The sequence below is a fragment of the Triticum aestivum genome, chromosome 2B, assembly GCF_018294505.1.
Source record: "Triticum aestivum cultivar Chinese Spring chromosome 2B, IWGSC CS RefSeq v2.1, whole genome shotgun sequence".
Taxonomy (NCBI): Eukaryota; Viridiplantae; Streptophyta; class Magnoliopsida; order Poales; family Poaceae; genus Triticum; species Triticum aestivum.
Genome location: NC_057798.1, coordinates 185,899,897 through 185,971,985, shown reverse-complemented (window position 1 = coordinate 185,971,985; position 72,089 = coordinate 185,899,897).

Genomic DNA, 72,089 nt, shown 5'->3' with positions numbered 1-72,089 from the left:
ATCATAGAAGACTAAATGATGGTTGAGTATGTGGACTTGCCAAAAAGGCTCCGACGCAAGACCCTTCCTGAAAATATGATGAATTTCAACTGCATTGTTGACTGAGAACATAATTTGTTTGTTTTCAAGAAAGTTTATGCTTCATACTTCTATGATGTGATGGATTTTTACTTGCTCATAAGAAGTTTTATGATAAAGTTTACCGTTGTTATAATAATGATCATGATGCTACTATGTTTGTATTTTGTTTTCTCGGCACCTCGCTCTCTAAACATGTGGACATGATTCTCGATATCGACTTTCGCTTGAGGACAAGCAAGGTCTAAGCTTGGGGGGGTTGATACGTACATTTTGCATCATGTTTTCCTACTGTTATTTATAGAGTTTTTGTTCAATGTAACACTTTGTGGAGTAGTTCTAATGCCTTTTCTCTTATAATATGCAAGATTTACACAAAGAGGGAGATTACCGGCAACTGGAATTCTGGATCTGAAAATGCTACGTCAAAGATACCTATTATGCACATCTCCAAATGAGATGAAACTTTACAGAGATTTATTTTGGAATATATAAAAATATTGGAGAAAAGAAATACCAGAGGGGCCACGCAAGTGCCCTCTAGGCACCAAGGCGCGCCTACCCCCTTGGCGCGCCCTGGTGGGTAGTGGGATCCTTGGCCCACTTCCGGTGCCCATCTTCTAGTACATAAGGCCATTTTCCATAGGAAAATAATAGATGACTTTCGGGATGGAGCACCGTCGTCTCGAGGTGGAACCTAGGTAGGAGCACTTTTTCTCTCTGACGGAGCGATTTCGCTGGGGATACTTCCCTCCGGGAGCAGGAAATTGAAGCCATCATCATCACCAACAACCCTCTCATAGTGGGAGGGTCAATCTTCATCAACATCTTCGACATCACCATCTCACCTCATAACCCTAGTTCATCTCTTGTGTTCAATCTTTGTATCAAAACCTCAGATTGGTACCTGTGGGTGACTAGTAGTGTTGATTATATCTCGTAGTTGATACTAGATGGTTTATTTGGTTGGAAGATTATATGTTCAGATCTATTATGCAATTTGATACCTCTCTGATCTTGAGCATGAATATGTTTTGTGAGTAGTTACTTTTGTTCTTGAGGACATGGGAGAAGTCTTGTCGTAAGTAATCATGTGAATTTGGTATTCGTTCAATATTTGGATGATATGTACATTGTGATTCCCTTAATGGTGTTATGTGAATGTCGACTACATGACACTTCATCATCTTTGGGTCTACGGAAATGCATTGTGGAGTAGTTATTATATGATGGGTTGCTAGAGAGTGACAAAAGCTTAAACCCTAGTTTATGCGCAATTCCGTAAGGGGATGATTTGGATCCATATGTTTAATGCTATGGTTAGATTTTATCTTAATTCTTCTTTCATAGTTGAGGTTGCAAATGCTTGCGAGAGGGGTTAATCATAAGTAGGAAGCTTGTTCAAGTAAGAACAACACCCATGCACCGGTCTGCCCACATATCATATCTACCATTCTTAAGAAATTGCTCCCCACTACTCCATATTCTCTCACCATGCACACTGTCCACGTCAGTGATGTGCCATGTCATTATTCAGTTCCGGAGAGCAACCAATCAGTCTTATTCGCCCACGCACCCACACCTCCTCCGCCGGACCGAATCCAGCTACCACCTCCAGGCCAGCGTCGGTGCTCGCATCTAGACTTGCATGTAGTCGCTCTGTTTCTAGTTTTAAATTACCACTGAAGCTCAATGCTGCCAATTTGCAAACAAAAGCCCAATCATCCTGCACCCACATCATTTATGTCTCCTCTCCCTCTCTCTACTTAAATAAAGGATCAACCTTCTCCCTTGGCAATTGTACAGAGTGCGGTGGCTAGGAAGCAATCTCTTCATGTGGTCCGCCCCTCTGGCAGGTCGCTGATGACCCACAAGTATAGGGAATCTATTGTAGTCCTTTCGATAAGTAAGAGTGTGGAACCCAACGAGGAGCAGAAGGAAATGACAAGCGGTTTTTAGCAAGGTATTCTCTACAAGCACTAAAATTATCGGTAACAGATAGTTTTGTGATAAGATAATTCGTAATGGGTAACAAGTAACAAGTATAACAAAGGTTCAGCAAGGTGGCCCTTCCTTTTTGTAGCAAAGGACAAGCCTGGACGAACTCTTATATAAAGCGAAGCGCTCTCGAGGACACATGGGAATTATTGTCAAGCTAGTTTTCATCGCTCATATGATTCGCATTCGTTACTTTGATAATTTGATATGTGGGTGGACAGGTGCTTGGGTGCTATCCTTACTTGGACAAGCCTCCCACTTATGATTAACCCCTCTCGCAAGCATCCGCAACTAGGAAAGAAGAATTAAGATAAATCTAACCATATCATGAAACATATGGATCCAAATCAGCCCCTTACGAAGCAACGCATAAACTAGGGTTTAAGCTTCTGTCACTCTAGCAACCCATCATCTACTTATTACTTTCCAATTGCTTCCCCTAGGCCCAAATCATGGTGAAGTGTCATGTAGTCGACGTTCACATAACACCACTAGAGGAAATACAACATACATCCCATTAAAATATCGAATGAATACCAAATTCACATGATTACTTATAACAAGACTTCTCCCATGTCCTCAGGAACAAACGTAACTACTCACAAATCATATTCATGTTCATAATCAGAGGAGTAATAATTATCATTAAGGATCTGAACATATGATCTTCCACCGAATAAACTAACTAGCATCAACTACAAGGAGTAATCAACACTACTAGCAACCCACAGATACCAATATGAGATTTTGAGACAAAGATCGGATACAAGAGATGAACTAGGGCTTGAGAGGAGATGGTGCTGGTGAAGATGTTGATGGAGATTGACCCCTTCTTGATGAGAGGATCATTGCTGATGACGATGGCTTCGATTTTCCCCTCCCGGAGGGAAGTTTCCCTGGCATAACAGCTCCGCCGGAGCCCTAGATTGGTTCTGCCCAAGTTCCGCCTCGAGATGGTGGCGCTTCGTCCCGAAAGCTCTCTTCTGATTTTTTTCAGGTCAAAAGATGTCATATAGCAGAAGAGGGGAACCGGAGGTCTGCCAGGGGGCCCACAAGCAAGGAAGGCGCGCCAGGGGGTAGGGCACACACCCACCTTTGTGGCCGCCTGGTGGGTCCCCTCTAGTATTTTCTTTGCCCAATATTTTTAATATATTCCAAAATAATTCTCCGTAAATTTTCAGGACTTTTGGAGTTGTGCAGAATAGATATCTTAGATTTGCTCCTTTCTGGTCCAGAATTCCAGCTGCCAGCATTCTCCCTCTTTGTGTAAACCTTGTAAAATAAGAGAGAAAATGCATAAGTATTGTACCATCATGTGTAATAACAACACATAATGCAATAAATATCAATATAAAACATGATGCAAAATATACATATCAACTCCCCCAAGCTTAGACCTCGCTTGTCCTCAGGCGAAAGCTAAGATCAATAATCATGCTCACATATTTAGAGATAGAGGTGTTGATAAAATAAAATACGGACAGGAAGGCACCATGATCATCTTTAGAACAACAACATATATTGTCATATAATTTCTTATGTTAAAGTAACAATTTGCTCACAAGGTAAAGTATCAAACAAGAACTTTATTGGAAACTAACAAACTATGATCTCAGTCAATGAAGCAATTGCAATTTATCATAACGTAAGAAAGAGTCAATATAAGAGATTTTAAGCAAGTTCACATACTCAACTATCATTTAGTCTCCCAGAATTGCTAACACTCTCGCGATACTTATGAGATCAAAGTTTCAATCAGACACAGAGAAAGATAGGGGCTTATGGTTACACCTCCAAACCATTTACCTCAAGGGTAATGTCAACAATAATAGCTTAAGAATATCTGAACATATGATCTTCCACCGAATAAACCTTGTCTTCCTTGTCCAACATCAACCTTTTAGCATATAATATTTTAATGAGTGCTCACAATCACAAAATATGTCCAAGATAGTATATTTATATGTGAGCTCTCTTTCTTTATTACTTCCTATTAATTGCAATAATGACCAAAACTATGTTTGTCAACTAACAACAAGTTTCATGCGACATACTTCTTATATGTGAAGTCGTCACTTCCCATAATGTCGTTATATAATATTTTATCTCTTTTATTATTTATTTATTTTTCACATGATCATAGCAAGAAAGCAAAGCCCTCAACTCAAAACTAACCTTTATTATATAACTCTCGGAGTCGATTACATAGAGGGAACATAAAGTAAAACTCAAAGCTAGATCATACTAAAACTTTATTCTAATAAACCAAGTTATAACCAAAAGGATCGAACTAAGAAAAACGATTAAGGTAAAGGTGTGATGGTGATATGATACCCGGGAACCTCCTTGGCAGTTGCCAAGGGGAGTGCGCATACCCATGTATTTATGTCTCTTTCTTTGGAGGTGATGGCCCAATATTCTTGGCAATAATACCCTTCAGAAAGTGATTTTCTTCCACGATCCTATTAACTTGTTGTTTGAGAACCATTATTTCCTTATGGGGTTTTCCCGGTGACGGCTAGAGCTCCGATCACCCATGGATGCTTCCTGGCTGCGGGGAAAAGGCAATACTCCTTTTCATGTTATCATAAGAGAGGAATCTAGCATTAGGAGGTATGACTGAATCCGGTAAGCAGAACTCTTGGTTGAAAGCAAGAAGCGGCTTCTTGATCCTCCTCCATGCCCTCTACACTTTTAAGGTTGGCCTCCATCTCTTCCTCTATTGACCATCCAAAGGGTTTAGCTTGGCTATAGGCCCTTGGGTCCTGTGCCGGGTGAGAGACACGACTCTCCCCGACCGACTCTTGCAAAGACATCTTGCTCTGAATCTGCTGCAGAATGAGCTACATGCAAGAACAAAGGATATTGTCGAGGTATGATAGTCAAAACCTTCGAGAAATTATATAATGAATTTTTACCAACCAAAAGAAGTGTTCCACAAGAAAATGGAGTCCGGAGGGCACACGAGGTGGCCACAAGCCAGGGAGGCGCGCCCAGGGGGTAGGGCACGCCCCCAGGGCTTGTCGCCTCCTCGTGCACTTTTTGGACTACTTTTAATTTTCCTAATTTTTTAAACATTCCAAAACAGAGTAAATTGCCATTGGAAAAGTTTTGGAGTCTGTTTACTTACCGTACCACATACCTATTCCTTTTCGGAGTCCGAAACGTTCTCGTAGGTGTCCCTTATGTACTCCTCTGGCATTATGGTATTAATAATATTGGCCTCAACATTTATGGCAGTACCTGAGATATAATGTTTGATTCTTTGCACGTTTACCACCTTCGGGTTATTGCCTTCAGCGTTATTGATTTTGATGGCACCGGAGCGGTAAACCTCCTCGATAATATAAATACCTTCCCATTTTGAGAGAAGCTTTCCTGCAAAAAATCTTACATGAGAATTGTATAGCAAGACATGGTCACCTACATTAAATTCATTCTTTTGTATTCTTTTTTCATGCCATCTTTTAACTTTTTCTTTAAACAACTTGGCATTCACATAGGCTTGGGTTCTCCATTCATCATGTGAGCTAATGTCAAATAACCTCTTTTCATCGGCAAGTTTGAAATCGTAGTTGAGCTCTTTAATTGCCCAATAAGCTTTATGTTCTAGTTCAAGAGGTAAGTGACATGCTTTTCCATAAACCATTTTATATGGAGACATACCCATAGGGTTTTTATAAGCAATTCAATAAGCCCATAATGCATCATCAAGTTTCTTGGACCAATTCTTTCTAGATCTATTAACAGTCTTTTGCAAGATCAACTTTATTTCTCGGTTACTCAATTCTACTTGACCACTAGATTGAGGATGATAAGGATATGCAATTATATGGTTAAGATCATACTTAGCAAGCAATTTATGGAAAGTGCCATGAATAAAGTGTGAACACCCATCTATCATTAAATATCGGATACAAGAGATGAACTAGGGTTTGAGAGGAGATGGTGCTGGTGAAGATGTTGATGGAGATTGACCCCCTCTTGACAAGAGGATCATTGGTGATGACGATGCCTTCGATTTTCCCCTCCCGGAGGGAAGTTTCCCCGGTAGAACAGCTCCACCGGAGCCCTAGATTGGTTCTGCCCAAGCTCCACCTAGAGACGGTGGCGCTTCGTCCCGAAAGCTCTGATTTTTTTTCCAGGTCAAAAGACATCATATAGCAGAAGAGGGCCAGTGGAGACCTGCCAGTGGGCCCATAGACAAGGAGGCGCGCCCAGGGGTGTAGGGTGCGCCCCCACCTTTGTGGCCACCTGATGGGTCCCCTCTAGTATTTTCTTTGCCCAATATTTTTAGCATATTCCAAAATAATTCTCCGTAAATTTTCAGGACTTTTGGAGTTGTGCAGAATAGGTCTCTCAGATTTGCTCCTTTTCGGTCCAGAATTCCAGCTGCCGGCATTCTCCCTCTTTGTGTAAACCTTGTAAAATAAGAGAGAAAAGGCATACGTATTGTACCATAATGTGTAATAACAGACCATAATGCAATAAATATCAATATAAAAACATGATTATAAAAACATGATGCAAAATGGACGTATCAACTCCCCAAGCTTAGACCTCGCTTGTCCTCAAGTGAAAGCCGAGATCAATAATCATGCCCACATGTTTAGAGATAGAGGTGTCGATAAAATAAAATATGGACATGAAGGCATCATGATCACCTTTAGAACAACAACATATATTGTCATATAATTTCTTATGTTAAAGTAACAATTCATTCACAAGGTAAAGTATGAAATAAGAACTTTATTGGAAACTAACAAACTATGATCTCAGTCAATGAAGCAATTGCAATTTATCATAACATAAGAAAGAGTCAATATAAGAGCTTTTAAGCAAGTTCACATACTCAATTATAATTTAGTCTTTCATAATTGCTAACACTCGCGATACTTATGAGATCAAAGTTTCAATTGGACACAGAGAAAGATAGGGGCTTATGGTTTTGCCTCCCAACCTTTTACCTCAAGGGTAATGTCAACAATAATAGCTTATGAATATCTACATCCAATTATATATATATATATATATATATATATCTGGATCTCACCCCAACATAAAGTGCTTGCCAAAAAGAAAAGGTGTAAAAGGAATAGGTGGTGATCACCATGACTCTTGTATCAAGGTAGAGGATAAATAACAGATAGGCCCTTTGTAAAGGGAAGCAGAGGTTGTCATGCGCTTTTATGGTTGGATGCACAAAATCTTAGTGCTAAAGAACGTCACTTTATATTGCCACTTGTGATAAAGAACTTTATTATGCAGTCTGTCGCTTTTATTTCTTATATATCACAAGTTCGTATAAAGCTTATTTTCCTCACACTAATAGATCTTACATATTTAGAGAGCAATTTTATTGCTTGCACCGATGACAACTTACTTGAAGGATCTTTCTCAATCCATTGGTAGGTATGGTGGACTCTCATGGCAAAACTGGGTTAAGGGATGTTTGGATGCACAAGTAGTATCTCTACTTGGTGCGAAAGATTTTGCTAGCAAGGGGTGAGAAGCAAGCTCAACAAGTTGGAGGATCCATAATAATATAACTTCTATTCGGATATAAAGAAACATAACCCATTACGTTGTTTTCCTTGTCCAACATCAACCTTTTAGCATATAATATTTTATTGAGTGCTCACAATCACAAAAGATGTCCAAGATAGTATATCTATATGTGAGACCTCTCTTTCTTTATTACTTCCTATTAATTGCAACAATGACCAAAACTATGTTTGTCAACTAACAACAAGTTTCATGCGACATACTTCTTACATGTGAAGTCGTCACTTCCCATAAGATCATTATATAATCTTTTATCTCTTCTATTCTTTATTTATTTTTCTCATGATTATAGCAAGAAAGCAAAGCCCTCAATTCAAAACTAACTTTTATTATATAACTCTTGGAGTCGATTACATAGAGGGAACATAAAGTAAAACTCAAAGCTAGATCATACTAAAACTTTATTCTAATAAACCAAGTTATAACCAAAAGGATCGAACTAAGAAAAATGATTAAGGTAAAGGTGTGATGGTGATACGATACCAGGGCACATCCCCCAAGATGGGCAGTTGCCAAGGGGAGTGCCCATACCCATGTGTTTATGTCTCTTTCTTAGGAGGTGATGGTCCAATATTCTTGGCAATAATACCCTTCAGAATGTGATTTTCTTCCTCGAGCCTATTGACTTGTTGTTTGAGATCCATTATTTCCTTACGGAGTTTGCCCGTGATGTCTAAAGCTCCGATCACCCATGGATGCTTCCTGGCTGTGGGGGGAAAGACAACACTCTTTTTCATGTTATGATAAGAGAGAAATCTAGCATTAGGAGGTATGACTGAATCCTAGTTTGTTTGTTGTAGCTATCCGAAGGAAGGTGACTACCAAAATTTGGACTTGATCTGCACACCCATTTCCTGATGGGAGATGAAGCGACAGCATGGCAATGCTGGCCAAGGTTGGCTTGCCGAGGTGAAGCCCCGGTCCCGCTAACATGACGAAGCTGGTCGGTTGGTGACGCCAAAGTCATCGGAGTAGGTTTGACGAAGATGAGGTCAAGCCCTAGGTCCAGTCGAGGTAATGGAGCTGGTCGGTAAGGAGACGTTGCAGCTGCCATGTCCGTCGAGGTGTTGAAATAGTTTGGCGTGATGGAGATCGGCTTGAAAAAGCAACAGTGCGGCCATGCCAATGCAGGTCGTAACTTGTGACGCGGTCAATGCGGATATTGATGAAGTGACCATGCGGCGATGCCTGTGTGCCCGCTCCGTGTAATCCGTGGGGAGGCGATGTTGGTGATGATTTATCCTTGGTGATTCCGAACTCTTGTTCGGCTCGCCGATGAGGATCCGAAGAAGTTGAGCTCGGCTCAAAAAGCAACAACATGTCTAACGCAGGTTGGCAGCCGTGGGGCAATATTGCCGGACTGGTTTGACACCAGCGTGATGGCGTAGATTACCTCATAGGAGGATTAAAATTGTATGGGCGTGTGTTGAAGAACAATACACAATACGCTAGAAGAAAATTCCTTTAAAAAGGTTGTCCAATGTCATGTTCATAAAGAAACATGAGTTCGGGTTGGATCCGTATTCGCGCAGAAAACAGACCCGAAAATTGGTCTACTCATTGGAAGGTTCCCGAAGTTTGGCCCATGAGTAAACCGCCATGGGGGTCCTCGGCCCGATCCACCTGACCGGGAGACGACGTGGTGAGTCCCCCCTAGTCCAGGACACCATCAGCCACCAGGTGGGCACAACCCACCTGGGCGTGCTAGGGAGCCCAGGCACGCCCCGGTGGGTTGTGCTCACCCAGGCCCACCTCCGGTGCCCCTCTTCTAGTATATAAGTCATTTTAACCTAGAAAAAAAATAAGGAGAGGACTTTCGGGACGAAGCGCCATCATCTCGAGGCGGAACCTGGGCAGGAGCACTTTTGCCCTCCGTAGAGATGATCACAACACCTTTATTAAAATGCTTAAGGAGGTTATTTTCCCAAGGTTTGGAGTCCCTAGATATTTAATGACTTATGGTGGTTCACACTTTATTCATGGTGCTTTCCGTAAAATGCTTGCTAAGTATGATGTTAACCATAGAATTGCATCACCTTATCACCCTCGGTCTAGTGGTCAAGTTGAACTCAGCAATAGAGAAATAAAACTAATCTTACAAAAAATTGTCAATAGGTCCCGAAAGAATTGGTCTAAGAAATTAGATGATGTACTTTGGCCTTATAGAACAACATATAAAAATCCTATGGGTATGTCTCCTTATAAAATGGTTTCTGGAAAAGCTTGTCATCTGCCTCTTGAGTTAGAACATAAAGCATATTGGGCAATCAAAGAACTCAACTATGACTTCAAACTTGCTAGTGAAAAGAGGTTATTTGATATTAGCTCATTAGATGAATGGAGAACCAAGGCTTATGAAAATGCAAAGTTATACAAAGAAAAAGTTAAAAGATGGCATGACAAAAAAAATCCAAAAGCGTGAGTTTCAAAGTTGGAGAATATGTTCTTTTGTACAACTCTCATTTTAGATTCTTTGCAGGAAAACTCCTCTCCAAATGGGAAGGACACTATGTTATCGAGGAGGTCTATCGATCCGGAGGTATCAAAATAAATAATGCCGAAGGTACTAACCCGAAGGTTGTTAATGGGCAACGAATAAAACATTATATCTCAGGTACGTCCATTAATGTTGAAACAAATATTATCCAAACTATAACACAGGAAGAACACATAAAAGAAACCTTCCGGAACACTCCAGAATCGTGAAAAAAGGGAGGTGCGTGATACGGTAAGTAAACGGACTCCCAAAAATCCGCAAAAATATTTTTTGTCAGTTTTGAAATATTTAAAAAATTAGGAAAATAAGAAACTTCCAGGAAAGTGACCCTGGTGGCCAGGCGCACCCCGATGGGTTGTGCCCACCTCGGGTACTTTTCGGGCCCCATTTTTCTTCCGTTCTGCTTGTTCCCCAAGATAAAAAAATCTTTATATACCCCTCGAACATGTTGACCTTCGTATCACGGAGAAATCTCCTATTTTCTTTTCCTGATGTTTTTTGTTCGATCTGTTGAGCCAGGCATCATGTCTTGTCCCTCCTCCAACACAGAAGAAGACGAAGCTTGGTTGCTTCAGGTAGAGTCCAGGGGGAGGGATTTTAAGAGGTCGTTATGGAGGAAGATGAGGGGGACTCGTTTGGAGTTCACCCTCCGACCTCAGAGAGAGGCACTCTGACTGGCATCTCCACTCATCCTAACCCCCATCAAGCTATGAGGCTAATAAACATTCAAGAGGGCCCAAGGGATCAGGAAGAACTCCCTGCAAGGAGACCTCTACACAGGTTACATCAAGACAATTTCCACAATTTGATTCATAATTATGGGTTTGAAAACACTCCTCATGTGCATATACCGTCCAATTGGGACATATCTTGTCCAAGAGAAAGTGATGCAGTGACAAATTCTTGGGGCTCGGAAAATAAACATTTTGCTGAAGTAGATAAGAACACTGAGCTGCTTCGTCAAGCTCTTCGGGAGATTCACAGCTTAAGAGATACACTCAGAGATATATTGGACAAGATTGCTTCTACTTCATCATCACCACCTCCTTCTTCATCACCAAAAGAAAATTGAGTATCGAGTGTGGGCACTCCCCTTGGCTTTCGCCAAGCTTGGGGGAGGTGCCCCGGTATCGTATCATCTCCACTATCTTTTGCCTTTACTTTTCTAAGTTCGATCCACGGCTATCTTTTGCTTTAGATGAATAAAAGTTTAGTTTGATCCTTTCTTTTCGAGAGTTTGATTAGTGATCAATCTTTGTAATCGTGTGAGAGGTATATAATAGAGTTTGGTTTGAATTTTTCCTTCTTTACTTTCTTCTTTCAATAAAAAGAAAGGAAATAAATGAAAAGATCATATGCTAACCTTATGGTAAGTGATGAAATTACACAAGGAAAAGTATAAGTAGAAAATTTTATTGTAGATTAACAAACATAGTATTGGTCAATGATGCAACTCATGAAAGAATTAATAAGGGTAGAGAAGATTCACATGCAAATACACTATCCTGGAAATATTTTGTGATTGTGAGCACCCATCAAATACTATATGCCAAAATTGTTGACGTTCGACAAGGAAGACAACATAATGATTTATGTTTGTTCATATTCACATAGAAGATATATTGTCATAGATCCTTCAACATGTGGTGCTTGACCCTATCTTTGCTAGCCAAAAATTCCGCACTAAGTAGAGATACTACTTGCGCATCCAAAACCCTTGAACCCAAATCTTGTTTGAGATTCCACCATACCTACATATGGATTGAGTAAGATCCTTCAAGTAAGTTGTCATCTGTGCAATAAGGGCAATAAAAATTGCTTCTAGAAGTGTAAGATCATTTAGTGTAAGGGAAAATTGAGTGTTGTACGAACTTGTGATGGCGAAGAATAAAAGCGACAGACTACATAATAAAGGTTGCCATCACAAGGGGCAATATAACGTGACGTTCTCTTGCACTAAGGGGTTGAGCATACAAGCAAAAAGCGCATGGCAACCTCTACTTCCCTCCATGAAGGGCCTATCTTTTACTTTTATGTATTTACTTTCATGCAAGAGTCAAAGTTCTTCTCTCTATTCCTTTTTATTTTCTCCTTTGGCAAGCGTCATGTGGTGAGGAAAGATCTAGGCACATATATCCAGTTGAATATGGGTAGCATGGGTTATTATTGTTGAAATCACCCTTGAGGTGTGGGAGGCAAAACTATAAGCCCCTATCTTTCTATGTGTCCGATTGAAATGTTTTGCTCATGTGTATGCGGTGAGTGTTAGTAATCATAGAAGATTAAATGATAGTTGAGTATGTGGACTTGCATAAAGGCTCCGATACGTGACCCTTCTTGAAAAGATGATGAATTGTAGTTGCAAAGTTCACCAAGCATTGCAGCAAGCCAATAATCTTGTTCAGATCAAAACTATTCATTTGGATATATAAGATCTTGACAGAATCCAGCACCATTTACATGCCATCCATGGAGAAGCTCTTTATTGAGCATAGAACATAATATTAGTACAAAATGTGTACTCCAAGATGATATAAACCTTATTTGCAAAAATTTAAAATGCAGCTTATGGTTACAAGTGTAGATGATAATATAAAGTATGTGAAGAACTATGGAGCCAAACACAATATTGAAATGAGCACAGAGATCATGCATTACACCCAAGGTCTCCAGTTTAGGCGCAGAGATGACGGTTATTTGCAACGGTGAATAACTAGAATCAGGGATCAATCTTTGAAGTGAAGGGGCATCTTGGATGATGAGCTGCCTTCCGTCAAAAGAAATTCCAATTCTTACAAGGTTAGGTGACTTAATTTGGAGACAACTGATACGTCTCCAACGTATCTATAATTTTTTATTGCTCCATGCTACTTTATCTACTATTTTGGAATATATTGGGCTTTATTTTCCACTTTTATATTATTTTTGGGACTGACCTACTAACCGGAGGCCCAACCCAGAATTGCTGTTTTTTTGCCTATTTCAGTGTTTCGAAGAAACGGAATATCAAATGGAGTCCAAACGGAATGAAACCTTCGGGAACGTGATTTTCTCGCCCAACGTGATCTAGGAGACCTGGACCATACTCCAAGAAGTAACAAAGGCGGTCACGAGGGTGCCCCCCCCTAGGGCGCGCCCCCTACCTCGTGGGCCCCCTGTTGCTCCACTGATGTACTCCTTCCTCCTATATATACCTACGTACCCCCAAACGATCAGAAGAGGAGCCAAAAACCTAATTCCACCGCCGCAACCTTTTGTATCCATGAGATCCCATCTTGGGGCCTGTTCCAGAGCTCCGCCGGAGGGGGCATCCACCATGGAGGGCTTCTACATCAACACCATAGCCCCTCCGATGAAGTGTGAGTAGTTTACTTCAGACCTTCGGGTCCATAGCTAGTATCTAGATGGCTTCTTCTCTCTTTTTGGATCTCAATACAATGTTCTCCCCCTCTCTCGTGGAGATCTATTCGATGTAATCTTCTTTTTGCGGTGTGTTTGTTGAGACCGATGAATTGTGGGTTTATGATCCGGCTTATCTATGAATAATATTTGAATCTTCTCCGAATTATTTTATGTATGACTGAGTTATCTTTGCAAGTCTCTTTGAATTATCCGTTTGGTTTGGCCAACTAGATTGGTAGTTCTTGCAATGGGAGAAGTGCTTAGCTTTGGGTTCAATCTTGCGGTGTCCTTTCCCAGTGACAGAAGGGGCAGCAAGGCACGTATTGTATTGTTGCCATCGAGGATAACAAGATGTTTTTTTATCATATTGCATGAATTTATCCCTCTACATCATGTCATCTTGCTTAAGGCGTTACTCTATTTTTAACTTAATACTCTAGATGCATGCTGGATAGCGGTCGATGAGTGGAGTAATAGTAGTAGATGCAGAATCGTTCCGGTCTACTTGTCCTGGACGTGATGCCTATATACATGATCATACCTATATATACTCATAGTTATGCTCAATTCTATCAATTGCTCAACAGTAATTTGTTCACCCACCATAGAATATCTATGCTCTTGAGAGAAGCCACTAGTGAAACCTATGGCCCCCGGGTCTATTCTCATCATATCAATCTCCATTGCTTTATTATTTGCTTTGTTTTTACTTTGCCTTTTACTTTTCACTTTGAATCTATATACCAAAAATACCAAAAATATTATTTATCATCTCTATCATATCTCACTCTCGTAAGTGATCGTGAAGGGATTGACAACCCCTAATCGCGTTGGTTGCGAGGAGCTATCATTTTGTGTAGGTACGAGGGACTTGTGCGTGGTCTCCTACTGGATTGATACCTTGGTTCTCAAAAACTGAGGGAAATACATACGCTACTTTGCTGCATCATCCTCTCCTCTTCGGGGAAATCCAACACAGTGCTCAAGAGGTAGCAAGAAGAATTTTTGGCGCCGTTGCCGGGGAGGCTCACGCAAGAGCAAGTCAACCATACCAAGTACTCATCACAATCCCTATCTCTCGCATTACATTATTTGCCATTTGCCTCTCATTTTCCTCTCCCCCACTTCACCCTTGCCATTTTATTTGCCCTCTCTTTCCCATTCTCCTCGTCTTTTTCCTGTTGCCTTTTTGTTTGCTCGTGTGTTAGTTTGCTTGCTTATCGTTATGTCTGAAATTGGGGAAATTATTGCCGGCATGGGCGATAATAATATCATGGAAAATTATGAAGCTCCTGCTGAAGAATCCCCTACCTATCATACAAAAAGATTTCGAATCGGTAGTGGTAATATTATTGGAAAAGGAGTTATTCAAGATTTCTTTACTTGTTCCTGTGCTTTGCCCTCTATGGGCAGTTCTATTCTTCATAGAACTAGTAGTTTTGCGGACGCCATTGCCATGCTTATCGTTGAACTTGAAAGGCAATTTATGCATATGCACCCTTCTATACAAAGGATTTTCCTAGAATTTTCTAACATCAAACACTCCTCTGTTAAGCGTGCCGCTACTATCTTTTTGGCTCATGAATTCAGATTTATAATAAAATAGGCCAAAGAAATCTTTGCACATTATAGGGTGGACACCGACCGTCCTCCCATAGAATCTATCCTCTTTGATCAAGAACAAATTATGCGTTTTCAATCTCTTGACTATGTTGCTTTCAATGAAAACCTTAGAAAAAAGGTGCCAACCAACATTTTAATTGATAGAATCTCTGAACTTAATGATGATTTGTCTATTCGAAATAATGAGTTAGGATACTCTCTTGAGTATAGACTCACAAGGTACTGTCAAAAGAACGCTTATAATGATGAATTGGTTGTGCATTATGAAGGGCCAAAAGAAGAACCTATACCTCCTAAAATTGATCTTGGGGATTTTTGCCCTATTAAATTTAGCCCTTTTGATTCCTTTTGCTTGCCTCAAATAAAACTTTCTGCTGAACATAGAGAATATGAAATGAGTTTCACCGATCTATCTTATTACTACGGCACTACCTAGATCTATCCTTGCTTTTATGCCTAGCTAGGGGCGTTAAACGATAGCGCTTGTTGGGAGGCAACCCAATTTTATTTTTGTTTTTTTGTTTTTGCTTCTGTTTAGGAATAAATAATCCATCTAGCCTCTGTTTAGATGTGGTTTTATGTTTTAGTTAGTGTTTGTGCCAAGTAGAATCTATAGGATAACCTACGATGATAGTTGATTTGATTCTGCTGAAAAACAGAAACTTTGCACGCATGATTATAATTTTGTTAAATCACATAAACGTGCTTTTGAGTTGATTCTTTTTTCTGCTGTTCAATAAACAAATTTTCCAGGACTTCCTATTTTTGTAGGATTTTTAGCGTTCCAGAAGTTTGTGTTAGTTACAGACTGCTACAGACTGTTCTGTTTTTGACAGATTCTGTTTTGTGTGTGTTGTTTGCTTATTTTGATGAATCTATGGCTAGTAAAATAGTTTATAATCCATAGAGCAGTTGGAATACAGTAGGTTTAACACCAATATAAATAAATAATGAGTTCATTACAGTACTTAAAGTAGTCTTTTGTTTTCTTTCTCTAACGGAGCTCACGAGATTTCTATTGAGTTTTGTGTTGTGAAGTTTTCAAGTTTTGGGTGAATTCTTTTGATGGATTATGGAACAAGGAGTGGCAAGAGCCTAAGCTTGGGGATTCCCATGGCACCCCCAATATAATACAAGGACACCAAAAAGTCAAAGCTTGGGGATGCCCCGGAAGGCATCCCCTCTTTCGTCTACTTCCATCGGTAATTTACTTGGAGCTATATTTTTATTCACCACATGGTATGTGTTTTTCTTAGAGCGTCTTGTATTATTTGCGTCTTTGCTTGTTAGTTTACCACAATCATCCTTGCTGTACACACCTTTTGAGAGAGCCATACATAAATTGGAATTTGCTAGAATACTCTATGTGCTTCACTTATATCTTTTGAGCTTGATAGTTTTGCTCATAGTGCTTTACTTATATCTTTTGAGCGTGATAATTTTTGCTCTAGTGCTCCACTTAGATCTTTTAGAGCACGGTGGTGGATTTGTTTTAAAGAAACTATTGATCTCTCATGCTTCACTTAGATTATTTTGAGAGTCGTTAATAGCATGGTAATTTGCTTAATATTAATATACTTGGTATTCAAGATATGTGAAACTTTCTTTTGAGTGCGTTGAATACTAAGATAAGTTTGATGCTTGATAACTATTTTGAGATATGGAGGTGATAATATCAAAGTCGTGCTAGTTGAGTAATTGTGAATTTGAGAAATGCTTGTGTTGAAGTTTGCAAGTCCCGTAGCATGCATGTATGGTTAAAGTTGTGTAACAAATTTGAAACATGAAGTGTACCTGGCTTGTGCATCCTTATGAGTGGCGGTCGGGGACGAGCGATGGTCTTTTCCTACCAATCTATCCCCCTAGGAGCATGCGCGTAGTACTTGATTTTTGATGACTTCTAATTTTTTGCAATAAGTATATGAGTTCTTTTGACTAATGTTGAGTCCATGGATTATACGCACTTTTACCTTTCCGCCTTTGTTAGCCTCTTCGGTACCGTGCATTGCCCTTTCTCACCTTGAGAGTTGGTGCAAACTTCGCCGGTGCATCCAAACCCCGTGATATGATACGCTCTATCACACATAAACCTCCTTATATCTTCCTCAAAACAACCACCATACCTACCTATCATGGCATTTCCATAGCCATTCCGAGAAATATTGCCATGCAACTTACATCTTCATATTCATGACATACATTACTTTTGTCATATTGCCATTGCATGATCATGTAGTTCACATCATATTTGTGGCAAAGCCACCATGCATATTTTTCATACATGTCACTCTTGATTCATTGCACCATCCCGGTACACCACCGGAGGCATTCATATAGAGTCATATCTTTGTTCTAAGTTTCGAGTTGTAATCCTTATGATGTAATCAATAGAAGTGTGATGATCATCATTATTAGAGCATTGTCCCCAAAAAAAGAGAAAAAAAGGAAAGGCCAAAAAGAAAAAAAAAGGCCAAAGAAAAAAAAATGAAAAAAGGGGCAATGCTATTATCTCTTTTTCCATACTTGTGCTTCAAAGTAGCACCTTGTTCTTCATGTAGTGAGTCTCGTATATTGTGCTTCAAAGTAGCACCTTGTTCTTCATGTAGTGAGTCTCATAAGTTGTCTTTTTTATACTAGTGGGAATTTTTCATTATAGAACTTGGCTTGTATATTCCTACGATGGACTTCCTCAAATGCCGTAGGTCTTCATGAGGAAGCGAGTTGGATGCACACCCACTAGTTTTCTTTTGTTGAGCATTCATAGCTCTAATGCATCCGTTGCATGGCAATCCCTACTCCTCATGTTGACATCAATCTATGGGCATCTCCATAGCCCGTTGATTATCCTCGTCAATGTGAGACTTCCTCCTTTTTTGTCTTCTCCACACAATCCCCATCATCATATTCTATTCCACCCATAGTGCTATATCCATGGCTCACGCTCATGTATTGCGTGAAGGTTGGAAAAGTTTGAGATTATTTAAGTACGAAACAATTGTTTGGCTTGTCATCGGGGGTATAGAAGTTGGGAAGCATAGCCTAACTATATGATTTTGTAGGGATGAACTTTCTTTTGCCATGCTATTTTGAGAAGACATGATTGCTTTGATTAGTATGCTTGAAGTATTATTATTTTTATGTCAATATGAACTTTTGTCTTGAATCTTTCGGATCTGAATATTCATGCCACAATTAAGAGATTTACATTGAAATTATGCCAAAGTATCACTCCGCATCAAAAATTCTCTTTTTATCATTTACCTACTCAAGGACGAGCAGGAATTAAGCTTGGAGATGTCTGATACGTCTCCAACGTATCTATAATTTTTGATTGCTCCATGCTACTTTATCTACTCTTTTGGACTATATTGGGGTTTATTTTCCACTTTTATATTATTTTTGGGACTAACCTACTAACCGGAGGCCCAGCCCAGAATTGCTGTTTTTTGCCTATTTCAGTGTTTCGAAGAAACGGAATATCAAACGGAGTCCAAACGGAATGAAACCTTCGGGAACGTGATTTTCTCACCGAACGTGATCCAGGAGACTTGGACCCTACTTCAAGAAGTAACAGAGGCGGTCACGAGGATGGGGGGTGCCCCCCTAGGGCGCGCCCCACTACCTTGTGGGCCCCCTGTTGCTCCACCGACGTACTCCTTCCTCCTATATATACCTACGTACCCCCAAACAATCAGAAGAGGAGCCAAAAACCTAATTCCACCGCCGCAACCTTCTGTATCCATGAGATCCCATCTTGCGGCCTGTTCCAGAGCTCCGTCGGAGGGGGCATCCACCATGGAGGGCTTCTACATCAACACCATAGCCCCTCCGATGAAGTGTGAGTAGTTTACTTCAGACCTTTGGGTCCATAGCTAGTAGCTAGATGGCTTCTTCTCTCTTTTTGGATCTCAATACAATGTTCTCCCCCTCTCTCGTGGAGATCTATTCGATGTAATCTTCTTTTTGCGGTGTGTTTGTTGAGATCGATGAATTGTGGGTTTATGATCCCGCTTATCTATGAATAATATTTGAATCTTCTCTAAATTCTTTTATGTATGATTGAGTTATCTTTGCAAGTCTCTTCGAATTATCCGTTTGGTTTGGCCAACTAGATTGGTAGTTCTGGCAATGGGAAAAGTTCTTAGCTTTGGGTTCAATCTTGCGGTATCCTTTCTCAGTGACAGAAGGGGCAGCAAGGCACGTATTGTATTGTTGCCATCGAGGATAACAAGATGGGGTTTTTTATCATATTGCATGAATTTATCCCTCTACATCATGTCATCTTGCTTAAGGCGTTACTCTGTTTTTAACTTAATACTCTAGATGCATGCTGGATAGCGGTCGATGAGTGGAGTAATAGTAGTAGATGCAGAATCATTTCAGTCCTTGTCTTGGACGTGATGCCTATATACATGATCATACCTAGATATACTCATAATTATGCTCAATTCTATCAATTGCTCAATAGTAATTTGTTCACCCACCATAGAATATCTATGCTCTTGAGAGAAGCCACTAGTGAAACCTATGGCCCCCGGGTCTATTCTCATCATATCAATCTCCATTGCTTTATTATTTGCTTTGTTTTTACTTTGCCTTTTACTTTTCACTTTGCATCTATATACCAAAAATTTCAAAAATATTATTTATCATCTCTATCAGATCTCCGTCTCGTAAGTGACCGTGAAGGGATTGACAACCCCTAATCGCGTTGGTTGCGAGGAGCTGTTGTTTTGTGTAGGTACGAGGGACTTGTGCGTGGTCTCCTACTGGATTGATACCTTGGTTCTCAAAAACTGCGGGAAATACTTATGCTACTTTGCCGCATCATCCTCTCCTCTTCGGGGAAATCCAACGCAGTGCTCAAGAGGTAGCAACAACCGATTCTAACTGTGAAAAAAGCACCAAGCACTCCAGGGCAGGTCAATTGGAGTGGATGCTGCTGTGCAATGAAGCCTCCGATATACGAGCCCGCACAAGTGAAAGTTTCTTGAGAAATGGGAGTCAAAGGTTTAGTACCAGATTGTCTGGTAGGTAGCACAGCGCAAAGGTGGCGGTGTGGAGAGAGTAGGAAAACCGCGAGATGGACATCATTGTTGAGGGCACAAGTACATGGAGTTCGGTATGTGGTATGTGATTTCCAGGGGAATAGTAGAACTCAAGCAGCTGTAGTTCTATGAATTCAGGGGATTTCAGCCAGGCGTCCACCGTGTAGGGCATGGTTTGCTTGCTCAGGTAGCATGAGGGATACAGAGGCTTTGAACGGAGCCCTGGTGGGAGGAGATGATGGCTTTGGGGATTTCAAATCATTGAAGAGAGATAGCTGACGACAGTCGAGATTAAGGGGCACGACGCGCCATAGAGGGCGCCACCGAATTGAGAGGACTTGGGTGCAGCAGCAATCCTTGGTGTGGAGAAGCAAAATGATCTTCCCAAGGATGGCGTCCGGGAGATCCCTGATGCGGTCTACCCGAGATTCTACGGGTTACTGGGATCCAGTGGGGGCAGGGTTGCCGCTTCTCCCTGCGCTACCGGGTGCGGGATCTACAACAGGCACCGCCACTGGCGGGAGCCTCATCCTCTTGGCGTTGGGGTCAGCCGACTCCATTTTCCTAGAGGGCTTCGCGCCGCGCTCACGGATTTGAGCAGAGTAATGAATGACGAGCCTAGTTGTAGTGCGAGTGAAGAAGAAGGGGAGCTGGGGTTTTTCTGTAGTAGTGAGGAAGAAGGGGAGCTGGGGTTTTCTGTAGGAGTGAGGTGAGAAATTTTGGGGTACGAGTGGAGTGAGCTGACGTGAGGTGGGTGGGAGTGAGGAAGAAGAGCACCCAGGTTTTTTTGGGGGCGGTGTGCTGGGTGTGGGTAGCGCCTCTCATTCAGTAAATATATGGGCTTTTGAATTGATTTTACTATTTACTAGGGTGGATGGGCTGTTTTGTCTTGGGCTCAGAGAAACAATTACTACTAGTATAGTGGAGACACTCTACAGCTACCCAGAAAAACAATTACTACTAGTACAGTGGATACAATACCGCTTTTGGCTCCTCCTAGGTCATCGAAACGTCTCCCTCTACTGAATGTCGTTATACTTTTGTTCACCGACATGCGGGCCATGCAACACGGGGGCCCAAATGCCATGCAGAGAGTCACCCCGGTCGTAGCATGGCAGTAACGAGCCGTCATATCACAAAACCCCACCTCCCCGCAGTCTAAGTTTGACTGACGAAGCAACCATCATTTCACTCTTCGCTGAATCCCCTTCTCCCTCACCGTCTTCAAGAAAGGCAACACTCGCATCTGCCACCGTTCTTCTCTCCCAACGAAGGGAAGGTAAGTGGATCCGTGATGTTGGTATATTTTTGTTCAGCAAAAAAAAGAACTTTTGCAAAGCAGTAACCGATCCTCACTCTCTTTTTTGTTTCATTGTCATTGCAATTGTGTTTTCCTTTCAGTGGTCTACTAGTATTCGTCAGTTTCATGATGGACCAAGGAGAACCAGGCAAAGATCTACCGATATTGGAGCAGACGCGGGAGGCTGATCCCCACGAGATAGAGAGCTCCAAGAAGATGGAGGCAGCCACCGAGCCGACCCCAGATACGCTCACGACCACTACTGAGATGGTCAATGCCCCATTTGAGGTTACAGCTCCCATGGCACTACAGGAGCAGTTTTCCTCCTTCGAGGATGTGCCCCCCCCCCCCGCTGAGCTGCCCAAGGTGATTTTCTTCTTTGCCGATCTCAATTTTGGTTTTTCGTCTAAGTATGTGGTGATGAATAATGCAAAATTTTATTAGCTTCAATGCCATGCTATACATAGTGGTTTAAATAACTTGTGTTTCTTATACTGGAAAGTAATTCAGAATTTGTTTCTGTTTCAACTAGAGCCCTGATGCAGACAAGGATTGTGTGGTTGTACATGTCACTCGCTATGAGGTGGATGACCTGAATATACACACTAGGAAAACAGAGTTCTTAGGCTGTTGGATCCTGGAAGCCATTTGCACTTATACCAATGTCGAGTTGTATTCCAGCCTCACTGTTGTCAGGCGTGTTGTCCAGGGTGTACTGAAGCACAAGAAGTTCAAAGCTACTCGTTCATTTGTGAGGCATACTGTTCTTGTCAAGCTAACGCAGGAAGATGACGTGGCATGCCTCCACAAACAAGTTTATGAGTGGCAAGGCCATAAGGTTGTCTTCATGAAGGTTCACAGGATTGAGCTGTTGCCGGACGTCCTCGATGATGTTCATGGCAAGGTCCGTCTTGTGTCCAGCCCATATTAGATCAAGGCATGAAATAGTTGCCCCAGCTAGTGTTTAATAGTAGTTTGGATTGTGTCTAATTATCCAAACCTTGCCTGTTATTGAGCCCTCTGAGCTAGTACTCTGTTTGAATCCGTCTATGGGAACTGCTGCTACTTTTGTGTGCCTGTGAATCATGTGAGAACCATCATAATTGTTGCTGAAATAGATGCGTCCTCACTAGTTTTTTCATGAATATGGCATGGTAAGACATAAGTTGTCACAGTTTAAATTACGAGCAGTGTGTGTTTTGATGAAATAGAGTACTCATTCAAGAACTGTGCGCCGACATATACATAAGTACTTGTAAACACTATTGGTGCTACCCCACTTGTAAGCAGTTGTGCAAAACACGGCACATTGGCTCAGCTCGCTTCAACACTAGGCTATCGACCAGCTAACAATCAACAATTTGCTGTCTGACATATAAGAAACTATGTATCTTGTTATAGTGGTTCATGAAGTTAACTGAGGCCACAATGTAAATTCCAAACGTTCACACGCTAGTCTAGCGTTCATGTGGAAAACTCACATTAAACTCGGCTTCATGAAAAACTTGAAAAGCATAAGTTAAGCAATTTTATACATCTCAATGATTCATAGAACATAACAAACATATACTAGTTCACAACAAAAGACAAAGTTGTGAGAAGGTTTACAAATCAGGAAAAAACAAGCAAGGCTTCTCTGAGCAAAGGGCCTCCCGGTAGGCTTAAATTTCTTGGAGTTCACTCTGGTTTTTTCTTGTTGCCACCATCTAGAGTTAGGTTCTCTCATTCTAGAATAAACAATTATAATTGTGGTCTCAGCTGGAATGCTGAACTGAACCATGCAGTGTACTGACCAGCTGAAATTCTTGTGCATTCCACTAAATTTAAGCACCGCTATTTGCATAAATAAGCAGACCACAATGCCTCTTGTCCGTGCACCTGTCCAAAAAACCATCGTGCAGCCGTGCCAGCTAGTCCTCGGTACATGGATGAACTGGTAGAAAGTCTATTCCGGACTAGGATGCAGTTGTTTTCACTCGTCCCTACACTGCAATCAAGAAGTAAAACGTACGAATCAACTTCTTTTAGATTGTGTCATTCTACCTAGTAACTACCAATGTAGGAATACCTAGAAGACGGGTGGTTAGATGATGACAGCGAGGGATAGCCATCTCATTTTACACAGTTCTACTAAAACTGAGGTGTGTGCTTTTGATTGCGCGGATAGACACAATACAGAGACAGACATCCCGAAACGATATGGAGACAGACATCCCTGTTTGTGCAAATACGAAATACGATTATTTAAACAGTGACAGATATTTGCAGTGGCGTATGATTAACAGCAGCATCTATTGTGTTACAATTGGCACTAGATTGACAGTATGAAAGTGCCCTTAAGTAAGTAGCATCACATCACATCAACACTGCAACTAGGTTAACATGCAGAACAATAGCATTAGTATTATTGTCATGAGAGTAACACATGGTCAGTAAATGTGCAATCAAATTTGTTCAGTTCCACTGGGATAAAGCAATGTTAGCGGTGTGAGATTTAAGTGTAACTACAAAAACACAATTCATGGGAAATAAAGCAAGACGGAAGCACTTAATAAAATGGTGGTGGCATTGCTTCAATTTATCGATGGCACTAGACTATTACATATAGTGACATTAGGTGAGCGATATGGGCATAGGGACAGCAAGGGCATAAAGTGGTGAGGCAGATGTGGTTGCCGAGAGCGGCAAACACTCAGGAAGCATGTCTGCATTTGTCCCATTTTTTATCTCCTCGGCGACATTTTCCTATGTGAGCATAGGAAATCTAGACCTGCTCATTCTCATTTGCTTTGTCCCCCAACACCCGTCACTTTCTTTCCTTTTTCAACCAAGAGACAGGTCCACTTCCCCCCACCCTTCGCCATCCACCATGCTTTCTTCGTCTTTTCAACCAAGAGACCGGTTGGGTAGCCAGTATCTACTACTTTCCCTCATTTCCTCTTAGAACCAAGTCCTAGATTCATGCTACAGCTTTCCCACTTTCTTCCCTGTTTGAACCAACTCTTAGAGTTGACTCTACAAACTAGCTTTACCTCTAATAATAGTAAAAGTCTAGGTGGCTTTGGAACAGCGGACGGAAGTAGAAAAAGATCCACGCGAAGCCAAGTGGGGAGCTGGGGCAATAGAGCAAGGTAGGTTTTGAAGGAATATATACTTGAGGGTCATCGGCATGTGGCAAAGACGGCATCGGGAGGCCGCATCTTGGCCACAATATCGCAGGGAGGAAGAAGGGGTCAGAGGCCCTCCCGAGCCGGTGCTCTCTCGGAGAGAACGGCATGGCCGCCGATCGGGACTCGCGGGCAGCCGTTGGTCTCCTCCCTCGCCGCCGACGACAGCGTGAACGATGCACCTACACCCCTGCCCCGGTCGAGATTTGTGACCATCCGTGAGCAGAGAGAGAGTGTGGCCACCTATGTCTTGCTTAGATCTGGAGAGCATGAGAGAGTGAACGAGAAGAACCCTAGTAAAGCAAGCGCTAAGGCTCCTCCTTATGTATAGTGGACTGATTTTGTTGTACCAGCTTCAGAAAAATGTGCTCCTACGTGTACCCGTGAGTGGGTGTGAGAGAACTAGTGCGTGCGTGCACCGCTTCTCTTCGTGAGAGTACAATATACTATGCCCAAAGAAAGTTCGCCACAAGAGTAAATAGTATAAGTGTGTGACGTGTGAGCTAAAATAAAATGTGCGCGACGTCTTTTGTTTTTTAGAAGTTCTGAGGGTAGGGTGTGAAGAGCACATATGTGTGTGAGATCTACCTACAAATAGACGGTGGGTGCGAGAGGACTTGAGAGAGTTGTGACTCGTGAGGGTGTGTGTGCGTGAGAGAGAGGGGGGAACGTATCAATGCAATGCATGTGTCTGTAAATCATTATCTGACAAACGTTCGCCACAAGCCTTTTCCTGACGAACATCGTAAGAACCGTTAGATCGGCATCCGACAGTGTCAGTTTTGCCATGTCATTTAACAGAACAGCCACTCCTCCTACACACCAATCTTCCATGTGAGTGTTAGAAACTGCCGTATGCTCCCTCCATTCCAAAATGCAGTGCATATAGCTTTATTGAAAATCCGAACCTCGCAAACTTTTACCGAGTTTTCGTGTACCAAATTGCACATGTAGAATACCCAGTATATATCATTTCATTCATCTTCGAGAGGTAAATATAAAGATGGGGAAGGAGTCTACAAAGAAAGACCATCGTATCACCTGCAGCAATTTCAACCATCCTTTGGTGGGGAGGAATATCATAGGAACTCTATATGATATGATTTTTATAGGATTTTTTTCTTTAGAGCCAATTGGTTCATAGGAATAGATTCATATACTCCACATTCAAAGGAAGTAAACATGATATCATTTTTATAGCTTTAGAGCCACTTGGTTCATATGAATGGATTCCTATACTCCCATAATTTCAAAGTAAAATAAACATTAGCGTATATTCAATAGAAAAGTTCCTATGATATGAACCAAATTAGATCTCTTTTCTAATCCCTCCTCATAGGAATTGAGATACATGTCATCTCTAAATTCAATAGAAAAGTTCCTATGATGTGAACCAAATGACATCTCTTTTCCAATCCCTACTCATAGGAATTGAGATACCCCATGTCATCTCTTTCCCTACAACTTCCATGTATACATCTTCTATTCCTAAATAGCTATTACAACCCACTAGTAGCTTTTTTCCAAGACATGCAACTATGGCACAAGAACTATATAGTGTGTGAATAACTTTGAAAGATGGTCGCTGGATGAAGCTAATCCGACAGTGCAGAGATGGAAAATCCGAGCACTACTTGCCGTTGGATATCATCAACATTCCACCAGATCTGCCACATGTACGATTTAGAAGACTCCATGTTTGAACTTAAGCATAATGCACAAACCTCAAAACACAAGCACTTCTCCTTTGTTCTAGAATCTTCCGTATCATAATTGAATTTTTTTCTAAATGAATTGCCATTATTTGTTTTTTACTTTATACTTTACAATGCAGAACCCCATGAATCTTACCATTTTTATAAAACTAATTGAATGAGATGAACTATAAGAACTAAATGAACATCTCCATCATGCATATATGACTCAAAGCTTTACATGCTATAGTGTGTATTTATTCATAATTTGGTTTCCAAATCTCATGCGTTCAATGCATGTGTACCTTACTAGTTTTGAGTAGAGTAGAAAATTTCACGCGGCCCCGGGTATATCAAAATGCGGGCCCATACATCATTCCCTTTCGGTCGAAAGTACGTCCACAAATTTTTGTACGTACTATATCTCCACTGGTCCACAAACCCAAAATGCTGCCTCGTTCCCGTAAAACCAAGCGGCCCACACATATTTAAGGCATCGACTTGAACTCAATCCCTCTCCCGTTTACTATGACGTGGCCCCGCACGCCGTAGTACTCCTACGAACCCTACCGCTGCACGCATCATCGGTTTTCTTCAAGAGGACGAGGGAGAAGCCGATTTGTAGTGGAGGCGCTTTAAAAAAAGGATCTATGGTGGAGACCCCTACCCTAGGGTGCCCTAGGTAGCTGGCGCACGCATCATTGTTTTCTCTTTTCTTTATGCTCTTGCGCCCTAGAGTGAAATGATGGTTGCTTCGTCCGTCCAGCTTAATGCGGGAAAGGTGGGGCTTTGTGATTTGACCCCTCATCGCTCATTTTCTACTACTACGGCACTTACGACCAGGGTGCCTCCAATTCCAACCGCTGCTCCGTACTGTAATTTGGTGCATCGCACGTGGAACAAGACGGTGGATGAGCCACATGTCGGCCAAAGAGGTCCTGTTAAGTGTGTCGCCATTTCGTGTGTGGACTGACCCTGCCTGAGTTGCTACGCCAACACGACAGGAGCAGCCTACCACTTGGTTTTGCTCCTTGGTGAATCCCGACTATATTGAGCTAAAAAGATACGTAGTGAACTACCCTCTTTGTCTCGTTTTTTAGGCGTCTCGGTTTATAGGGCGTGCACGTAGTTCTAGGTCATCCATTTGACTAACTAAATATGAGTTACTATGTCACAAAAAGTATATCATTGGATTCTTAAGAGGAGTAGTTTCTAAATATATACTGTTCATCACATATATAGCCAGTTAAATTCTCAACCTAGAACGACGTGCATGCAATGTAAACCGATATGGAGGAAGTATAAAAATGAGGTGATTTTACCGAGCGATCGGCGGGGGAGCATGCCTGTCATGCGGTCCCACGTGTCATGATGTACCAAGGTGATGCACATGTCCCTCTTGAGGCAGAAGCAATACTACGTGGTTTGAGATGATGGCTAACTGAAGTGTGAAATAATGGTTGCTTCGTCCGTCTGGGAAGGTACGGCATTGTGATTTGATGTCTCATTGATCATTATTACTACTGGGGCGGTACAATTAGGGTGCGTCCCCCTGCTGTTCTGCACTATTATTTGGTGCTTGACACATCGAACTGGTTGCTATATGCCCCACATGTCAGCGAGAGGAAGTACAGAATTCATGAAAGCGAGCGTCGATGGAGGAGTACAAGACATGGCTTGGTTTTTGCTGCTTCGCGCGATCCATCGATACAAACCCGGACTAAAAAGGCGAGGGCGGGTCTTTTCCCGCGCGGCAGGCAGGGGAGTTTGGCATAGTCTGTTCGAGGCAAGGAGGCAGGAAGGGAAACAAGCAAATAAAGGTTGAGTGACTTAGTTTTGGGAAAATCTGATTTTACGGAGTGCGTACCCACTATTGTTTATAGGGCTCATCTAAAAAACATTCATTTTTCCGTTTTATAAGTCTCAATTCTACTAGTATTAGTAGTACCATCACATGTTGGATTTCGAGGTGCGTTAGATCATCCGATGCAAGCAGTGTCAAGAGAAAACTCACCAATGCATGTAGAAGTTCATGGAAATTAGTGGTCAATCATGCATTCGTTCTAATTATTGCCTCGGTAAACATAACTTCTTGAGAAAAACGAGGGTACTAATTACTTGTGCATACTACGAAATTAATTCCACCACTCACCGTCTACCTTGGTTGGAGAGATATTGAAATTGAGCCATAAACTGGAAAGGAGGGAGTAGTAACTTTTGTCCCGTTTACTATTTGTGGCATTGTATAGATGCAAAATGTATTTTTTATAGTGGCCTTGTATAAGTAAATAGAGGGAGTACTAAAGGACATATATATTCCAAAGAATACTATAATCTTTCTAACCAAGGTAGGGACGAGGAGTAAACAGAGGGAGTAGTAAAAATTTCTCCTCGTCCTGCGAGCCATCGCGTGCGTGGGCGAGGGAGCGGGCGTAAGGCGTACAGTACTAGGAGTACTAGTAAGCAAGCTTCACCTCATCCTGCGAGCCATCGCGCCTGTGGGCGAGGGAGACGGCGTAAGCAAGCTTCTCCTTGTTCTGCGAGTTGTTGGGACACATCAAACATACTCCAGTGTATAGAGCCTTACCTCTAAGGTAGGCCCCACATGGTTTGCCTCTTTTTTAACATAACGTGTCAAGTCACAATTTGTTTGTTCACCTGTGGTAGACGATCCTCCCTCCATCAAGTGGACAACCAGTACACCTGTCAAATTACCACGTGGGCTTCCTTTTCGTACAGAAATGAGCTCCACCCTGTACCCGTGCGGGTGTGGTTGGGAAAGAGACGGGAGTAAGTGCGCCGTGCGTGCACCTCTTCTCTTCGTGCACGTCCCCCACCTATGTGGGTGTGTGTCAGAGAGATACAAACCTAGACATAATGCGTCGTCCATCCCCATGCCTCCGCCCAGTCCGACCACCAGTCACCACCACGCCCCAGTCCTCCTCACCTTATCTCTCATCTTTCTCCCTCCATTTTTATATACAAGGCCACTATCAAAATTACAATTTGCAGATATACAAGGCAACTAACACTAATCGATGCAATATTAATGGTGTTTGCCTCATAGTACTAGCAAAGGAGGACATTAATTATCCCTTGCAAGCATGCGGGAGTGTGAGCATTGGCTTGATGTGCATGAAAGAGAAGAGTACACATTAATTTGCACGAAAAACAAGGAAACAAGGTGGCTTGCAACATTGACTTAGAAGACATTAATTTTTGCCTTGGTACATGTAATATGGGTTTGTGGCCTTGTATACAAAAATGGAGTCTGATAAAATTCTCGAGATACCATTTTTCCGACAAAATTCTCGAGATATCATTAGTTTTTACCAATGGGGTTACTCCTGCATGGGTCAATCACAATAGGTGTTTCGTAAGAAAATGCATCTTGATGTTCCGTGCAATGCACGGGCATCTTGCTAGTCCATGAAAACAACACATGGCAAAATTCCACGGTGAACGAGGGATTTAATCTCCTTGGAGGGGCTATTTGGATCTTTCCGAAGGTAGCCAAATATTGGTGATCCTTTTGTACACCGGTGCCTTTGCCACCAATGAACGTGGAATGGCTCAGGTGCTCATGCATCCTCCAGCGTGCACGTTGGAGATGAGCTCACAAAAGGTGTGTTTTTTTGTCCCACCACGACACCCGAGCCGCCCGCAGAGCGACCAGCGACCCGCAAATTACGCCATCCCATCGTAGCCGCACACAAACCGGACGAAATTCATGCAAACACGGCGATATTTCATATAAACAATGATGAAAGTCATATAAAATACCAGATTTTCATACAAACATGACGGATTTCATTACATTCAAAACTACGTGGTGCTAGTTCTGGACAGCATAGGTATATAATACCTAACCTAAATGGTTGCCGCCGATCCATTTGTCTTCCTCATGTCCGGCACGATCACCGGACTACCGTGCAAAGGACACCTCACTTCCCCACTGCCCAACTGATATCATTGGCTGATGCTGAAGATGATGGTGGAAGGGGGCTTCCCCGCTTCCGTGGATCCCACACGGGGTCGACGAAGGTCCTCGCAACAAGAGGATACACCTGATGTGTACGCCGGCGTAGCCTCCGCGGTGGCTTTCATGGGACCTAAGCGGCGGCGGCCTCCCATGTTCTACTTCTCCTCGATGATGGCGGCAAACTTGGAGGCGCTGGCCACCGACTCATCGCTCTCCGTGCACCCGGCTTCTGTTGCTTCTTGCATGGCACGACCGCCGGCATGGGAGTCTCGGCCACAGAAACGGGAGACACGATGCGAGGCGTCGGCGTGGACGGCAGCAACGACGCCCGTGCGCAGCTCCTCGTCAAGCTGGCCTGGAGCAGCGAGTTGTTGAACCGCACACCGGCTTGGGGCGGCAACTAGCTCCATCGGGCAAGGGGATGGAGGTGGATCAGCGAGATGCATAGCTCGTATCCGGCAGGCTCGGCGGGCCACCCAGCCGGCTTGGATGCGGGATAACTACTCTTCGTAAGCCATTGTAAGAGTGGACAAAATGGTGAAGGAGCAGATAGGGGAGCGGCGGAGGTGTGCGATTCTTGGCCGACGTTTGGCCTTGTTTAAATAGGAGATTAAATAGACGGCGGACGGGAGGAGCTCGGCCGGTGTTGCATTTAATGCTGGCCCGGTCATGAACGGACGTGTGTACAGAGTGGGTTTCTCCGCTTCCACATGGGCGGGTTTCATGGAGGCATTTGAATGCGGTAAGGAGGTGTGTTCAGCAGGGCGTGCAGCGATTGGTGCCCTCGACTCTGACGTACGACACCGCGCCATTCTTCCACTGACGTGTGGGCTCTTTGGGTACATGGCCTGCATGTCTGTGACCCAATGCAGGCAGCGCATAGCAGAGGAACTTTTGGTGGGCCAGGGTGGTCAGAAGCGGGCATTTCATAAACATATGATTGTTCATTGAGTGTGACATCATCTATTTCATGTAGATAAGCCTACCATGTTGATAGCCCATTCGATACGTTGTGATTCATAAAGACCGCTACAAACATCAATGTTCTGCTTATCACAGATAAGATTGATTAATACCCGTAACAAAACATGTCCTTAACAAAGGTTGCCTGCATGTATAGGTTGAGCGTGTGTCTTGCATCGTGTGATGTGTGCATGCAGGCATGCGAGTGTTGCGTGCGTGCAAGGGTACATTACAGTGTTGCATGCATGTGTTCATACGTGCGTGTGTTCGTGAGTGCATGTGTACGTGTTAGTGTTGCACGCCTGCATGCATGCGTGTGTTCGTTATGTGTACGTATCAGTGCTGCACGCCTGCATGCATGCGTGTCTTGCGTGCGTGCATGTGTACGTGCAAGGTGAGGCTACACGTCAGTCAACTGACTTTTTCATCTCTGGTCATTAGATTTTCCAGCCATTGGATATAAAATCAAGGGCCTGCAGTTTATCTTCAAACTCCACCCCCTGAGCCGCCAGCCACCACCGGCCGAACCGCCGGCCTGCATCGCCCGCGGCCGGCCCGCGCCGCCACGCCACCCCGCCCGCCCCAAAACCACTCCCCACCGTCGGTCCGCCGCCGCACCGGCCATCCCTCTAAGCCCCCCCCCCCCCGCGCCGAGCTTTTTCTCCGGCGATCCCCACGCCACCGCCCAATCACCCCCCCCCCACCACCACCACCACCGGCGACTGCCAACCAGAGGTCTCACGACTTCGAATACCCACCGACCACTAATTTATTACCATTTATGTCCTTCATATATGCGCTGACGGGTGGGCCCTATGGTAATGTGCGCTGCTGAATGTGGTCCGTTTGACTGGTCAATTGATCGTGTCATCAACAAATTACGGAGCTATATGGTGAGCCAATGACCGTATGATCACCCTAAAATGTATTTTATTAACACAGTACAGACTAGAACTACCATTTCTTTCTTTCATATACGGGCTGACAGGTGGGCCCCACGGTTACGTGCCCTGATGGTGCAACACTAGTTGTGCCACGTGGAACGTTTGACTGGTCAATTGATTGTGTCATCAAGAAAATACGGAGTTGTACGGGTGAGCCAGTGACCGTATAATCATGACATGTATTTTTTAGCACGGTACAGACGCAAGGGCTCATATATACGCGCAAGCACTCACTGCTATAAGCGCACTCACGTAGACCCTACCCCTATGAGCACCTTCGAGAGAGTAAGCCAGCATATTATCTTGAGATTTTATGAAGTCACCATAGGTGCCTCGTAGTCGAGTGGAACGTCTCCTCCCACTGAACGCACGTCGCCGAAAAATATTGAAATTAACCCAGGATAAATGTGAGCACTGGGACTTTAACCCTGGTGGGCTCGAGAAACCACTGTCCTCCTAACCATCCAACCACATGTTGGTTAGCATGACAAAATGTAAGTGGTGACCGTGATGACCTTATTCTGAAGTCTAGTGACCATATCATGCTTTCTCTTCAAATACAATGACCGTAAGTGTCGTCAACAAAATACGAAGCACGCATCAGTGAAAAGTTCGTCAGTATCATCAAGAAAAGACGGACACATATCGTGAGCTAGATACCGTATGATCACCATGAGAATGTATACGGTGACTGTAATGAGCATATTCTGAAGTCCAGTGACTGTATAGTGCTTTAGCTTGAAATACAGTGACCGTCACGCATGAATGTGTTGTGGGCATGCATACTTTTAGAGGGCCGAGAGATAGTTTGTGTGCGTATGTGAAAGTGGTGTAGAAAGAGGGGGTGTCTGGTGGAGATAAGGAGAGATATGCCCTTCGTTTCTGTCGGGGAGAACTGATCCACGAACACCTATGGGGCCGGCGGACCGGGCCCCTTTCGGTTCGGCGGGGGGCGGAGATCGTATGAAGAGCAGATCGAGGCGAGGCACACGAGCAGTTTACCCAGCTTCGGAGCTCTCCGGAGAGATAACACTCCTACTGCTGCTTGTCTGGTTGTATTATCTGGTGTTCTTGCTCTCGAGCGAGAGAGTGTGATGTTTTCTGGGCTACGAATGAATCGGAGCAAACTGTCTGAGGCTCCGAACCGAACCGAACCCCCTCTATGTTACGCATGGGCCTCCTTTTATGCGCTAAAGGGGTCACCGACAGGTGGCAACGCAGAGGAGGGTAAAAACGTAAAAAGCGAGGTAGTTGATACAGTTGCTTGTACAGTGCACCCTACCTAACCCTGACGGCAGGGGACAAGGGCATTAAATGCCCGTCTGAGTCGCCCGAACAGTGCAGAAAAGGACCGTTAGGGGCGCCACCGTTCGCCACGATGGCGATCTTGTCAGCTTCGCATGCCACTGCGCACCGCTGGCTGCACAGCCTCCCGCCACGCGCGCCCGGAGAGGCCCCCAGAGCGACACGTTGGTGGATGCGCTGGAGCGTGGGCGCAGAGTGGCCGCCTGCCGCGGCAAGCGCCTTGCCGCTGTTGTTATCTTGCCGGGTCCAGAAGCTCGTCGCTCACCGGGCCTCGGTGTACCTTGTTTAGTCTTCCCGGCAAGCTCCTCTTGCCGGGGCCTTGCTGCCTTGCCGGAGCGCGTGGCGCGTCGCGGCAAGTTCCTTGGAGCGCCTTGGTTGGCCTTCCCGGCAAGCTCCTCTTGCCGGGGTCTTGTCTCCTTAGCTTAAATACTTTGTTCTTGGATGGCTCCAAGGGAACCTTGGGGGATCTTGGCGTTCGCCCGGCAAGCCTTTGCCGCGGGGTGCTGCAACTGCCCGTGCACAAGTTCGGGGTACTAGGGTACCCCTATTCTAGTACACCGACAGGAGCCCCCGGGCCTGGGCCAGACACGGTGCCGAGCGCTGTTGGGCCAGGCCCAAGACAGGGCACGGGCACACGCGGGCTGGGCCACGCCAAATCTTGTTCCGTATCCACCGCACTCTCCCATAACGGCACGCGTTGAATGCGGCATCGTGGGAGAGATCGTGGGTGGTTGTTTATTTGGAAGGCCGAAACGTCCGCCCCGTCCCTCTTTATAAGCAGAGGAAACAGGGGCAGTTCGTTCCCCCTCGCTGGTTGCTGCTACTCCTTCTTCACAAACTCCGCCGCTCCCCCCTTCTTCTCGAAGCCGAGAGAGCAGCGTTCCGCCCCCCCCCATTGCCACCAGCATCACCACGCCGTCGACCTTCCCCACCACCTCCGCCATGGCCCCGAAAGCCGACAAGGGAAAGGGCGTGAAGTCGGCCGAGGCGCAGCGGCTCGCGGCGCTGCGGAAGGAGCGGGCGATCTTCACCCCCCAGCTCGGCGTGCAGGAGCTGAGGGAGTACTTCTACCTCTTTTGGGCGACGGAGACGCGTGCGCATCCGCGCACGAGGGTACTCCCGGCCGCTGCCTCGGAGTCGGCTCCAAATGGGTACCCGTTCTTCCCGCTATTCTTCTATTGCGGGCTCTGCCCGCCCTTCTCGGAGTTCTTTTGTGACATTATGAACACATATGGCTTCCGCCTCCTTGACTTCACCCCCAATGCTGTCCTGACCATGGCAGTTTTCGCACACTTGTGCGAAAACTTTGTCGGAGTCCACCCTAGTGTAGCCCTTTTCCGCCATTACTTCATGCCTCGGGTAGAGAGAGGAGAGCCGCTTGCCGGAGGGATTGCTTGGATCTCGAGAGTCGGCAAGAAGGATGCGTACTTGGAGGGTGAGCTCCGCAGCAAGTGGGAGGAGTGGAGAGCGGAGTGGTGTTGGATCGTCGAGGAGGATCCGCAGCCCTTCACCGCCGTGCGCCAAACTCCAATAGTGCGCGGCAATGACTGGAGCAACGTGGCCCCGGAAGACGAGAGGCTGAAGATCGCCATCACTAGGATTCTTCGCCTCAGGCTTGCCGGGCTCACCGTAGGTGCTGTCGGGGCAGATTTCCTCCGCCGCCGCATTGCCCCCCTGCAGGAGAGGGGGAGGCCCGCCTGGGAATTCAAGAATTCGGCGGACATCATGAGGCTGCGGCCGGGCCTCAACTACAACTTCACCGTCTTGGAGTTGGATGCAATGCTCTTGGAATTATTCAAACGCGACCCCCAGCACCCATTCACACTGCCGAGGGGCGTAGTTCCTTTGTGCAATAACTCTTCGCTTGACCGGATCCGCGCCATGATGCCGTTGTGCGATTCACACGGCATCGTCCCAACTTGGCAAGAGCCTGCGGATGACGTTGTGCGAGCGTTCTTCGACACCTTGGAGGAAGTGCCGGTCCGCGCCGACGAGCAGAAGAGCCTCACCCGTGACACCACCGACGAGGAGCTGCAGCTCATCGCTACTAGGGCGGAAGAGGCTGCGGCCGCAGCTGCTGCGGGTGTGTTTGGGTTTACTGTGGAGGAGGCGGAGGCTGCAGAGGCGGCAAACCTTGCCGAACGCGCGGAGTTCATGGGCGAGGAGGAGCCTGCCGGTTCCGAAGCCGAGTCGAGCGAGGCCGGCGAGGAGGAGGCTGAGCCTTCAGAGAGCTTGCCACAGGCGGAGCCCCCGGCCCCGCCAAGGAGGCGCCTTCGCAGGGCCGAGGACGCAGCGGGGCGACAGCCGGCTCCACAGCCATCGAGCCGCACGACACGCTCTACCGCGGCAAGCAATGTTGCCGCGGGAGCGCCTCACGCAACAGCGGCAACTGGAGCGGGATCTTCCCGGGCCACTGCCACTGCCCCCGCCAAGCGGGCAAGGGATCCTACTCCTCCACCTCGCCGCACCGGAGGAGGGCCGGACTTCGATCTTTCCGCGCTCAGCTCCGACGAGGAGGAAGAAGAGTGAGTTTCTTTGGTGCTCTTGTAGTTCTTCAATCTTGTTGTTTATATCTTGCATCTGACTTGCTCTAATCTGGACTCCTTTCTTTTTAGAACACTGGCCCAGAGAGCGGCGAAGAGGGCCAAGGCCGCGGTGATCGTCATCGAGGATGACCCCATCGTGTCGGCAGGAGGTGGGCCCGAGACCACCTTGACGGACCCGGCAATCACCCCTCAGAGCAGCCCCCAGCGCAGCCCCCAGCGTAAGTTCATAGTTTAGCCTTCTGCTGCCGGGCGCGCTTGAGTGCTTTTTCCTTTGTTGATATCTTGCTTGTTGACTTGTGCAGGAGCATAGCAGCCTCATCAGGAGCGCCCGGAGGCCGGTCCCGAAGTGCCGCCTGCTTCGACTGCACCGCCAAGGGAGGAGTCCCCGGCAAGGGAGCGCTCTCCGGCAAGGGGGGACTCTCCGGCAAGGGACGACACTGCTGATCCTGCGGCGACCGAGGCCGCAACTGAAGATCTTGGCGCAGGTAATCCACTTGCCCAGAAACTTTCCCTTGGGTTCTGCTTCTTCCGTTTTTCCTTTCTTGGATTTTTGATTGATTTTCCTCCCTTCTTCGTTCTTCAGACCCATCTACGGCTGAGCCAATGGAGACAGAGGGCGCCGGCGAGGAAGGTGCCGGTGCTGATGAGACCGCCGGCGAGGAGGCCGCCGGGGCTGCTGCTGCGGAAGCCGGCGAGGGGTCGGGCGATCGCACTGACGACCCTGAGGCCGCAGGAGCGCCGGGCGCTGCGCCGACCGCCGAACCCTCTGCCGCTTCTGCGGAGCCGGGCTCCGAGGAGCCCCAGCCCGGCGCCTACTTGCAGGCCGGTGACAATATCTTCATCAAGCTACCCTGGGCGTCGAGCTCCAGGGCGCCGGTCGAGGGGGAGACTTTTGACGGGGAGGTGCTCGCCTCTGCTGGACTGTCATTGGTTGACGCGCCCGGCAGCAGCAGCGGCGAGCCTGAGGAGGAGCAGCTGCTGCGGAAGCTGCTGTCACTCTACCGCACCCGGCAAGCCAAGCTGGCTTCCCGGGAAGCGCTTGTCGCGAAGGCGGGAGTTGACATGGAAAAGCGCGCGGAGGAGCTCCGGGGCCAAAATCAAGAAGCTCTCCGGTCCCTGGCGCAGGAGCGGGAGCGAGTCGACGAGGAGCGCACGGCCTTTCTTCTCGAGAAGGCCGAGGCTGAGGAGGAACAAAGGCTGGCTGCCGAGAAGCAGTCCGCGCGGGAAGGTGAACTAGTGCAGCGGAAGGCCCACCTCGACAGCTACGAGGAAGAGCTCGCCGAGCGTGAGCGAGCACTTGGCGGGGCGCTCAAGGAGGCAAAGGACGCCGCGGCAACTGCAGAGGCCGCCAAGAAAGAGCTAGAGGAGAAGGTGGCGCAGCTGGAGGCCGACATTGGGAAGAGCGGCGAGGAGCTTGCCGCGCTCAAGCGTGAGCGCGAGAAGGATGCTGCCGCCCACGGTGAGCTGCAAGGCCTTCTCGCTGAGAGGGGCAAGGAGCTCAGCGCCGCCAAGGATTCCAAAGCAGACCTGGAGCTGAAGCTGGCCACGCTGACGCAGACGCTGGAGGCCGCCAAGGAGCGGGAGAAGACCTTGGTCGGAGAAGGTCAAGGCTGACGCGGCGCTGCTGGAGAGCATTGCAGTTACCCAGAACTCGTTCAGAGACACAGTGGAGCACTGGACCGAGGGTCTGGTGAACACTGCCGCAGTCATCAACGAGGAGCTGGCGCAGCTGGGGATGGAGGACTTTGGGTATCCTTCCGACGAGAGTCTTCAACCCAGCGCCAAGCTCAGCCTGTTCTTCAAGGGCGTGGCGACGGCACTCCAGCGGCTCCGGGAGAGGATCCCGAAGCAGCTGGCCGACGAGTCGCGCAAAATCTGCGCCGGGGTTCTCCAGAAGGTGCTGATGAAGGTAGCCTTCCGCAATCCAGGCCTCAGCTTCACCAACGTCCTCAGGTCCTTGCCGCCTGACGCCGATCTGGATGCACTCAAGGCCCTTGTCGCACCCATTGTGGACAAGGTGAGCGAGATCAAGAGAGTCGAGGGCGGACGCGTAGATTAGGTCGCCCATTTCTTCTTTTCGCTTGTCGCTGCTAACCATGTTATGAAAACAGTCTGTTAGAGCTGCGACAAGTTATCTTTGTAATATAACTTTATTTCTGTTATCAATTGCAATGTTATTTCCTCTACTAGATTCCTTCCTTTGTATGTTTTACCCTACGCTTCTAGGGAACTTGTCGGCGCAGGCGCCCGAGCCGCGAGCGCTGAGTGCGGAACTTCAGCAGCCTGCTGGCGGCGCTGCTTCCGACAAGAAACCTTGTCGCGACTAGATGCAGCACGCTTAAGCTGTTGAGCGGACTCGAAACAAAGTAAGGGCGCAACTAGCCACGAGTTGGTTCCTCCGCGCACAGGTTTTCCATACAAAGCAGGGTCGTTCGAGGAAGATAACTCAAAAATTTAAAAAGTGATTGCTCAAACTTTGGCAACTTAGCTTTTCTGTCATTTGCTTCCCGGTAAGGCAAGTCTTTGCTTGAACGACGCCTGGCCCATACCACAATCTTCTCCTTCCCCCCCGGCAAACTTGTGTGCGAGAGAACCTTCTTTTCCTTTAAAAGAAAAAGAAAGAAGAGAAAATAATAATATGGAGCTCTTCGGCTCGTTACTGCTTACCGGATGTAGGTGCTGCACAAAGTGTCAGATAATCGCATGCAAGAAAGGAACTAACGCATGAAATGGACAAGCTGTGCGGAGCACATGGGGTTTTACTTATGCACGGGATCTGCGCCCGGCTTTGTACAAAGGATTACATGCAACAGCGGCAAGACTTGTACAAAAGGTGGTTGCCGGAACGGGTTCCGGCAACCGCGCCTTATGGGAAAAACTTACGAAGATGTTCTATGTTCCAGGAGTTGCTCACCGGAATGCCATCTTCGGTCTCAAGGCGGACAGCGCCAGGCCTTGTGACTCGTCTCACCCGATAAGGGCCTTCCCACTTCGGCGTCAACTTGTTGGAATTCTTGGCGGACTGAACGCGCCGAAGAACAAGGTCGCCTTCCTCGAAGCTTCTGGCTTTAACTTTGCGGCTATGATAGCGGCGCAAAGCTTGCTGGTATCGAGCAGCTCGTACAGCAGCCTGAAGACGATCTTCCTCAAGGAGCAGCGCGTCGTCTTGCCGCAGCTGTTCTTGCTCAAGCTCATCATAAGCGAGCACTCGAGGTGATCCGTATACGAGTTCCGTGGGGAGAACTGCCTCTGCTCCATAGACTAGAGCGAAAGGTGTCTGGCCAGTGGCTCGATTTGGCGTCGTTCTGATCGACCAAAGAACCACCGGCAGCTCCTCGATCCAGTTCCTTCCGCACCTGTGCAGCCTGTCGAAAGTTCTGGTCTTGAGCCCGCGCAGCACTTCAGCATTTGCCCTCTCTGCTTGACCGTTGCTTCTCGGATGAGCAACAGAAGCGAAGCAGACCTTGGCGCCAAGGTCTTGGACGTACTGCATGAAGGTGCGGCTCGTGAATTGCGTGCCGTTGTCGGTGATGATCCTGTTAGGGATCCCGAAACGGCAAACAATCGACCTGAAGAACTTGACTGCTGACTGTGCTGTCACCTTCCTCACTGGCTGCACTTCCGGCCACTTTGTGAACTTGTCGATTGCGACGTACAAGTACTCAAAGCCCCCGACAGCTCGGGGGAAGGGGCCGAGGATATCGAGCCCCCAGACCGAAAATGGCCAGGATAAAGGGATCGTCTGGAGAGCTTGAGCTGGCTGGTGTATCTGTTTGGAGTGGAACTGGCACGCTTCACACTTGGTTACTTGTGCAGTTGCATCCTGGAGGGCAGTCGGCCAAAAGAAACCTTGCCGGAAAGCTTTGCCGGCAAGTGCTCTTGCGCCAATGTGGTGGCCACATATGCCTCCATGTATCTCCGCCAACAGCTTTTGTCCATCTTCTCGGCGAATACACTTCAATTTCACACCGTTGAGTCTTCTTCTCTACAGTATGCTATTGACAAACTGGTACATACTTGACTGCCGGGCTACTCTTTCCGCTTCTTCTTATTCTTCGGGAAGTTCTCCTGTCTGAAGGAAATGGACAATCTGCTGTGCCCATGCTGGAGCTTGTGGCTCGACAACAAGGACTAAAGGCACATCTGCTACTGTGGGAACATCCGCGTCCATGGCAAGGACTTGTGGTCCTGCCGGAGCTTGATGTTCCCCAGCAAGCTTGCTGGAGCAAAACTTGTCGGGAGCGTCTGCTTCAATGGAACAAACCATAAGGCTTGCCGGAGCAGACTGCCCCTCAGCATCCTTGGTGTTGATTTTAGGGACTTTCTTGGCGGCGGCTTCAGGGAGCTCTGCCGGAAAGTAGTGGCCGGAAACCAACTTACTATTCTTGCTTTGTACAGTTGATGGTGTTACGGATGGTTGAGTTAACTTAAGCACAAAGATCCCTGGTTCCACAGGTAACTTTAGTGCGGCGCACTTTGACAGGCCGTCAGCAATATCATTCTGAGATCTTGGGATATGTTCCATTTGTAGGCCATCAAAACGCTCTTCTAGCTTCCTCACTTCATCGACATACGCTTCCATCAACGGACTCTGGTAGTTCTTGTTCACTTGTCGGACGACAAGCTGTGAGTCACCCCTGACAATGAGCTTCTTAATCCCAAGGTCTGCTGCGATTCTGAGACCAGCAAGTAATCCTTCATATTCTGCAGTATTGTTGGTTGCTTGCTCTTTGGGAAAATGCATCTGGACTACGTACTTGAGGTGCTCTCCGGTGGGTGCGACAAGCAGCACGCCTGCACCGGCGCCTTGCAGCGAGAAGGCACCATCAAAGTACATCAGCCACTCTTTGCTTGCCTCTTTGACGGGGATGCTTGTTTCTGAAATTTCTTCATCTGGGGTTGGCGTCCACTCTGCTATGAACTCTGCCAATGCTCTGCTTTGGATAGTTGAGGTGCTCTCAAATTTGAGGCCAAAGCTTGACAGTTCCAGCGCCCACTCGACAATCCTGCCCGTTGCTTCTGGATTTTGCAGTATCCTCTTCAGCGGAAAGCGAGTGACGACTGTGATCTCATGTGCTTGGAAGTAATGGCGCAGCTTTCTCGAGGCCATGAGGAGGCCGAAAAGCAACTTCTGCACACCAGAGTACCTTGATCTAGCCCCCTGCAGAAGGGAACTGACAAAGTAAACTGGGCGCTGCACCATTCTCCTTGGCATCTTATCATGCTCCTGCGCAAACCCATGTTTGTCGGGACCAGTGCTTGTCGACGAAGCCCCATGCTTGTCGCTGGATGGATCTGCCGTGGTTGCTGGCTCATCATCCGCCTCCCTCTCCGCCACTAACGCAACACTAACCACTTGATTGGTTGCCGCTATATACAGCAGCAACTTCTCTTGCGGCTTAGGTGCGACAAGCGTTGGAGTGGAGGACAGGTATCTCTTCAAGTCCTGCAGCGCAGCCTCCGCTTCCGGAGTCCATTTCATTGGACCTTCCTTTTTCAAAATTTTGAAAAATGGCAGGGCGCGCTCAGCAGATCTAGAGATAAACCTGCTGAGAGCAGCCACGCAACCGGCAAGCCTTCGTACATCCTTGACGCGCTTTGGTGCATCGATCTGCTCAATGGCTTTGATCTTGTCGGGATTGGCTTCAATTCCCCGCTGAGACACGAAGAACCCGAGAAGCTTGCCGGAAGGGACTCCAAACACGCACTTCTCGGGGTTAAGCTTGAGGTTGATCTTGCGCAGGTTTGCAAATGTTTCGTCTAAATCTTGAATCATGGTCGCCTTGTTCTTGCTCTTGACCACTATGTCATCCATGTAAGCTTCCACATTTCTGTCTATTTGTGGCTCAAAAGCATGGTGGACTACCGTTGCGAATGTTGAACCAGCATTCTTCAAACCGAAAGGCATCCGTACGAAGCAGTACGTGCCACACGGGGTGATAAATGCGGTTTTCTCTTCATCTTCTTCTGCCATGAAGATCTGATGGTATCCTGAGTATGCATCAAGAAATGAAAGCAAATCACATTCGGCTGTGGAGTCAACAATCTGGTCAATACGCGGCAAGGGAAATGGATCTTTGGGACAAGCTTTATTAACATCAGTGAAGTCAATACAAAGTCTCCATTTCCCGTTAGCTTTGCGCACAACAACAGGATCGGCCAACCACGTGGGATGGAGTACTCCTCTGACAAGGCATGCTGCTTCCAACTTCTTGATTTCTTCTGCGATGAATTCTTGGCGCTCTACTGCCTGCTTGAATCATGGTCGCCTTGTTCTTGCTCTTGACCACTATGTCATCCATGTAAGCTTCCACATTTCTGTGTATTTGTGGCTCAAAAGCATGGTGGACTACCCTTGCGAATGTTGAACCAGCATTCTTCAAACCGAAAGGCATCCGTACGAAGCAGTACGTGCCACACGGGGTGATAAATGCGGTTTTCTCTTCATCTTCTTCTGCCATGAAGATCTGATGGTATCCTGAGTATGCATCAAGAAATGAAAGCAAATCATCCGGCTGTGGAGTCAACAATCTGGTCAATACGCGGCAAGGGAAATGGATCTTTGGGACAAGCTTTATTAACATCAGTGAAGTCAATACAAAGTCTCCATTTCCCGTTAGCTTTGTGCACAACAACAGGATTGGCCAACCACGTGGGATGGAGTACTCCTCTGACAAGGCCTGCTGCTTCCAACTTCTTGATTTCTTCTGCAATGAATTCTTGGCGCTCTACTTCCTGCTTCCTGACTCTCTACTTGATGGGCCGCGCATGAGGACAGACGGCAAGGTGGTGCTCAATCACTTTCCTGGGAACACCGGGGATATCAGACGGTTGCCACGCAAACACGTCGACATTCGCCCGGAGGAAAGCAACGAGCGCGCTTTCCTATTTGGGGTCAAGAGTGGCGCTGATGGTGAAGGTACCACCAGTGCCATCCTCCTTGGCGGACACCTTCTTAGTCTTAGGTGGAGCTGCCATTGCCTTCTTACACTTGCCGGTGGAGCTCGATGGTGCGTCCTCGACGGTAGCGCAGCACTTTGAAGAGGCGCGCTTGCTGGAGTGGGCATCAGAGCTCTTGCCGGACTTGATCTTCTTCTTCCCCCCGGGAGCTTCAGCGGCAAGTGTCCTTCGTTCTGCTGCAGCTGCTGCTTCCCGGTAGATCTTGTCGGCACAGATAAGAGCATCCTTCTTGTCGCCAGGGACAGAGATGACACTTATTGGGCCTGGGATTTTCAATACGTTGTACGCATAGTGAGAGGCTGCCATGAACTTGGCGAGTGCCGGACGGCCAAGGATTCCATTGTAAGGTAATGGAAAGTCGGCAACGTCAAACGTGACCCTCTCGGTCCTGAAGTTTAGCTCATTGCCAAATGTTACCGGCAACGTGATCTTTCCCTTTGGCTTGCTCCTTCCCGGGTTGATTCCTTGAAATGTGCCGGTCTCTTCGAGCTCGCTGTCAGGGATCTGGAGTTTCTGGAGCACCGCGGAGGAGATCAGATTCAAGCCGGCCCCGCCGTCAACTAGCATCTTAGTGACCTTGAGGTTGTGGATTGTTGGTGAAACCAACATCGGCAAGCACCCGACCGCAGTTATGCGATCCAGGTGGTCCTCAATATCAAAGATGATAGGCGTGCTGGACCATTTCAGAGGCTTGCGTGACTCGACGGGTGGTTCTGCTGCATTAACTTCCCGCACCCACTGCTTGAGCTGGCGGTGCGAGGCATGCAGAGAAGCACCACCGTCAATGCACAGGACCTCTGTGGCTTTCTAGAATTCCTGCTCATCAGTCTCCTCATCATCCATATCTTCATCGTCGCCGTCATCTTCATCCTTGTCGCGGCCGCGAGGAGGTCTGTCTCCTTGCCGCTGCTTGGCCTTGCCGCAGCATCCTCCTCGGCCGGCGCGTTTCTTGCCAGATCCACCAGCTCCTTCCTGGGCCTTCTCCTTGTCGCGCCGCTCGTATTCAGCTTTCTGTTGCTCAACAAGCTGCTCGACTCTCTTACAGTTCTAAAGATCATGGCCCTTGGTGCGGTGAATCTTGCAATACTTCTTGTTGGTGACGTCCTGCTTGTCAGCGACCGCCACCTCCGCGGCAACCTCCTTGCCGGAGTCACCAGCTTTGGCTTCCTTGGCGCCGCCACCGTTACCGGACTGCTCAACAACTAGCACTTCTTTGCCTTTCCTCCTTCTGTTGTTCCGCCACCAGTTTTTCCTTGTTCAGGCAGCATCTTCACTGTCAGACCCCCCCGCTCCTATATTTTCTCCGGGGAGTCTCCTCCCTTCCTCAGCACGCGCACACTTGTCGGCCAGTGCATATAACTCACTGACATCCCTGATCTTGCACATCGCCATTTCCTCCCGCATCCTACGGTTCCGCACGTTCTGATGGAACACGCTGATCACCGCGGCAGGGTGGACGTCTGGGATGTTGTGCTGCACACTACTGAATCTCTAAATGTACTTGCGTAGGGGCTCTCCTTCCTTCTGGGCGAGCAGATGAAGATCACTCTCCTAGCCATGAGGCTTGTGTCCGCCTGTAAAGGCGCCGACAAACTGATGGCACAGATCAGCCCAAGAGGATATGGAGTTGTCCGGCAAGTGCATGAGCCAGGATCTGACGTTGGGCTTGAGCACCAGCGGGAAGTAGTTGGCAAGGATCTTGTCATCTCGTCCCCCGACAGCTTGCACCGCAATGGTGTAGATGCTGAGGAACTCTGACGGATGCGTCTTGCCATCGTACTTCTCCGGTACGTCTGGCTTGAAGTTCTTTGTACTAGGCCACTGGACTTGCCGCAGCTCACGAGTGATTGCAGGACAACCTACCGCGTACGGCAGATCGCCTGGTTCCCCTGGCGCATGCATGTCAACAGTGGGCCCAGCGCACTTGTCGGATTGACGTCGCGCTTCTCTTCGGCGCTCAATGTGAGTTCGAGCGTCTTCTTGTTGTCGATCATGAAGAACTTGGTGCTGATCGTGACGAGCTCGTGGATCCGACGATGCAGTGGAGTCGCTGTCGAGGTGGATCCGGCGAGTCGGCGATCTTGGCCTTCGGGGCGGTGATTGCATGGTAGTTGCACCTCCGCCCGTTTCGTCGCCACTGGCTCGCGTCCGACGGTCCTGCCGCGGCAGCGACGCGCTCGGCCGCCGTGGAGTGTCGTCGTTGGCGTAGCCGATGAGACTCTGAATGGTGGCCCTCCATTCATCGATCTTGTCCGACGTCGGAGGGTAATCTAGGAGAAGTTGAGCTCGCACCAAAGCTTCTACTGGGGTGGTGGGTGGCAGTGGCGGACGGCGCGAGGAGCGGGACGTGCTCGAACTTCTAACTATGTTAGAAGGAGTAGTATCCCGTCCAGGCGACCGTGCCCCGCTCGTGCCAGCACACTGGCGTACATGCTGGTCTTGAGCGCCCCGAGATCCACCAGCTTGGTCTTGGGCTATCATGCGTATGGCACTGCTAGCGCCATGACGCTCTTGATCTTGCGCCTCCTGAGAGTGGCGTGGAACATGCACAATCGCTGAGGTTTGTGCAGCCTTGTTCTTGTACCTGGCGGCATCATGAGCTTCCTCGTCGACGTCCTTTCTTCCGCCGGCGTCCATCCCACCACTCGTTTGCTCCAATGGTGGCGGAAGTGACGTGGATGGAGCGGCTGCCGCCGAAGTCTTCACCTGGCGCGCCAAAGATGTCGGGGAGAACTGATCCACGAACACCTATGGGGCCGGTGGACCGGGCCCCTTTCGGTTCGGCGGGGGGCGGAGATCGTACGAAGAGCAGATCGAGGCGAGGCACACGAGCAGTTTACCCAGCTTCGGAGCTCTCCGGAGAGATAACACTCCTACTGCTGCTTGTCTGGTTGTATTATCTGGTGTTCTTGCTCTCGAGCGAGAGAGTGTGATGTTTTCTGGGCTACGAATGAATCGGAGCAAACTGTCCGAGGCTCCGAACCGAACCGAACCCCCTCTACGTTGCGCATGGGCCTCCTTTTATGCGCTAAAGGTGTCACCGACAGGTGGCAACGCTGAGGAGGGTAAAAACGTAAAAAGCAAGGTAGTTGATACAGTTGCTTGTACAGTGCACCCTACCTAACCCTGACGGCAGGGGACAAGGGCATTAAATGCCCGTCTGAGTCGCCCGAACAGTGCAGAAAAGGACTGTTAGGGGCACCACCGTTCGCCACGATGGCGGTCTTGTCAGCTTCGCATGCCACTGCGCACCGCTGGCTGCCCAGCCTCCCGCCACGCGCGCCCGGAGAGGTCCCCAGAGCGACACGTTGGTGGATGCGCTGGAGCGTGGGCGCAGAGTGGCCGCCTGCCGCGGCAAGCGCCTTTCCGCTGTTGTTATCTTGCCGGGTCTAGAAGCGCGTCGCTCACCGGGCCTCGGTGTACCTTGTTTAGTCTTCCCGGCAAGCTCCTCTTGCCGGGGCCTTGTTGCCTTGCCGGAGCGAGTGGCGCGTCGCGGCAAGTTCCTTGGAGCGCCTTGGTTGGCCTTCCCGGCAAGCTCCTCTTGTCAGGGTCTTGTCTCTTTAGCTTAAATACTTTGTTCTTGGATGGCTCCAAGGGAACCTTGGAGGATCTTGGCGTTCGCCCGGCAAGCCTTTGCCGCGGGGTGCTGCAACTGCCCGTGCACAAGTTCGGGGTACTAGGGTACCCCTATTCTAGTACACCGACAGTTTCTCTTTCCCGTGACTAATATTTTAGGAGAATATATAAACATTCATAATGCAGAACAAATATTTTCGGATGCACCATGCAATTAACTTTCATGTATAACATTGTACTATTGTATATGCTTGTTTTCTTATTGGCCGATTGCGTGTGTGGTGTGGTGGGCACATCATTTCTAGTTGTGGCGGGTCAACATGAGGTCTCATGGGTCGGTTCCATCCTGTGCCACATAGGTTGGACCGAGACGCGTTATACGAAGACCCATGTGGAGGACTCGGTATACAACACGAAGCTACCAGAGTCGTGGAGGACTCTATCCCCACTAGTGATAAGCCGACTATATACGATTTGTAACCCTAGGTCTCGAGTATGTTATAGAAGCTTGGGGGCTAGTTCGTCGATAGTATACACACACGCACAATGCAAGGTATTCACGTGTATTTTGTACACACCCCTATCACTAATATACAGTACCAAGAGCAGGGTTTTTCCTCAACTGCAAGGGTTCGAACTAGGGTAAAACTTTGCCTCATATTACCATCCAGCCTAACAGTCAGGGATATCCTACCAAATGATATGATGGAATCATATCTGCCAACTACTAATAGAGAGGTGTGTCTGGGGGGTCGGGGGCAATGTGTGCGAGAGAGGCCAAAATATAATGTGCGCGCGGGAGACACGTAGGCATATATATGTGCGTATAGATGGCTAGTAGAGACCGTGCGTGTGTATATATGCATGTGAGAGAAATAGTGTTTTCCAACTGAGATTAGTGAAAAGAGTGGTACATAGTAGTTTGAAAGAGAGAGATATATAGAGAGAGCATGTGCGTGAGACACCCTGACACCCCGAGAGAGATTGTGAGCATGTGTGAAAGAGAAATGCCGATGCATATAAAGTGTGTACACTTATGCGTTAGATAGAGAGATATAGCGCGTTTGTGAGAACGGGCTGAGGCATAGTGCATCTACGTGTAAAAGGTGGTTCTATGCATTAAATTAAAATATAAATGGCATTATTATTTTTGGATGAGATCATGAATTTTGCAAATTGCGTATGGACAAAAATCGGTCTATCAGACACCCATACTCTATTGAATTCTAATATGTTCATGTGTTTGTTTCATATTATCAATCCATAGAGTGAGAGCAGTTTGAAATACAGGCAATGGATTGCTTTTGCAATTCATATATAAACATTAATTAGTGCACTCCATGTTGTTAGTGTGAAGCACTTTATACATTTGTTACTTGCATGGATACATTCCCAATTGCTAGCTACGAAATAGAATACATATTGAACTCAACATAAAGGGGGTTTCGAAGATTCGAAATCATAGGAAGTACATTCATCTATTTGAACCCGAGATAATGGCATTTGTAAATCAGATCTAAAAGGGGGCATCAATCTTTGTTGTGCATTTGGACATGCTATATATTCATAAGCATGTCTAACTTTTTTCTTGCAACTAAGGAGATTATATCTGGAACCATGCATGAACTGAGGTAAGTTGCATATTTTTTAATATATACTCGTGTACAATGTATATTCAAATGTACCCCCTCCATTCCAAAATAATCGTAGCTTTAGGATTTTCAAGAGTAAAGATTTGTGAAATTTGACAAATCCTGAAAGTTTAATTCAAGAGAACCGAAAACGTTAATGCTTCTGCTCCCAAATATTGAACGAAGCACCAAATAAGCCTCTGGTCACCCGAAACCGTGCGAGACTAATGTTTGGTGGTAGGAAATTATTGTCCTGACTCTGGCCCGTGTAGCCTATCAGCCCGATGTCCAAAGGTCTAAACCGGGGTAGGTTTGTAACTTCACCAAGATGCCAGTCTCAACCGCCTCCGAGAAGCATTCATACGCCGTGGGTGCCTAAACACCGATGCGCTCGGCCGAAATCTATCCCGCCCACATTTGGGACACCTGAGATTACTGTCCTACCCCAACCTGCAATATGTCCAAAATTTTAGATGGGGGTAAAGTTTGTAACTTTCCCCAAATTTCTAACAAGCGTGTCCCAAATTGAAACATTGTTCCCCCTTAGTTCCCCCTCCCTCCGTTTCCCCATTCATACTCCATGGGCGCCAAAACACCCTCTCCACCAGCCGCGAAACCCCAGCCTCCTCCGTCCTCCACCCCATAGCACCCAATCTACCACCGCCCTTCTCCATCACACCGAAGTCGGTACCCCGATGTCATCGTCCAACGCAACCGCAACCGCAATGCCCTCAAGGACTTAGTAGCTGAAGCTGAGGCAGGGCTGCCTCCACGATGCCAACGCCGACGTGCGCTGAACTAGAACCACTCCGACCACGCTGTCCTGCGCCTCACCACTACCGCTCCACTGTCGCAACCGTCCACCGCACAGGAGTTGTTCCCGCTGCATCATCGTTTGCCGCCTCAGATCTGGTTCCCCGCCGCCGACAGACGGCCACCGCACCACACTCAACAACTTGGCCATGGGTTCGTCCAAGGCTCCACCATCCTCCACAACTTCTCGTTTCCAGCGAACCACAAGAAGATCGTTGGAAAAACAGAAGGAGGACACAACACTACCAGCAGAAAGAGGTACTCCTCTTCCCTTATTTGTGCAAATCTTACGTCTCTACTCACACTGTATTCATCCAATGAAAGAAACTAGTTGAGCGCTTCTTACTGCATCTTCTTCGTGATACTAAATGCACAAGGTTTCCTCCCTTTACTATTTCACCTTTGCTAGAGGTCAGTAGCCCACCTGGATTTCAATTCAGGGTTAATCGAACCACAATTAAAAGAAGCAGCACTCGCTTAGGCACGCGGAGCACCTAGTCTGCCTATTTGCCGGGGAAGCAGCGCATCAGTGTCTATCATAGGGGTGTGGGGCGCTGGAGCTGCTTGCGCCCGATCTGGAGGTTCGCGGGGCTTGAATGGATGGCCGGGGGGTGGTGCCAAGCACGGCGGTGCAGTAAGGTCGAGGGGAGGGTGCAGGCAGGGGACTAGGTCGGTGGTCGTTGGCGTTTCGAGGAAGATCGTCAACACTGACTGGCTGGAGGTAGATGAAGGTGATCTACCCATTATTTGTACATCGGACGGTGCAGAAAAAATGGACGGACCTATTTGTTTTCCGTCGACTGTTATTTTCATAGAGTCTGACATGCATGTTGTAGAGCTATCATATGTCTCCCGTCATTTATTTCTCACCGACCTGCTATCTGCTACCTTTACATTATACTAATTGTGCACACACTTCACCCGTACTCACACTATTGTTTTTTTATGCATGGGTATTTCAGACTCTGACGCGGTGTTGACGAATGTAGAAAAGAAAAGAAAGAAGTCGCTCCAGTGTAATTCGAACATAAGCACTAAGCGTTTCAGCGCTCTAAAGGGTGCAGTGTCAGCAGTTGGAGATAGTAAACATAGCTCTGCAGTTGATGATCTCAATTGCCACACACAACCATCCCAGGTGCTTGCTTTAACTTCGCGCTGTCAAATGTGGTTGCATGTTGCATATGGTGTCTAGCTTGTATTGCTTCCAGTTTGGTTAAATTGCATCTGCTTACTTTACACATTATACCTTTGATAATGACATGCCTTCCTGTTTTTGATACATACTACATATGTTTATTAACCATGTTCGTACATCAAACTAATGCTATTTTGTATCCCTCATCAATCACTTATGATGAGACAGTCACCCCAGTGGGTTACTGTGAGACGCCCTACTCGTTTAAAGAGTGCAGTGTCATCCTCCCGACATGATTCTCGAAACAGCAAGGCTAAATGAAGATAGTCAACGTAGCTCCCTAGTTGATGACCGCAATTCCCCCACACCACCATCGCAGGTGCTTGCTCTTACTTGGCAGTGTGATATGTGGTTGCATGTTGCATATGGTGTCTACCTTGTAATGCTTCTAATTAGGGTAAATTGCATCTGCTTAGTTAACACATTATACCTGTGAATATGACATGTCTTCCTGTTTTTGGTACATACTATATCTTTCTATTAACCATGTTCTTACATCAAACTACTTTTCTTATGTATCCCTCATCAATCACTTCTGACGATACACCTTTAAGTTGATAGTGTAATATTGGTTGCATCTTGCATATCATTCCAAACATGTATTGCCTCTAATTTGTTGAAGTGCCACTTATAATGAGACACATCTAACTTGGTAGAGTGATTTTGGTTGGATCTTTCATATGGTGTATAGATTACATTGCTTCCAATTTGTTGAAATGCCTTCTACTTAGCATTTTTCATACATATTCCATCCTCCTACAATGTGGTTGCCATACATAAAAGTTGTGTTCGTCAGTATCATGCACCAACGAATTTGGAAGTGCGAATTCCATTCCTTTTTCTTGTGTGTTTACTTGAAGAAGAGAGTCTCCCACAAGCTTGGGGGAGGCTTCTCCGATTACTTAATGCTTTGCCTGATCATCCTCTTAAGAAAAATGAAATACTTGACATCTTTTATAATTAACTAACCGATGCTTCCAAGGACTACTTGGATAGTTGTGTTGGTTGTGTTTTCAGGGAAAGAACAGTCGACGAGGCTGAATTATTATTGAATAATATGTTGACTAATGAAAATAATTGGACTCTCCCTGAGCAAATTCCTCAACCAATTGAGCCAACTCCTGAGCCTATTCCTAAACCCACTCCGAAGAAGAGAGATGTTCTATTTCTCAGTCCTAAGGATATGCAAGAGGCAAAGAAATCAATGAAAGAAAAGGGTATTAAAGCTGAAGATGTTAAGAATTTACCTCCTATTGAAGAAATACATGGTCTTAATATACCGCCTATTGAAGAACCGCATTGTCTTGATAACCCGACACAGGTAGTAAAGGTAAATTCTCTCTATAGATATGATAAAGTTGAAATTCCCTCTACTAAATTTCATAGCCCATGCTTAGATGAATTTGATGACTTTATGGCTAGACAAGAAAGTTTAATTGCTTATGTTGGTAGAGAGTTAAAGATTAATGCTTTCGAGATAGGATGCCTGAGTGATCATATGGCTAGAGTTAAAGGTGAACTTAAACTCGTTAGCAAATATGCTTCTATGGTTGCTACTCAAGCTGAGCAAGTACTTAAAGCTCAAAATGATTTGCTCGATGAATTAAATAATAAACCTGACTTTGCTGTTAGAGTGGCTACTAGAACTGGTAGAATGACTCAGGAACCTTTGTATCATGAAGGCCACCCTAAAAGAATCGAGCAAGATTCTTAGAGAAATAATTTAGAGGCACCTAGTTCTTCTAAAAAGAAGAAAAAGAAAAATGATAAAACTTTGCATGCTTCTAGTGAACCTACTATAGACACACCTGAGAATCCCAATGATATTTCTATCTCTGATGCTGAAACTCAATTAGGTGATGACATGAACCTAGTGATAATGTTAATGATAATGTTCATGTTGATCCTCAACCTAGCAAAAACAATGAAGTATAAATTGAACCTATTGTTGATCTTGATAACCCACAATCAAAGAATCAGCGTTATGATAAGAGAGATTTTGTTGCTAGGAAGCACGGTAGAGAAAGAGAACCATGGGTTCAGAAACCCATGCCCTTTCCTCCTAAACCATCCAAGACAAAGGATGATGAGGATTTTGAGCGCTTTGCTAAAATGATTAGACCTATTTTCTTACGTATGCGTTTAACTGATATGCTTAAAGTAAATCCTTATGCTAAGTATATGAAGGATATCATTACAAACAAAAGAAAGATAGCGGAAGCTGAAATTTTCACCATGCTTGCTAATTACACTTTTAAGGGTGGAACCAAAGAAACTTGGAGATCCGGGGGTACCAACTATACCATGCTCCATTAAAATAAATTACGTTAGAACTGCTTTATGTGATCTTGGAGCCGGTTTTAGTGTTATGCCTCTCTCTTTATATCATAGACTTGAATTGAATAAGTTGACACCTACTGAAATATCTTTGCAAATGGCCGATAAATCAACTGCTAGACATGTCGGTATTTGTGAGGATGTGCCTATTGTGGTTGCAAATGTCACTATCTTAACGGACTTTGTTATTCTTGATATTCCCGTGGATGATAATATGTCGATTATCCTTGGTAGAACCTTTTTGAATACTGTAGGGGCTGTTATTGATTGCAACAAAGGCAATGTCACTTTTCATGTTAATGGTAATGAGCATACGGTACACTTTCTGAGGAAACAATCTCAAGTTCATAGCATCAACTCTATTGGAAAAGTTCCAATTATTATTATTGGAGGTTTTGAAATTCCTCTCCCTACTATCAAGAAAAAGTATGATATTCTTATTATTCGGGATGTTCATATTCCCATTGAGGTAACTTAGTGTTATTCAAAATTTCTCTGATTCTGTGTTATTCGGAATGAGTTTGTTAACAAGACTTGATCAACCTTGTTAGTGGATTCATTTTGATGATCATGAGATGGATGAAACTAGAAGGCACAACCTTATGTACCCTCTTTTTACTTTCTGTTATTTAGTATAAATAAAGCAAAAATAGTATTATCTGTCACTTTTCTGAATTATCCGTGCAACAAAAAATATCCCGAAAATAAAAGTGCTCCAAATGCCGTGCAAATTTTGTATGATTTTTTATGGAATATTTGAGGATTTTAGGCACTGAAATCACTGCAGGAGGGGCAAGCACCAGGCCATGAGAGTGGTGGGCGCGCCCACCTTCCCTGGGCACTGGGCGCGCCCCCTGTCTCGTGGGCCCCTGGTGGCCCCCCCTCCACTTATGTCAGCACCCACACACTCCATTTTCTTCCCAAAAAAACCATCCAGCTCAAGCATGAGTTCTAGCTCATTTTGCTGGGATTTTCGATCTCCTTGCTCAAAGCTCCATTCACAAAACTGCTTTGGGAGATTGTTGCTTGGTATGTGACTCCTCCATTGGTCCAATTAGTTTTTGTTCTAGTGCTTTATTCATTGAAAATTTTTGCTGCATAGGTGACCATGTTCTTGAGCTTGCATGTTGAATTCATGAGGTCCCCAGCAAGTCTAATGCATGATATAGGCTCTAGGAACTTGTAGGAGTGGTTGCTACCAATCTTGTTTAGTTTCATTCACTTTTATTTTGAAGTTACTAAAATTTCAGAAATTTTCAGAAAATGTTAAGGAGACTTTTGAGGGGCTCTTCTAGCCAAGGCTCCCAGGAAAAACAAGCTAAAGAGAAGGAAAAAGCCAAGCATAATCTTCCTCGCATAGTGGAAGTACGGCCGTGTGAATGGCCATGCGATAATTTCTTGAAAGAAGCTGGAATTCATGAAGATTTTTATTCTTTGATCGAGAATACAGGCCTCACTGATTTCCTCCATGACCGAACCGATCAGTATCTCTTAATCATCAATACTTTCGTGCAAAACTTTTATTATTATCCTAAGAAGTCACCGCCTTCAGTATCATTTCATATATATGATGAATTCAGAGAAATGTCTTTACGTAATTTTTGAGCGGTATGTAGGATACCCTTTGATGGAAAATTAGAGGAACCCCATCGTAAAGATGTGGATGGCTTTGTTAACACTATCACTGTAGAGGATCCCAAGAAGGGTTCCGATGCGAAAATCTCTAGCATACACTTTCCTGTTTTATGCTACTTTGCCATATTTGCTAGTAGATGCTTGATTGGTCGTGGGAATAGTGGAAACTTTAATGTTCCTGATATTATCATTCTTCACCATGCCTTGTTTGGAGATAATAGTTTTAGTATGGGTGTCGTCATTGCTAAACGGCTAAGCCTGAATCGTACAAAAGGCCCCATCTTTGGAGGTATCTATGCTTCACGTCTTGCTAGACATTTTGAGATACCTATTAGGCACCATGAGAAAGAGGAGACAAAATTGCCTCCTTACATTTTAGATTACAAGAGCATGGTAGCACACGAGTTTATTGTTGACAACAAAGAGAAGATGCTCTTGTATAACCTTAGATTTAATAAGAAACACAATGAGACTATTATTTTGCCTGCGCCTCTGTTGTTTGATTTGATTGCATATAATTTTCTTGTTACACCGGAAGCAGTGTACGCTCATCGAGGCCAAGCATCCACTCCAGAACCTGAGCCTGAGTCGGAACCTGAACTGGACCCTTATGGTGCATCATCTTACCAGTGGGACCAGGAGATGGCCAGCCAGTGGTATCCTGATTACACCTCTCAGTACACCGGGGAGAGTAGCAGCGGTCCTTGGCATTAGACCAACTTAGGCCAAAAGCCTAAGCTTAGGGTAGTACATATTTCTCATCGACTTTATATTCATGTTCACACACTAGTCGTCGGTGCTCATACTCTTTCATTATATTATCCATGCTAGTTTAATTTTCTTTTTCTCGCTTTATTTTTGTGTGTTTGATAAACCTTAATAAAAACCAAAAAATTAGTTAGTTTAATTTCCATGCTTGTAGTAGAAATTAAAATGAAAACCCAAAAAGATTTCTCGTTCTTCTTCTTACTTGTTGGGAGCTTTCCCATGTAAATAGTTTAATTTTCTTTTCTTTTCTTTGGGGGTCAAGAGTATAAGACCATATTGAAAATGTTTAGTGGCTCTCATATGCATGATTGTTTATTTTACTTAGAGCCCATATTACTCTGTCTTCTCTCTTGAGTTGAATGCTTGCAGATTCCAACTTAGTCTAATGCATGTGCACTCTTATTATTATACACATCGTTCGGTCGTGCAAGTGAAAGGAAATAATGACGATATATGATGAACTGATTGAGATGAGAAAAGCTGGTATGAACTCGACCTCTCTTGTTGTTTTAAATATGATGAGTTCATCATTCCTGGTTCAGCTTATTATGAAGTAAACATATTTGCAATGACATTTAGAGATTATAGTTGCTTGTGCCATGCTTGATTAGCTATGAGTTATAATGGTTTACCTTGCATGCCAACATGCTATTAGAATGATTATGATGTGGTATGATGGGATTGTATCCTCCTTTGAATGAATTGAGTGACTCTACTTGGCACATGTTCACGCATGTAGTTGAAACAAATCAACATAGCCTTCATGATATTTATGTTCATGGTGGATTATATCCTACTCATGCTTGTATTCAGTGTGAATTAATTTTAATGCATGTTCATGACTGTTGTCGCTCTCTCAGTTGGTCGCTTCCTAGTCTTTTGCTAGGCTTCACCTGTACTAAGCGGGAATACTGCTTGTGCATCCAAACTCCTTAAACCCCAAAAGTTGTTCCATATGAGTCCACCATACCTTCCTATATGCGGTATTTACCTGCCGTTCCAAGTAAATTTGTATGTGCCAAACTCCAAACCTTGAAATGAAATTATGTTTTGTATGCTCGAGCAGCTCATGTTTCAACTAGGGCTGCCTATATCTTCCATACTAGGTGGGTTATTCTCAAGAGGAGTGGACTCCGCTCCTCATTCACGAGAAAGGGCCGGTAACCGGGATGCCCAGTCCCATGATCCAAAAAGATCAAAGCAAATCAAAATAATTAAACAAAACTCCCACGGGGCTGTTGTTAGTTGGAGGCACTTGTTGTTTCGAGCAAGCCATGGATTGATGCTTGTTGGTGGTTGGCGGAGTATAAACCTTTACCATTCTGTTTGGGAACTGCCTATAATGCATAAAGTATGGAAGATACAGCCATCTCATAGTTGTTGCATTGACAGTGAAAGCATGCCGCTCAAAATGTTATTCAATCTCTATTTTCAAATCGAGCTCTGGCACCTCTACAAATCCCTGCTTCCCTCTGCGAAGGGCCTATCTATTTACTTTTATGTGGGTCATCACCCTTCTTATTAAAAAGCACCCGCTGGAGAGCACACTGTCATTTGCATTCATTATTATTGGTTTATATTGGGTATCACTTGACTGGATCTCTTTTACCATGAATTACAATGTTTAGTCAGTCCTTGATCTTTAAAGGTGCTCTGCATTTATGTTTTGCGGTCTCAGAAAGGGCTAACGAGATACCATTTTGTTATATCATGTTATGATTGTTTTGAGAAAGTGTTTTCATTCGAGTTTTATTATTATGGCTCGCTAGCTGATTATGCTATTGATATGAGTAATTGTGAGACCTAGGTGTTATTGTGAGTATGGTTAGTTCATAATACTTGCTGAAACTTGAATCCTAGCTTTGCATGTTTACAACAACAAGAGCAAACAGAGTTTGTAAAAGTTTTTCTTCATCACTTTCAGTTTATCAACTGAATTGCTTGAGGAAAAGCAAAGGTTTAAGCTTGGTGGAGTTGATACGTCTCCAACGTATCTACTTTTCCAAACACTTTTGCCCTTGTTTTGGACTCTAACTTGCATGATTTGAATGAAACTAACCCGTACTGACGTTGTTTTCAGCAGAACTGCCATGATGTTGTTTTATGTGTAGAAAACAAAAGTTCTCGAAATGTCTTGATAATCCACGGAGGCACTTTTTGGAAAATATAAAAAATACTGGCAAAAGAATTAAAACTAGGGGGTCCACACCCTGTCCACGAGGGTGGGGGCGCGCCCACCCATCTGGGCGCGTCCCTTGTCTCGTGGGCCCCTTGAGGCTCCGCTGACCTCAACTCCAACTCCATATATTCCGTCTCACGGAGAAAAAAATCAGAGAGAAAGTTTCATCGCGTTTCACGATACAGAGCCGCCGCCAAGCCCTAATCTCTATCGGGAGGTCTGATCTGGAGTCCGTTCGAGGCTCCGGAGAGGGGGATTCGTCGCCGTCGTCATCATCAACCATCCTCCATCACCAATTTCATGATGCTCAGCGCCGTGCGTGAGTAATTCCATCATAGGCTTGCTGGACGGTGATGGGTTGGATGAGATTTACCATGTAATCAAGTTAGTTTTGTTAGGGTTTGTTCCCTAGTATCCACTATGTTCTGAGATTGATGTTGCTATGACTTTGCTATGCTTAATGCTTGTCACTAGGGCCCGAGTGCCATGATTTCAGATCTGAACCTATTATGTTTTCATGAATATAAGTGTGTTCTTGATCCTATCTTGCAAGTCTATAGTCACCTATTATGTGTTATGATCCGACAACCCCGAAGTGACAATAATCGGGATACTTCTCGGTGATGACCGTAGTTTGAGGAGTTCATGTATTCACTATGTGCTAATGCTTTGTTCCGGTTCTCTATTAAAAGGAGGCCTTAATATCCTTTAGTTTCCGTTAGGATCCCGATGCCACTAGAGGGTAGGACAAAAGATGTCATGCAAGTTCTTTTCCATAAGCACGTATGACTATATATGGAATACACGCATACATTACATTGATGAACTGGAGCTAGTTCTGTGTCACCCTATGTTATAACTATTACGTGAGGAATTGCATCCGACATAATTATCCATCACTGATCCATTGCCTACGAGCTTTTCACATCTTGTGTTTCGCTTATTTAATTTTCCGTTGTTATTGTTACAATCACTACAAAACCCAAAAATATTACTTTTGCTACCGTTACCTTTATTATCATACTACTTTGCTACTAAATACTTTGTTGCAGATCCTAAGTTATCCAGGTGTGGTTGAATTGACAACTCAGCTGCTAATACTCAATAATATTCTTTGGCTCCCCTTGTGTCGAATCAATAAATTTGGGTTGAATACTTTACCCTCGAAACACTACAAAAAAAGACACATCCGTGACATTTTGGGCCGAACAAATTTTTTTTCTGTCATACATATGACACTTCTATGACGATAATTGTGACAAAACCCGGTATCATCATAGATGTGGTGGGCTCCTACTTCTATGACAAAAAATCATGACAGAAAATGGGCTTTTCGTCCTGGGCGGGCCGGAGACGCAGCTGCATGACATTCTTTGGGCCGTCCATGACGGAAAAAACCATGGTAGAAATTTCGGGGAGTTCCCGGTTACGGTGGGAGGTTGGGGGCCGAGCGATGCACGTTTCTCTCATACACGTGCGAGGCTTTGTCTCTAACTGAACCCGAGCGAGGCGTTGGGATCTAACTAAACCCGAGCGATTGCACTGCAGGCTACGCGTTACTAAACCCGAGCGATCGATCGATGGCTATTAATTGAACCCGATCGAGCGATTCCTTCGCTACTGCTGCTAACTGAAGCCGATCGATTGGATGAACAGTGAGCGCTGCGCAGGGAGGGGGGAGGGGGTTGGATGAACAGTGAGCGGCGGTGTTGCCTCTGGATGAACAGGACCCCGTGGTGTGGAGTGCTGGATGAACAGTAGAGGGTGGAGGGGTGGCCGTGGAGGGGTGGTTGAACAGGACCCCGTGGTGTGGAGGGTTGGATGAACAGTAGATGGTGGAGGGGTGCCCGTGGAGGGGTGGTTGAACAGTAGCCGGTGGAGTAGCGCACGGTGGAGGCTGGATGAACAAGAGCCCATGGAGGCTGGAGGAGGTCGACGGTAGCCCATGGAGGCAGGAGGAGGTCGACGGTGGAGATGAACAGTATCTCGTGGTGTCCCGTTTTATGGTACGCCACACCCCTCCCGATGAACAGGAACCCCGTTTCGACCGTAGGAGGTCCGTTTCGTCCGTTTTGCGGTACGCCACACCCCTCCCGATCAACAGGACCCCGTTTCGACCGTAGGAGGTCCGTTTCATCCATTTTGCGGTACACCACACCCCTCCAGAGCAACAGGACCCCCCTTTTCGACTGTAGGAGGTCCGTTTCCTCCGTTTTGCGATACGCCACACCCCTCCCGATCAACAGGACCCCCGTTCTGAACGTAGGAGGTCTGTTTCCTCCATTGTGCGGTACGCCAGGCCTCGTTTCCATCGCATGTTCCATCCAAGCCGGTTGGCTCCCATGCATTCCGTTGCCTCCCGATGAACACGACGCATTCCGTTGCCTCCCGATGAACACGACGCATTCCGTTGCCTCCCCATGAACACGACGCATTCTGTTGCCTCCCGATGAACACGACGCATTCTGTTGCCTCCCCATGAACACGACGACGATGTTGTTTCTCCGTTCCAACCCAGCCATGTACACGAGCCCTTTCTCCGTTCCGACCCAGCCATGTACACAAGCCCTGGCCGTACGTATGCGCGAGTAGGCGTTCAAGACCCTGCCCGTATGTACGTATGTGGCCGTATTTTCTTTCTTGCACCCTCGCCGTTGTACGTACGTGCACATGCTACGTCCGCGCCTCTACTATGACACGTGTGCGCCTCTACAACGACCAGTATGTACGTACACGTTCACGACCAGAATGACAATGTTACGCTTCGACCAGGTGGGTCCCGACTGCGAGGCACTTCCTTGCCTGCAAAGATGTAGCTGGTGGGTCCCAGCAGTCAGGGGGAGAATCGTTTTTTTTGCCCGGATGCACTTCCTTGAGTGCGAAGATGTAGCTGGTGGGTCCCAGCAGTCAGGGGGAAATGTTTTTTCGCAAAATACGGTTGCCCGTCCGGTGGGTCCCCACTGTCAGGTGGAGGAATAATTATTTTGTGCGTAATAAGGAGGCACTTCCTTGCTGCGGCCATGGACCCAGCTGTCAGCCTCTCCACGTACAGTCCATGTTCGATGGAAGCCATTCCTTGACCATGTTGACCACGCCGCGCCGAGAGCACCAGGGCGGTGGACGACGGCGAGGCCTAGGAAGGGGACGACACGGAGCCGGGGAAGACGCGGCAGTGGATGCCCACGCATAGAGGAGTATGAGGGTTCACTGGTTCGCTGCGGTGTAGGCTGTCATCACCGCAGAATAACAGGGGGTGTGGGTGAGTAAAGGGATGGCCTGGCCAGCAGTGGGAGTAGTAGGGGGCGGTGAGGCCTCCGCAGCATCGCAGCCGGCCATGGGAGGCAGGAGCACGAGGCACGACCAGCGCTGGTTTGGGCGGCTGGAGCAAGAAGACCAGAGGTTGAAGAAGCACTACGTCTGTTGGATGGACATCGTACGGTCATGGGAGCTAGAATCGTGCATATTGACTAAGTTGACAAAGCCCTCCATCCCCGTCAACTTAGTAGGCCCACAAGTCAGCCTGCCACTATACTGGGTCCCAGCTAACAGGGGGAGTATTCATTTTTTTTGTGCGTAATAAGGAGGCACTTCCTTGCGTGCGAAGATATAGCTGGTGGGTCCGAGCTGTCAGCGGCGGTAACATTTTTTTCATGAAATATAGAGGCCCTTTCGGTGGGTCCCTAATGTCAAGTGAATGAGTCATTATTTTGCGCGTAATAAGGAGGCATTTCCTTGCGTGCGGCCATGGACCCAGCTGTCGGCCTCTCCACGTACAGTCCACTTCAGATGCATGTCGGTCGTTGACCACGTTGACCAGGCCGCGCCGAGAGAACCAGGGCGGTGGACAACGGCGAGGCCTAGGAAGGGAACGACACGGAGGCAGGGAAGACTCGGCAGTTGTTTCCCACGCGGAGGGGAGTACGACTGTACGAGGGTTTACTGGTTCGTCTGCCGTCGCCGAAGAATAACAGCAGGTGTGGGTGAGTAGATGGATGGCTAGGCCAGCGATGGGAGTATAGTGGGGCGGTGAGGCCTGCGCGGTAGCACAGTCGGCCGCGGGGAGGAGGGAGCAGGCAGTCCCGCCGGCGCTTGTTTGAGCGGCTGGAATAGGAAGAGCAGAGATTGAAGAAGCACGACGGTCGTTGGATGGACATCCACCAGTCACTGCTTGTGCGTCAACCTTTTTTTTAGGAAAGCCTCAAATCTGTGGAAAACAGCATACAGCCCATCTGCCATAATTTCTAATAATTTACAGCCCATTTGCTAATTCTTAAGGTTTTTTTTGGAGCCCATATTCTTTTTGTTAGCATTACAGCCCATATTGTGGCCACGGTTAAAAAATTATACGAAATTTTGCATATTTCGGTGCGGTCCAAACTGTTTTTAATCCCGAAATTTCGACTCACATTCAAACTGATTTTAAAAATAAATGTATATCAACATAAAATCCAACAAATTCTCCACGCATAAAAATTAATGTAGTTTAAAATCTCGAAATGAAAAAAAGATATTTGAAACTAATTGCCGGTTTGATGTGTTTTAAAAATGTACAGCCCATTTCTCATTACTGATAGGCCATTTTCTCGGCCAGCCGAATGAAGCTCTCCTCGTCTTGAAAGATTTGCAGCCAAACAGGCCTGACAAAGTGACTTACTTGGCAAATCACAAAAAAACTGGGTTGTGGCTGTGGACCCAGCTGTCAGTCTCTCCACGTACAGTACTCATCCGATGGAAGTCGGTCGTTGACCACATTGACCATGCCGTGCCGAGAGCACCAAGGCAGTGGACGACGACAAGGCCTAGGAAGGGGACGACATGTAGCCGGGGAAGACGCGGCAGTGGATGCCCACGCGAAGAGGAGTACGAGGGTTCACTGGTTCGGCTACGGCGTGAGGCTGCCGTCGCCGTAGAATAACAGGGGGTGTGGGTGAGTAGAGGGATACCCTGGGCCAGCGGTGGGAGTAGTAGGGGGCGGTGAGGCCTCCGCGGCATCACAGCCGGCCACGAGAGGCAGGAGCACGCGTTACGACCTGCGCTGCTTTGGGCGGCTGGAGCAAGAAGACCAGAGGTTGAAGAAGCACTGTGGCCGTTGGATGGACATCGTACGGTCACTAGAGCTAGAATCGTTCATATTGACTAAGTTGACAAAGCCCTCCGTCCTCGTCAACTTAGTAGGCCCAAAAGTCAGCCACCCACTATGGTGGGCCCCAGCTAGCAGGGGGTATTTGGTGCGTAATAAGGAGGCACTTCCTTGCGTGCGAAGATAAAGCTGGTGGGTCCGACCTGTCAGCGGGGGGAACGTTTTTTTCGCGAAATACAGAAGCCCTTCCCATGTACAGTGCACGTACATTGCGTAATAAGGAGGAACTTTCCTTGTGTGCGACCATGGATCTCGTGGGTCCCAGCCGTTAGGCTCTCCACGTACAATCCTCTTCCGATGACTCTCGTATGTTGACCACACCACGCCGAGCGCACCGAGGCGGTGGACGACGGTGAGGCCCCAGACTGGAATGACCCGGAGATGGGGAAGACGCGGCAGTGGAGTCGCAGATGGAGAGGAGTGGGAAACTTGACTGGTCCGGGTGCGGGGTGGGCTTACACTCGGCAGAGAATAACAGGAGGTGCGGAGTGGAGGGATGGCCTGGCCGTCGGCGGGGTAGCGTTTCGCTGAGGAGCGCAAAACAAAGCCGCTAGACGCCGAAGGCTGGAGCAGGCAGTTTCGGCAGTGCTGGGGGAAGAAGACGAGAAATTGAAGAAGAATGCCGGCCGTTGGATGTAAATCCAACACCTTCTTAGGCTTCGACCTACTGGCCCACATGTCAGCCAGTCCATTTGTTTTTTTAGTCCATTTGGTGGGCTGGGTGAAATAATGATGTAGCATCTATGCAACCCGTTTAAATCCCATTTGCATTTCTCGAAATCCATGGACTTGCTGGGCTGGGTGAAAATATCATGTTGGGCTAGACGGAGAAATGTTATAAAAACATAAACACATGATTGCACGTCAGTAAAATCTTTGCAAGCTTATGTATGCAATCACTAGGAGTTAACTTGGCAAGTTATATATAAACAATTATTATTATTATTTTGTAAGAACTTTCAACTTACAAAATAAAATATCATTTTAATTTGATGAGTTAATAGTACGTGGGGTATTATTATTTTTTAGGCTAGACGTGGGATAGTTGAGTTGGTTCTAGGGGAAAGTACTGGGAGAAAACTCTGTTTACATCGAAAAAGAAAGTGGGAGAAAATTCAAAGACCTGTTGGGTCCACCTGAGGAGAGGAATATGTTGGGAGGAAGGACATTCAAAGCATGGCAGCCAAGTGAACTAGTTTTTTTACGGATAAGTGAACTAGTTTACATACATAATCAAATAGCCACTAAAAAAGCAATCAGGTTAATGGGTTCTTAAAATAAATATTTCGGACAAAATGGATAATTACAACACATAGGCTAATGCATGAAACCCTCAGATGATAAAGGTGCTTATAAACAGATAAAGTACAACATCTAGACCTTCCTGGCATGCTTGATCATGACGCTGCGGCTGTCCGTATACTCGTCGGTTACGGGAAGCAGACACGCCCTCATGTCCAAGATCTACCTGTACATGTCGTAGCATGCTTATGCGTCCTTGGTCGCGTAGGTTATGTAGGCTAGATTCAGAGGTACCTCCCACGTGTTTAGGTCATCTTCTTTCATGTTGGCATATCAGGGGTCGATGATGGTCTCAGCGAGGTCAACCACGGAGTCCTTCTCCTGCCCGTTGTTGATGATCTTGTATTGCTTCTGGATGTCGACAAGCTTCTTGCACCAGATGGCCGAATTGTCGCGTTCTTCCTTCTCTCCACCATAGCGAAGGTGCAGTCAGCACTGCCGATGAAACGGGCGAATGCTCCAGAACCTGGTGCGGCCATAGGACTAAGGCGAGGCAGAGCTTCACCGAGTCTGTATCGTTGTTGTACATCACATTCAACTTGGTGTAGCCATAGGACTGAACGGCGAACTAACTCCTTGCTGAAGTCCATATCCAGCAAGCTCACCCCTCGGATCGCCATTGGAGTCTCTTCGAGTGAACGAGTGTGTAGGCGGCGGCAGCAGTTCGTTTTCCAGCTCTTGGGGAACTGGATTCAACAGTAAGCTGAGTGTGTACAGGTGACAACAGTTACTACCCCTCCCTCCTTCGCTGCACGCCCGACAGAAGATGCACCCTCGGCGCATTCAAACGCCTCCATTAAGAAACCTACTCCGGCCACACGTCGATTCACGAGCGGGTCTGTATTAGTACTATAATAACAGGAGTTAGTGGTCACTTTACTTAAATTTAATTAGCTTTAATAGAAATTTATACTTAGAACAAGCAATGCATTGGCTCGTTCTATCAGTGCCACGGGATCAACATGCACAACAATTAGAATTATTATTCTCAGGACGCACACGATCAGGACATTTGTCACACTTTCACAAAGATAATACTACCAAGTTTTAACTGTTTGTTATGGTTGTTGTCCTCTGCATCATCATGTCATGTTTCTGAGCTTGCAAGATTCAGAACCAACAAATAAGATCCAAATAATAAGTACAACAAAGATGCCTACACATCTCATTGATTCCCAGCTTGCAAGATTCAGAACCAACAAATAAGATCCAAATAATAAGTACAACAAAGATGCCTACACATCTCATTGATTCCCAGCTTGCAAGATTCAGAACCAACAAATAAGATTCAAATAATAAGTACAACAAAGATGCCTACACATCTCATTGATTCCCAGCTTGCAAGATTCAGAACCAACCCATTAGAGCCTTTTGATAAAGTGAATATCGGGATTAAATCCATCTTGGCTAGCCATGTCATACAATCGAAGAACTTGGCGAATGTTGTTGACCGTCACAACATCTGTAGTTGAGTATTCATGTTTGCACAGCACAAACAAGGAGACAGGAGAGCATGCTTTAACTTTAATAGCGGCCTCCTTGAACTCAACCTCCAGCTCCACTAGGATGAGGTCTGCCTGGAGGTCCATGATTCAATTCATGCGCCTTTTTCTGCAGTTCACCTGAAATGAAGCAAAGATTGCATCATTCAGCTAGCAAGAAGTACTTGCTCTTGTGAGCTGGCAGGTTCTTCTTTAGTAGTTGCACTAAAATTGAGGAACATTAAGGTTGGATGTCCGGCTCATGTAAGGTGCAACTATAATTTTCTTATCCTTTTGTGCAGTTCCACTAAAATAAAGTGCCATTGTGGTGATAGTGACAGCTCCATCTTGCAAAGGCTAATAAAATGTTGCACGAGATTACTAGCAGAACTTCACGGAGATTTTAAAAACTCCAATCACCATTTTGTGCAGTTCCACCAAAATTGAGAGATGTTGCCCACGTGACATTTTATTTGAACTACACAAGACACTCATTCCAAAAAAATTGTTTTGTGCAGTTCACCAAAAGGTCACAATAGCAACAAGGCGAAATGGATATCCCTATCTGCACAAAATGATAGAAAGTAAACAGTTGCTGGTCAATAAGAATATACAAAACATATACAAAATGAAAAGAAGCATCTTAATTATGTTCATGGCAATCACGCAAGGACAGTAGAAATTTTAAAACGTGAGCAATGCTTCATGTTACCAGAAGCATTACGATCAACAATGAGATTCCTCAAATATGGGATTACTTTAATGGTGGCATTGCTTGTTTACCAGACATAGTAAATCAACAGCAGCTAAAGAGTTGGTTTAAGGGCATGGGACCATGGGGACACCAGGACACTCAGCAGTGTAAAGGAGCAACTTACTTATCATACTGGGGAAAACAGCACGAGTGCCATTTGTAACACAGTTTAATTGCATCTTATCACTGGAGGCATTAGATTAACAATAACACTTGTTAGACATGTCCCTAAGGTAATAGTGTGATCGCTTCATTTTACATGTGCCCTTACATTAATAACAGCAAAAGGTTGGTATAAGGACATGCGACAGTGGACGCATCAGTACAATGTACCCACAAGGAGGCATAAAGTGGTGATGTCGAGCTTGTTCACGCTATGTGAGGGCAGCAAACCTAATCCTGGAGACCTTGTACTATGTGAGGGCAGCAAATCTAATCCTGGAGACCTTTTACTATGTGAGGGCAGCAAATCTAATCCTGGAGAACTTTTACTATGTGAGGGCAGCAAATCTAATCCTGGAGACCTTTTACTATGTGAGGGCAGCAAATCTAATCCTAAGACCTTCTACTATGTGAGGGCAGCAAATCTAATCATGAGACCTTTTACTATGTGAGGGCAGCAAATCTAATCCTGGAGACCTTTTACTATGTGATGGCAGCAAATCTAATCATGTACATACTCTATTGGCTTGTCCACTAGCCGCCACTTTCTATCCTTTTTTCAACCAATAATAGATATATTCCTTATCCAGTTTGTACTGCGTTTTCCCATTATTTCCCTTTTCAACCAAGAGACCGGTTGGGTATCCGGTCTCTACTACTATCACCATATTATTTCCTCTTTGAATCAAGTCCTAGATTCATGCTACAACTTTCCCCCCTTTCTTCGTTGTTTGAACAAAGCCCTAGATTCGAACGTATGAAGTAGCTTTACCTCTAATAATACTAAAAAATTTAGGTGGCTTTGGAAGAGATGATGGGAGTAGAAAAAGATGCACATGCAGACACATGGGGAGCTGGGGCAGTAGACCAAGGCCGCTTTCGAAGAACTTATACCTGAGGGTCACCGGGATGTCGGCGGCGGCAGGTCGGATCTGCGGACAATACGGCAGGGAGGAAGAAGGGTCGGAGGACCTCCCGAGCCGGTGCTGTGTCGGAGAGAACGGCATGGGCAGAGGATCGGGCCCCTCTAGTAGCTATGGGTTTCCTCCCTCGGCGGCGATGACCGCGTGAATGATGCACCTTTTAGTCCTCTACACACACCGGCCGAAGGGATCCGGCCAGATCTGTGACCAGCGGTGAGCAGAGAGAAAATGTTGCTACCATTGTCTTGTTTATATCTGGAGAGGATGAGAGAATGAAGAGAGCAACCCTAGTAAAGCAAGCGCTCAGGCCCCTGCGTCCATATATAGTGGAGTGATTATCTTTTTTCTCTCCACAACAAGTGTTTCAATTTGTGTACGTGGCATTAAAGAAAAGAAACTCTCTATTTAAGGTGACTACTCTACGACTCCTACTTACTACTGGTGAATAAACATACAGTAAGTATTGTATTTATATAGAACGAACAAGCTCGAACTATTTTCGCGTAGTTAAAAGTTGAGGGCGGGGCTTTTCCCGGGCAGTACGCGCGGCAGTTTTCGGGTAGGCGGTTTGACAAAGAGGCGAGGAGGGTGAGCGAGTGGGGATGTGCGATTTGACGACGCGTCACTGCTGGAAAGACTTGTGATATGACCACTCACTATAGTCATGAATTACTGGCGCTCCGACCAGGGTGGTGCCCCCCTTCCGTTCCGCGCTCTAATCTGGTGCATGACATGTCGACCCGGATGCTGGCTCTCCCACATGTCGAAGTAGTAAGAAGCAGCAAAGAATGATGCGGTATATACTAGTACTATACTACACCCTCCGTTCCTAAATATAAGTCTCTGGAGAGATTTCACTATGGACCACTGTAACGCCCTGGATGCAACTTTCCATATTCGTAAGTCCAACTCTTGCCTTTTCCGGAGATGCGATATGTTATTTCCTCCATGTTTGGGTTTTTGTCTGTTGTTTTGCATTTTGTTCTTGTTATGCATCTCATCTCATGTCATCATTCACATTGCATCGACATCATTTTCATAAAACTTGCATCCGTTCAGGTTCCGCCGGTTCTCTCCGTTGTCCGTTCGGAGTCTAGACACACTCGCACGCGCCCGCGGCACCTCCGAAATATATTTTATTAGTGGCATAAAAATGTTCTCGGAATGGGTTGCAACTTGTCGTGCAGTCTTATTATAGTGTAGACAGACCGCCTATCAAGTTTCGTTGCATTCGGAGTCCGTTTGACTGCCCAACCGTTAAACATAGCGGTACCGTTGCCGGTACCTTCGTCGGACATTTTTGGTCTCCGGAAACCGTTGCCGGGCTGCCTTCTCTTCTCTCCTCTCAGCCCAACTCTTCTACACAGCCCACCAACCCCTCTCATAGTCCCTCTCCGCTCCGGAGCCGTTCGATGGCGATCGTATGCTCCGAAAAGCCCCCAAAACCCCTCAAACCCTAGCCTCTAGCTATAAAAGGAAGCCTCCCCTTCCATTTATGGCGGCAGACAACTCCCTCCTTGAAATCTGCGCGCCGCCAGCCTCCTCCCACCTTCTCCTTGCTTTCCGCGCCGGCCTATCCCACCTCTGCCACTTGGCGCCGCCGCCACCGTGCCCCGGGCCAACCGGGCACTGCCACATCAGCCCCCAGCGCCCCGTGCAGCCAATGCCCCGGTGCCATGTGGCCTCGCCACGTCTCCCCAGCCTCCCTAGCGCCCCGTGCAGCCAATGCCCTGGTGCCATGTGGCCTCGCCATGTCTCCCCAGCCTCCCCAGCGGCCGCGGCCCGCCGAGCCCATCGTGGGCCCGCGCCAGGCCCGACCGCGCCCGCCGCCGCTGCCCTTCGTCCCGAGCCGCTAGCTCGATCCCGCGCCCGAACTCCCGTCCACGCCTTCTCCTCGTCGCCGCCTTCCGCCGGCCTCGCGGAGCACCGCCGCCCGCCGGCGAACGTCTCGCTGGACCCAGGTCGTCGCCTCCTCCTCGCACCCTCTTTCTTTCTTCCTCTGTTGTTTCCTCTCTCTCACACATCTCTCTCTGCAGGAGGCAGACGCCATGGATGCCCATGCTCTGCCCTGAGTCAACCCTCGCCGTCGTTTCGCGCCAGATCCGGCCGGGGGCCGCCGAATCTTGCCGTCTCCGCCCTCCGTCCTTCACCTCCGCGCTGGAGATCCCCGTCCCCGCAACTCCGGTCGTCCCCTGCCGTGGCCTCCGCCTCGTCTGCATCGAGCGAGCGAGGGGAGCGCTCGCGTTGACCGCGCCTCCAGGCCCAGCGCGCTCCTTCGCGGCCTGTCGGCCTCCTCGAGATCCAACCGACCCATGAGGCCTGATGTGAGCTGCCCCGCGCCTGCCCTGTTCAGCCCCTACTCCAGATTTGGCCCGCATGTATTTTTTTTCCTGCTTGCGAATTTTGTCATTTTCCAGGATTTACCTGTTTTGCAGAATAGTCCCTAGATTTCATGCATGTAATAATTAATTAACTGTGCATCGGATTAAAATAATTTATATATGTAAAATGCTCAGAAAATTGTGTAGATTAATAATATGCCATTTTTATCCATGTTTAAAATGTTTAACATGCTGTTTGTGCTTATTTTGCATAATGCCATGTTAAAATGCTTTAATTCATAACTAAATAACCGTAGCTCGGTTTTAAATAAAATTTATATGTGAATGGGGTGGAAAAATGCCTAGTTTAATATGGTCCACTTTATGTTGCTGTTTAACAACATTAAAATTATGTTTAGGGCAGAACAGTACCAAATCCATAATTTGCATATGGGGATTTTCCGGACTTGTTGTTTATTATTCCGGCCTCATTTAAACTTGTCTAGATAGGTAGTTTTTCATGTGCTTCACCCCTTGCCATGTTTAATAACATTTAATATTGCTGGGTACAAAACAAGAGAGAACTAAATACTTGCATGTGGTGTTTCTTCAATATGCAACTCGTTGCATATTGAGCTCCACTTAATTTGTAGTATTGTTTGTGCACTTTGCCATGCCATGCCTCATTAAACTGGACATGCATCATACTTGTTTGTGCATCATGCCATGTTTGTGCTTGTGCATTTACCATGTTGTTTGTTTCTTTTCGGTGTTGCTTCTTAGTTCCGGTAATGTTGCGATTGTGAGGATTCGTTCGACTGCTCCCGTTCGTCTTCTTCATGGACTCGTTCTTCTTCCTAGCGGGATTTCAGGCAAGATGACGCTACCCTGGATCTCACTACTATCATTGCTATGCTAGTTGCTTTGTTCTATCACTTTGCTGCGCTACCTATCATCTGTTTGTCGAGCCATCCCATGTTGCCATGAACCTCTAACCTTTGACACCTTTCCTATGCAAACCGTTGTTTGGCTATGTTACCGCTTTTTCTCAGCCCCTCTTATAGCATTGCTAGTTGCAGGTGAAGTTGAAGATTTCTCCATGGTGGACAGGATTTTGTTGGGATATCACAATATCTCTTATATTATTAATGCATCTATATACTTGGTAAAGAGTGAAAGACTCGGCCTTATGCCAGGTGTTTTGTTCCACTCTTTCCGCCCTAGTTTCCGTCATACCGGTGTTATGTTCCCGGATTTTGCGTTCCTTACGCGGTCGGGTGATTTATGGGACCCCCTTGACAGTTCGCTTTGAATAAAACTCCTCCAGCAAGGCCCAACATTGGTTTTACCATTTGCCTCACCTAGCCCTTTTTCCCCTGGGTTTCCGGAGCCCGAGGGTCATCTTTATTTTAGCCCCCCCGGGCCAGTGCTTGTCTAAGTGTTGGTCCAAACCGAGCGATGTCCGGCGCCCCCTGGGCAACCAGGGTCTATGCCAACCCGTCGTCTTGCTCATCCGGTGTGCCCTGAGAACGAGATATGTGCAGCTCCTATCGGGATTTGTCGGCACATCGGGCTGCTTTGCTGGTCTTGGTTTTACCGTTGTCGAAATGTCTTGTAAACCGGGATTCCGAGTCTGATCGGGTCTTCCTGGGAGAAGGTCTATTCCTTCGTTGATCGCGAGAGATTGTCATGGGCTAAGTTGGGACACCCCTGCAGGGTATAATCTTTCGAAAGCCATGCCTGCGGTTATAGGCAGATGGGAATTTGTTAATGTCTGGTTGTAGACAACTTGACACCAGATCCGAATTAAAACGCATCAACCGCGTGTGTAGCCGTGATGGTCTCTTTTCGGTGGAGTCTGGGAAGTGAACACGGTTTCTGGGTTATGTTTGACGTAAGTAGGAGTTCAGGATCACTTCTTGATCATTACTAGTTGACGATCGTTCCTTTGCTTCTCTTCTCGCTCTTATTTGCATATGGTAGCCACCATATATGCTTAGTCGCTGCTGCAACCTCACCACTTTACCCCTTCCTTTCCCTTTAAGCTTTGCTAGTCTTGATACCCATGGTAATGGGATTTCTGAGTCCTCGTGGCTCACAAATTACTACAACAATAGTTGCAGGTACAGGTTATGCGATGATCATGACGCGAGAGCGATGCTTGCTTGCGTTGAGTTCTTCTTCTTCTTCTTCGATCACGGGATAGGTTCCAGGTCGGCAGCCTGGGCTAGCAGGGTGGATGTCGTTTGAGTTTCTGTTTGTGATTCATCCGTAGACGGATGATGCTCTCATGTATTGTAATGTTGTATTCGTGTGGCATTGTATGCCTTATGTATGTATCCCCATCTATTATGTAATGTTGATGTAATGATATCCACCTTGCAAAAGTGTTTCAATATGCGGTTTGTAACACCCCAAAAATTTAACCAGGTTTTAGTTATTAAAATTTTGCCAAGAGTTTAAAATTTTTGCCTGCAAGAATATATCTGTTGATTTCAAAACTTTTCTTTTAATATTAAGGAGTTTTTCCCAAGTGGATCCTTCCAAAACATATTGGACTTATTTTCCCTCTCATTTAGAAAAACATCTCTCAATCAGTAGATTTATTTATTAAATTATTTCACCCTGAACTACAACCATTTGATATATTTATCTAAAAATCCAACAAAAATTTGGAGATGTCATATGATGTCTCTAAATCACTTTTGAGCAATAATATATTTAATTCATTGCATATTTTGAGTGCTACACCTGTTTTCCCTTCTCTGGTCCAGTGGGCAATTTTGCACTACAACCCTTT